General features: G+C 42.1%; 1 protein-coding gene and 1 pseudogene across 4 annotated transcripts; both read right to left on the bottom strand.

Annotated features, from left to right (window-relative positions):
* Positions 1 to 27: 27 nt before the first annotated feature.
* On the bottom strand, positions 28 to 447 carry LOC114027933 (annotated as a pseudogene).
* Positions 448 to 20427: 19980 nt separating this feature from the next.
* On the bottom strand, positions 20428 to 70425 carry LOC114027892 (cadherin-5-like). 4 transcript variants are annotated; one of them, XM_027842071.1, is made up of 13 exons: positions 70283 to 70425; positions 64440 to 64519; positions 42282 to 42506; positions 37153 to 37447; positions 35606 to 35722; positions 33743 to 33907; positions 32365 to 32552; positions 31076 to 31326; positions 28991 to 29133; positions 28170 to 28294; positions 25472 to 25580; positions 23064 to 23309; positions 20428 to 21444 (listed from the first exon to the last, which is right to left on the bottom strand). In XM_027842071.1, exons 3-13 carry the CDS (start codon positions 42483 to 42485, stop codon positions 20915 to 20917), a joined length of 2373 nt encoding a protein of 790 aa, XP_027697872.1. In that variant the 5' UTR covers positions 42486 to 42506; positions 64440 to 64519; positions 70283 to 70425; the 3' UTR covers positions 20428 to 20914. The 4 variants fall into 4 exon arrangements, with proteins under 4 accessions (XP_027697872.1, XP_027697873.1, XP_027697871.1 ...); XM_027842072.1 differs by lacking the exons at positions 64440 to 64519; positions 70283 to 70425 and adding exons at positions 44239 to 44422; positions 46899 to 47036; XM_027842070.1 differs by lacking the exon at positions 64440 to 64519.
* Between the last annotated feature and the right edge of the window lie 1664 nt (positions 70426 to 72089).

Here is a 72089-nt window from a genome sequence, read left to right as displayed (position 1 = left end):
TTTTAATGGAGATCTCTGGTCACCAAATCAAGGTGAATATTTGAGGACAGTAAGAATGATAAGGATACCAGCAACCAGAGCTGTGATTGCCTCCATTTTGCATCCATGTCACCACATTTGTCTTCAAAGCTATTTAGATCTGTTGCTAAAAGCTGTTGCCTTATCTGATAAGCTTTCTAATTTGTGTTGTAGCTCATCCAGTTTTTCTTCTCTTTCAATCACTTTTTTAATATTCTCTTTCATGACAGAAATTATTTCATCCACCTGATTCCATACATGTCCAATTTTGTCATTCTGAGCTCTAAATTTTATTCCAGATGAGCTCCTTAGGAAAAAATCCTCTTCTTCATTTGAGTCTTCTTTCAAAAGATTTCTCCTTTCACTTTTCATGGAACCAGTGACATCATGATCATCATCATTTAGGTAGCACTTGAATTTAGGAGGCATCTTTAGTCAAGAAGTGTTTTCTTTTCCCCAACTTTAACAGATGTATACCAACTGGACACTAGCCAGGAGGCTTCTGGCTGCCCCTCAGAGTGAGGCTGGGATGGATTGGGTGGGCTGGACCAGGCTGATCTGGAAGTGGGGGTGGGGAGTGAAGGGGAGGAAGGAGGAAGGAAGAAGAAAGAAGAAAAGGGAGGAGAGGAAGGGGGAAATGGCCATGAGCATGGATCATGTCAGTTGCTCTGCTCCTCTGCTGCTTGATGGGACCCTTGGTTTTCTTTCAAAAAATGTTTCAAACTGTTTTTTGTTATTGAATCCATATTTTATCTTGGATGATTAAGCTCAGATTTGCAGGATAGGTCACCTTGGGATGCATCCACAGGTCCAATGCCCTTTGGAACACATTATTCCACTCCCTCCTCCTTTTTTCTAGTAGGTACAGAATAGTTTTATGTTATTCAAATGTCCTTTCCTTTCTATGTGAAAATCTTCCTCCTGATAACTTGCAGAACGTGTTTCTGAATTGCATTGTTAAATTTAACCACTATGCATCTTGGAGTTTGAAATCTTGTTGTTGTTGTTTTTTTTTTTTTTCTGTTTTAGGCAATCTGTGAATTCTTTCAATTGTGATCTCATTTTCTATGATCAGAAGTTCTGGGCAATTCTCTTCTATCATTTCTTTCATTATGACATTAAGGTTTTTTGTCCTGTCATGTTCTTCTGGAAGACTTATGATCCTTAGGTTGTGTCTATGCATCCTGTCTTTGAGATTCTTAAATTTTGCTTGCATAGTAAGCATATTTACTTTTAAACTTTTTTTTTTTTTGGCTAGGCAATGGGGTTGTGACTTGCCCAGGGTCACACAGCTAGTAAGTGTTATATATCTGAGCCTGGATTTGAACTCAGGTCCCCCTGACTCCAGGGCCAGTGCTCTATCCACTGTGCCACCTAGCTGCCTCTCTTTTAAACATTTTTATTGGAATTTCTGGAGTAGGAGCCAAGATGGTGGAGTAGAGAAAGCTGAACTCTCCCAATGTTTGCCTCCAAATAACTTTAAAATAATGCCTCAAATTGAATTCTGGAGTGGCAGAACCAACAAAAGGCTAGAGTGAGACATTCTTCCAGCCCAAGACAACATAGGAAGTCAGAAAGAGAGATCTGTGACATGGTAAAAGAGGTTGGTCTGGAGCCCACATGGATGAAACCCAGTTGTGGGACTGGGTGGTGATGATAGAAGCAGCTGTAGCTTCAGGAACTCTGGATGGTAAGGGAACCTGGCAACTGGTCAGAAAATTACAGGGTATCCCTTTGCTAGTACTGGATGCAGGACTAAACTGTATTTGGCAATTGCATTGCCTATGTTCACTTCTGGGTCATAGTTTGAGGGTAGAAAGGAGCACTTTCAGTCAAGAGGGAGTGGAAGCCCTGAAGGGCAGTATCACTTCCAGCCCTAAGGATCAGGGTCCCTGAGGAATGGTATCATTTCTGGTCCCAAGGGAGGAGAGGCCCTGAGGAACAGTATTGATTAAAATCCCAAGGGATCAGGGGCCCTTCCTGTGTAAGGACTAGATTTCAGACCAAGAGAGAAGTGTCCACACCTCTTCCCGGATCACACCACCTTAGAAGCACTAAAAACTTCCAATCCCCCAGAACTAGGTCTGAAAACAACAGTGTAAAAAAAGATGGAAACTTGAGACAGAGCCCCTCATCCCCTCCCTCAAGTTGCTCTACTGGTCCTTATACTCTAACATTCCTGCCATGTGGTCATCTAGCCTCTTCATGAAGACCTCCACGGAGAGAGAATCCACCCCCTGTGCAGCTAGCCCTTCAAATATTGAAGAGTGATAGCCTACCTCCCCCCGCTCCTTTCCATGGAAAAACCTGCCCAGGTCTTTCAGTTAATCATCACTTGAGGTCTTTTATCATCCTGCTTGACCTCCTCTGGCCACTTTCCAGCTTATTAATGTTCTTATATCATGATGCCCAGGACTGAACATGAATCTCCAGATGAGGTCTGACAAGGGCAGAATACAGTAGGATTATTGCTTTACTGCTCTGGAAGCTAATGCATAGATGGCATTAACTTTTTTGAGTACCACAAGACCCTACTGACTCACATTGAGCATGTAGTCCCCTAAAACCCCAGATCCTTTTCCGAACAATTGCTGAATATCCATGCCTCCCATTTTATATTTGTGGAGTTGATATTTTTGGTAGCCAAGTATAAGCCTTTATATTTACCCCTATTGAAATCCATCCTATTAGATTCAGTCCAATGCTCTAGCCAGTCAAGATCCTTTTGGATCATGATTCTATCATCTAGCATGTTAATCCTTCTCAGCTTTGTGTCATTTGCAACTTTGATGGGCATGTCCTAAATGCCTTTATTCAGGTCATTGAAAAGATGTTAGAAAGCAGAGGATCAAGCAGAAATCCCTGCGGCATCCCACTGGAGACCTTGTGCCATTCTGACATTGAGACATGAATACAATTATGATTTGAGTTTAGCCATCCAGCTGCTTTTAAATCCATCTCATTGTACTCAGAGGCAAATCTAACACGGAGTTTTTTGAATAAAGCCATGCTGGCTGGCTCTTTGTAATTGCCACTGGGTTAAAGCTCAACTTATCACAGCTTCAAGGCTTGAGTTCAAATCCAGACAGACTCTTACTAGCTGTGGGACCCTGGACAAATCATTTGACCTCAGTTTCCTCATATGTAAAATGGGGATGATAATAACTATCACCCAGGGTTTTTGTGAGGATCAAATGAGATAATATTTTAAAATATCTTTGCAAATATTGTTGTAGTTGAGTTGTTTTCTAGTTGTGACCAACTCTTTGTGACCCAATTTGGGGTTTTCTTGGCAACGGCATTGGAGTGGTTTGCCATTTTCTTCTCTTGCTCATTTTATATATGAGGAAACTGAGGAAAACAGGGCTGTGACTTTCCCAGGGTCACACAGCTAGTAAGTGTCTGGGGCCAGATTTGAACTCAGGAAGATTTTTCTACATTTGGTACTCTATTCACTCTACCACCTAGTTTCCCCTAAACCTTAGAGTACTTATATAAATAATAGTGATTATAAATAATTTTATTATTATTTGTTCTGCCTTATTGCTAAATAAATGGCTATGTTTAAGATCTAAATATGTCCTCATTGTAATCAGCTGGTTTTGTACAAATGGAAGCACATCAGTTGGGAATCAAGAGCTGGAGTGGAGAGTAAGGGTGTGTATGCCCTTACATACACACAACAAGGGTACTCCTATGACTCTGAGAGAGTTTGAGTGCAATCATGTGGTGGTGATTCTTTGCTGGGACCTTAGCTCTGCCAGTGTGAGAGAGAAGTTTGGAGGGAGTGAGCCAGCCCAGATGGCAAGTACTGTCAAAACGCCCTGTGTGAGAGGCACAATGTGGGTGACTACTCCAGACATCTCTTACCCATATCCTAATGAATAAAAAGTTTTGAGATGTGACGGCACAGATATTTTTTCTATGGACTCCAGAAAGACATTCCTTCCCAGACCACTTCAGAAATAATGAATATAGACCATCTTTAGGCAATGTGGATCAAAGGGACAGACTTTGAATTCAGACACATTCACAGAAAGCCATTTGCTTCTTTACCTAATTGATTGAGAGATGTAGAGAATATAAAGTCCTTCTTATGTTCTCTAGAGAATATAAGGTCTTTCTGGAGTCCATAGAGAAATGTGTTGATTGTTTGTTGACTATAAAAAGCATTTGGTTTGGTGGAGCAAAATATCTCCTTAGAGGTGCTACTCTAACAAAGCACCTCCCATCCTTAGGTCAAAATCATAGGATTCTTTGAAAGACGTACCAGGAGACATAACCTTGTTTAGTGTCACCCTGATTATGAATATTATAAAGTGAAACACAAAATAGGTCCTCGAGGGAAGGCCTTGTTCTATTGGTTTTTGTTTTTGTCTTTGTCTTTTGTAACCCCAGTGCCTAGCACAGTTTCTGGCTTACGGTAAGCACTTAATAAATGTTTGTTGATGGATTGACTGCCCATCCTTGTGTGTTTGTTGCAATGGAGTGAAGGTGTGGATTATGGGAGTTAATCGGGTTGATGACTTTGGGAAGCAGTATGCTTACAAAATTATAAATATGATATGCATGATGTGTTCAAATATGTTTTAAAAATCTAATAACCATAGTTCATGATGAAGAAATGTTAGCATGTATGCTGAAGCCTCCCAATATAAGAACGCTCCAAATTGTGATGGAGAGAAAGACTAGGAGCTAGGTTTTAAACTCCCATGTCTCTCCCCTGCATAGCAACTTTCAATGACTTCTCATTGCCTCAGGGATAAAATACAAACTCCTCAGCATGGCATTTAAAACCCTTCATGATATGGTTCTAGTTAGCTTTTCCAGGCTTGTTTCCCATGACTCCCCTTCATATGCTGCAAGTTCCAGTCAAATTTATCTACCTCCTGTTCTCTGATCTCCTCATTCCATCTTCTGGGCCTCTATCTCTCTCCTCCAGCCTCCCTTCATCTCTTAGAATCCTTAGCTTCATTCAAGGTAAAATTTACCCATTCCCTCCCAAGGGAAGCCATTCTCTTGGTTGTTACTCTCTGTCCATGTACATACTCATCTGTTGACACATTTACCTCTCCTGTGAGAGGCAGTGAGTGAGGTGGAGGAAGAATGCCAATCTGGGAGTCAGGAAGACCTGAGTTCAAGTCTTGTTTCTGATAACTCTTAATACTCTAATCTCAGAGCTCGTGCCAATGTATTTTAGTATAGAGTTTCCTCGTGGAGAGTTTCCTATACTAATCATCTCACTGAACTTGGCTCTTTCTCTTTCCCTTCTACAAAAAGAAAACAAAACCAATTTCTTGTAGAAGACAAGCTCCTTGAGGGCAGGAAATATTTTTGGGCTATCTTTGTTTTCCTGGAACCTCTTATGGTACCTTAAACATATAGTATCAGGCACTTAATAAATTCCTGTTGAATAGGAGTGTATGACAATTGACAAGTAATTTCTCCTCTCTAGGTCTCATCTATAAGTGGAGATAGTCATAACTTTCCTACTTACCTCACAGGCATGTTATGTGTGAGTAAAGTGCTTTGTAGACTTTGGAGGGCTGTGGAACCGTGAGCTCTTTTCTGTTAGGACTGCATCGATGGGAATAGGCTGAATCTTTTTCATATAATGATTAATAAAGTCTTTGAGACATGAAGGCTGAGAGGTTTTCTCTATGGACCTCTTTAGAAAAAATATTCCTTCCCCACCTCTTTTCAGAAACACCACAGTTCGGCTTTCTTTGGCAGTGGGATCAAACAAACAGACCTCAAATGCTGGTGCGTTCCCAGAGAGCTATCCGTTTCTCATCTCTGTGAGGCCTTTTATCTTTGGTGGGTCATGTGCGCTCTAGCGATAATGTCTCTGGTCTTTAAGAGGTGTGCATAGTTATGAGTACCTAGAGGCTTCTTTGGAACTTTTAGACTTTATTCAGGTTGTGTCTGAAGTAGGCTTTCAGTTCAGTGCAATGAGAATTTGTAAGTGGTGAAAGAGAGACACACAGAGACAGAGACAGAGAGAGACAGAGAGACAGAGGCAGAGAGACAGAGAAAGACAGAGAGAGAGAAAGGAGAGAGACAGAGACAGAGGGGGAGACACACACACAGAGAGAGAGAGAGAGAGAGAGAGAGAGAGAGAGAGAGAGAGAGAGAGAGAGAAAATGTAGAATGTTGGAGCTAGAGAAGATCTTAGGATATTAATTATTAGAGGTATAAGGGACTTTGAATGAATGAATAATATAAGTACTTACTATGAGCAAAAGGACTGGGAATACAAATAGAAGAGATTGTCTCTACTCTCAAGGGTCTCACATTCTAAAGGGGGAAGAGAATAGAACATGTAGAAGGTTTCAGCTACAAGTTAGATGGAAAGGTCCCATGGTGCTCAGGGTACAGCCACGGAGTAGATGATAATGCGTCTTTTTTACTGTCACTTTCATTGACAAAATCATCTCAGTATCTGATGTCAGCGAGGCCACTGGGTGGCAAAATGGATAGGGAGCTGGACCTGGAGTCAGAATAACCTGGGTTCAAGTCCTCATCCAGACACTGACTAGCTGTGTGATCCTGGGCAAGTCACTTAAGCTTTGTCTGTCTCAATAATATGCGGATAATAATAGCACCTACCTCCCAGGATTGTTATGAGGATAAAATGAGAATATTTATAAAGCACTTTGCAAAACCTAAAGCTCTTTATTTTTTATTATTGTTGTTATGTTGAACCATTTAATAATGCTAAGGCAAGAACTTTCTCATCTGGGCTTCCAATAGGCATGGCCATGGTACCTGCAGAAGCAGTTGCCTGACTGTATATTTACAGCGGTGCTTCCCAGGATGATGGTTATGGATCCCCTCCCCCTAGAAAAGCCTTAAAAGAAGCTAAGGATTCTAAGAAAAGGGGGGAGGGGCAGCACATTCCATACACAGAATCTATCTTGTGAAAGGCACCGAGTAGGGAGTTGGGGTAGAGGGAAATGGAATGCCAATTTAGGGAAAGCAGCTAGTCATCTAGTTTGGTTGGATCAGGCCATTCCTGAAGAGGAGAAACTAATTAGTTCTTCTTTTTCTAGGGAGACAGGTATAGTGAGAAAAAAACACTGGACCAGGAGTTTTGACCCTGCCATCAATTTGCCATGTGACACTCAGTAATAGAACTCTTTCCTCACAACAAACCCTGGGAAGTAGACAATGGAAGTATTATTATTCCCATTTCACAGATGAGGAAACTGAGTCTCAGATAAGTGAAATGATTTGCCCAAGATCACATGGCTAGTGAATGTGGCAGCCAGGTTATGAGCTCAGGTCTCCTGACTACAAGTCCAGTGGTCCTTTCCTTTATACTCTGTCAACTTTGTGTGAGTTTCTTCTTTTTCTGAAGTTGGAATAATTCAGTAAGTGTTGCCAGTGAGGCCAAGTGGTGGCATGGAAAGAGTGCAGGATTTCATATCAAAAGACTTGAGTTCAAATCTTCTACTTATTAGTTGTGGGACTTTGGACAAGTCAGTCGCCCTCTCTGGACTCAGTTTCTCCATTTGTAAGATAAAGGGTATTAGACTAATTTCTGAGGTTTCTTATGATGCTGAATTGGATCATCCTTAGTATATAATATGAGCATCAAATCGGACAATGTTTGGAAAATGCTTCTAACTGGGCAAATCCCTATAGAAATAGGAGGGAAGAGTATATGACTCTGCAAAAGTATTTTTAAAAATCTTCCACTCTGAATCATGGACTATAAAGATTATTAACAAATGGAGTTAAACCTAGAGGACAACCCAGATTTTTCTTTTTGTAAAAAAAGGGTCCCAGCCTTCCTTTTTCTAAGTGACCTGTTAGGAACCAAGGGCCCTGTAGGAGGCATTAGTTTACAGTTGACAAAAGCTGTAATTGGGCAGAAAGAGACCTGGGGCTTCAGCTCTACCTCTCCCACTGTCACTGTGTCGCTGTTGGAAAGTGACACACATCACCTTTCTGGGCATCAGTTTCCACATCTGTAAAATGAGTATAATTATTTCAGCCATACTCAGCTTACAGGGATGCTGTGAGGATGGAGCGGGAGGCACTTGTGTGAACGTGGCTTGAAAAATGAAGAGGTTTCCCAAAGATCCAATGATATTTTTGCTCCATTTTAGAGGGTGAGTCTTCATTAGCCTTCTGAGACAGCATGTTAGTGGAAAGAGTGTTAGACTTAGAGCTAAGAGAACCTGAGTAGGGTCTCCATATTGATGCTGGTGCTTAGTAGCTCTGTGACCACTGGCAGATCTCTTAATCTCTCTGATTCTCAGTTTTCTCATCTACAATGCAGAGCTAATAATGCATTGGCAGCTAGATGGTACCATAGTGCACAGAGTACTGGGACTGGAGTCAGGAAGACTCATCTTCCTGAGTTCAAATCTGGCCTCAGTCACTTACTAGCTCTGTGACCCTGGGCAAGTCACTTGACCCTGTTTACCTCAGTTTCCTTATCTGTAGAATGAGTTAGAGAAGGAAATGGCTAGCCACTCCAATCTTTTTGCCAAGAAAACCTCAAAATGGGGTCACAAAGAGTTAGGACATGACTGAAAAATAACTAAACAATAAGGCATTACCTTAGTGGTGTTTCTCTTAGGGTCATAGGAGATAGTGTATGTTGAAGTACTTCACAAACCATACTGGACTAGATAAATGACAATTATTATTATTAATAGCATTATTGCTGTTAGCTTTTTCTTCTTATTTTTTCCAAAATTAGATAGAAATAGTCTGAGAACAGGTAGCTTTATTCCTATGATTCTTTTATATACTGAAGATCCAGAAAATAAAATTCTCACCACTAAAATCCTGGTACTGCCAAATAGGTCACCATCAGAAACAGTTATGATATAATTGCATATGTATAACCTATATCTGATTGCTTACCATCTCAGGAAGGGGGGAGGGAAGGAAGGAAGGATAGAATTTGGAACTCAAAACTTTATAAAAATGTTTAAAAATTGTTTTAATATGTAATTGGGGAAAAATAAAATACATTAAATTTGAAAAAATAAAAAAGAAACTTTCATAACCAGTAGAAATGACATTAATTAGAGGGCATTACCATCTGTTTTATGGCTGTGACTTAATGACCATGGAACCTATCTTAATTGTATCCCCTTATTTGCATCCTAAGCACTTAGCATAATGTTTTGCACACAGTAAGCACTTAATAAATGCCTTTTTATTAATTCATTCATTCAGTGTTCATTCACTCATTCCATGTTCTTTAGACTACCGCAAAAGTGGATAAAATGAAGCCTTTCTGAAATGAAAAAAATTTGTGTTGGAATATAACTTCATTTTCCATATACTCACTGAAAGCATCAAACATGTATGGGAGAACTTGAGCAGCAGATGAGATGATAGGGAGGACATGTACCTTGTCCTGTTTCCCACATAGTTTTCCTTTCTTCTGCTTAGGTCTCTGTATTTTAAAAGCTTTTCATTTCTTGTCTGCTGGAGATTCATGAGAATTATTTATGGTAACATTTATTAAAAAAAGTTGTTCTAAATATTAATGGACCAATGTTATGCCCAGGGGATTGTGGGTAACAGCTCTGTTTGGGATGATGCTCTGGTTTTTATTGCCTTCTCAAGGATATTTTGGGGTTTTTATTTGTAACATGAGGATCATCATCTGCTACTTATTCTAGCTACCTGGTTGTGTCTCTTTAAGTATCTGGTAGATGCTAAATTTTTGCACCCTTCAGTGATAATGTTGCAATTTACACCTTTTCATTGCATAATATGTATTGATCAGTATGTCCAGACTCCTTAAAAACAAGCTTTCTATAATTTCTGGTAGTAATGACCTGATCTTGAATTGCTAACATAACCCCACCTCTTTGCTCCATTCTCATAAACAAATCTGTATGACTCAACCATTTGAATGTCACTTCTCTGTCGATGTACTGTTGACTGAATTTACGTGGATGTAGCTAGGGAGAGTCTTTTGTTTTCGCTCATGGATCCTATTCGCTGTTTCTATGGTCTTTATCTGGAGTTAAATACTTTTGGTTATATTTGACAAATCTAGTGGTGTGTATCTGTTTTCAGCTTTTACTATTGTTTTGTGCAATGAAATCTGTTTTAAAAGTATTTCTGTAAAATTTTGACCTGTTTATCACATACTTACTCAGTACAAATGACATTTTATTTCCAAAGGAGAATTTCCATGAGCTGAAATTCTATTTACAATTCATCCATTAAACTTGATGTCATCTGTAACAGTGCCTGGTACATAGCAGGAGCTTAATAAATGTTTATTAATTGATTGATCTGTGTACATTGTGACTAATACAATGTAAGACTCTCTTTGTGATTTGAAAGTAATACCAGGGTCTATTCAGTAATTTGAATAATGGATTTAAGGATAGGCTCAAACTGTCGCACAATAATTGCTACATTTTATACCAATTGTGCTTGTTGCATTGGTATTGTGTCTTAAATTATTATTGTATTGCTATCATGTCTTAAATTGCATGGTTTTCCGTGTAGACATTAAATAATGTTAGCATTATTATTATTGTTGTTGTTGTTGTTGTTATGTCTACATTTCCCAGGATCACGTCAGAGGAATTATGGGTAATTCAAACTAGAATGAATTCATTTGGTACAATCTCCTCATTTATAAGTGAGGAAACTGAAGCCAAATGCCTTTTCACAAAAGGAGTAAAAAGTCAGAGCTGGGATTTGAACTCTAAATCAGTAGCTTTTTAGGTGCATTTCTTGAAGGTTGGTGTCATTGGCACTTTGGTGTATTTCCCCAGGGACATCTCTTCATTAGCATTTTGGTGGTTGTTTTAAGTGGATGTGTCTTCATTAGTATTTTGAGGGGATGGTGCCTTGCTCAGAGTAAAAATTTTAAAATGTGTGATGAATGGGAAGTTTGTTGAATCTTATGGAGATGTGTCTATGTTAGCATTTCCCTTGCATTTCTGAATTTGCTTGACATCTTTAGAAGGGGGAAAATTACTTTTTTTCTTTAGAAATTGAAGTACTTTAGGGAGAAAAAGCATTTTGATGGCAGTATTACCAAGATCTCACTTTTTTCAGCAGGGAGGGAAGTGATTTGGTCCTGTCGAGTTACATTTGACCCTTTCTGTCGCAAACTCAGTTAGAGGGCACACAGTTATCAATGTAGGTCAAGACCGTAAGTGAAGTTCAGAAACTTTGCCTGGCTTGTGGAATTTGGCTAAGAAGCCAACTGCTCTGGGTTTCGGGGAGAGGGATGCTCTGACCTGTGCCTGGCTCAGGGCAGTTTAGCCTTCACCCTTTGTGGTCTCCTTCCAAGTCTGAGCCTTTGCCCAGAATGAGCAAACACTGCCATCTCTTGACTGTTCTAGGACATGTCCCATCATGATAGATTCTCAGAGCTGAAAGGGACCTTGGAGGTTGGAGTCACCAAAGCTAACCCTTACATGAATAGTAATCTTCCTGTAACACTCTGAACAAGAGGCCTCCCTGAAGGTCTCCTGTGAGTTATAGGGAGGCAGCCCAGAGTCTTTTCTTTATATTTGATCACAGTCTCTTTCTATACATTCAGTCTGATCCTGTTTTGTCCTTTGGGGTCAAGCAGAAAAAGAAGAATCTCTTTTCCTCAGGTTAGCCTTTCAAATACTTGATGACAGCTAGCATGCCCCCCTAAACACAGGCCCCTTTTCATTCTTTTAGGAGAAAGTTTCCAGCTATTCTAGAACAGCTAGGGACAATTGTTAGGTCCTTGGAAAATTCCAGGGGAGCTTCATAGGATCATTATTAGTCAGTCAACAAACATTTATTAAGCACTTAATATGAAACAGGCACTGTGTTAGACTGGAGATATGAAGAAAGGCAAAAAATAGTCCCTGCTTTTAAGAGCTCACAGTCTGATGGGAAAGACAACATGTAAACAGCTATCTACCAAAGGGATGTAGGCAGGATAAATTGGAGATCATCTCAGAGGGAAGGCATTAAGAAAGGGTGAGGAAGGAAACCTCAACCACCCTGGGGTGGACACATCCCCAGAGTATTATAGGTTTTAGAATTGTAAGGGACCATGGAGATCATTTGTACAATAATAATAATAGCTAGCATTTATATAGTACTTTAAGGTTTGCAAAGCACTTTATAAATATTATCTCACTTGATCCTCATATTATCTCCCTTGATCCTCATAATTTCGGTGGTAGCTATTATCATCCTAATTTTTACAGATGAGGAAACTGAGGTAGATAGCTAATAATGACAGCTAGCATTTATATAGTGCTGCAAGTTTGCAAAGCATATTATAAATCTCATCGAATTCTTCCAATAATCTCAGTGGTAGGTTTTATTATTGTTCCCATTTTACAGATAAGGAGGCAGAGATAGAGGTTAAGTGACCCACCCAGAGTCATAAAGCTAATAAGTGTCTGAAGCTACATTTGAACTCAGGAATTCCTGACTCTAGGTCAAGTGCTCTATCCACTGAGCCACCTACTTGCCTAGTATTATCCCATTATTTTAGAGATGAGGAAACTGAGGCCCAGAAGGAAGTCTGTGTGGAGTCCCACAGAAAGTTAGTGGCAGAATCAGGATTTGAATCTAGGTCTCCTGACTCCAAGTACAGGGTTTTTAAAATTTGTTTTTGTATCTTGTTGGAAAGGGCAATATTTGGGAGCTCTGGGTACTCATGCTATGTTCTTTTCTGTCTGTTAGTTACTTGTTATCTAGTCTCTAGAAAGGAGATAGATGAGATAATTAACCTGGATATCTTAAAATAGTAAAATTCATTTAGAAAATCCATCAGAGAAAGATGATGAATTTAGTCTGGGCTGGGTTGAATCGAAGGAGTCATCCAAGGGAGATGTTCGGCAGGGAGCTGGGGGTGTGGGTGGGACCGGAGTTCAGGAGACAGCGAAGGTTGGATACAATGATTTAGGAGGCTTTTGCATCGAAGTCGACATTGAAGCGAAAGGCATGGATGTTATCACCAGCAGGTCTGAGATCCTGTGATTCAGTGAAATTCCTGGCGAGCAGGAAAAATTACCCCCATTCAAAGTCTAATTCATAATTCATAGATCCCGCTTCCTCCCACAGCCCAACTTCACCACAGACGGCTCTCTGCTGCCCCTTACTGGCTAAGGTCATTGCCAAGGGCTCGCTGTCAGTTCTCTGAGTTGTAACAGACAAAACCAAACCAAAACAGGAAACAAAAGAAATAGGATTATTTTCCCTTTTGTTCTTCTTTCTCCATAATGACCCACAGCATTCATTATAGAAGATGACATACATGACAATTCAAGAATGCCACATTCATTAGAGATTTTGAAATGGTGACATTTAATTGCGTTAGGAATCTGGGGCCGTCTAGTTTGAAAGCTAAATGTTTGTAAAGAGATGTTTCAAAGGAAAAGTATCTCTTTCTCTAGCAACATGGGTTTTTGATGCCACATATTTTGAATTGTATGATCTCCTTGTGTGTTAATCAGTGACGAGTGTGTCAATAAATGAATATTTTCCATTTTAGTTGCTTAATTGTTTGAGTGACTTAATTAGGCTAGTTTCAAAATTTTGTGCTCTTTTTCTTGTTCATTTCATTGATTCGATAAGCATTTCCTGGGTGCTTCTTATGTAGAGGAGATATAAAGATGAATCTCTAGTGCTTTCAGGTTTTCAAAGCCTTTTTTCATTCAATTGAGATAAATTGTGCAGAGATAAGCACCCTTATTTTACAGATGAGGAAACTGAGGTTGAGTGAGAAAAGATTACTTGCCTAGAAATATAGGAACATAACTGCTCTCTCAAAGTGTGTGTGGGGGCAGATTCTCCTTCCTTGCAGGAGGAAGGGATGGTATGGGTTCTCTTAGGCTTCTGAGATTTTGAATTTATATTCATCTTTCTGGCCAAGGAAATACCAGGGAATGTAAACAGTAGGACAGGACTTGGCTGTAGGTAGAAAAGGAAAAGAGAGGATGAGAGGGAGCCGGAGAAAGGGCCCAGCTGGGCCCTGTTGCTGGTGATCTGGGTCCCTTGAAAAAGGAGGAAATAACATCCATTGCAGGGGAGATAAAGTTCTACTTATTTTGAGGGCCTCTTCTGAACCAACCCATTTGAGTTCTGGTATTGACACATATGTCCCTTTCAAGCCTGGCTTAATGGGTCCTCAAAGCCTTGAGTGAAATCAAATGAATCTTTTGAATTGTCCTCTCTACATGGGACTCAGTCTTGGGATCTTAATGCTCTCTGGGCACTCAGTCACTGTTGAGGGCTAGGCAAGGAATGCTAGTCACATTGGCAGACCCTTTCATTCTGCTGCTCTGTACAATGAGAATGATTCCATTTTCCTTTTCTGCCTCTCAATTCAATTCAAGTTTATTGCATTTATGTAATAAATGCACTATGTGCAAGGGCCCATGATAGTTGTTTAGGACATAGACACAAAATAAAACCATCTCTGCCTCCTGTAAGTGGCTTATATTCCACTGGGGAGATACAACACGCACACAGATAAGTAAATAGGAGGTAATTTGAGGGGGGAGAGGGTGCTCATTATTGCAGAAGTCAAGGAGGACTTCACAGAGGAAATGGTACCTGAACTGAGTCAGGAAAGAAGATAAGGATGCTTGAAAGGCAGAGATGAGGAGGGATTGCATACCAAGCCTGGGGCATGGCTGGGTAACATCTTAACCTCAACATATCCAAACCAGAATTCATTATCTTTCCCCTTAAATCCTCCTACCTTCCTACCTTTCCTAGTACTGTGGAGGACACCACCATCTTCCCAGTCCCTCAGGCTGACAACCTGGAGTCATTCTGCATTCCTCACTATCTCTCATCCCCTCACTACGCCCCTTCCCAGCCACATTAAAGCTGTTGCTAAGGTCAGTCCATTTCACCTTTGTAACATCTACCCTATGTGCCCCCTTCTCTCCTCTGACACTGCCACCACTCTGGTGCAGACTTTTGTCACCTCACACCTGTTGCAACAGCTGCTGGTAAATCTGCTACCTTAAGTCTCTCCAATCCCTCCTCCATTCAGCCACTTAAGTGATTTTCTCAAAATGCAGTTTTGATCATGTCCCCCAATCATTTAACTCCAGTGGTTCCCCATTGCCTCCAGGATCAGATACAAAATGCTTTGTTTGACATTCAAAGCCCTTCATAACTTAGTGCTCTCCTACTTTTCCAGTCTTCTTACATTTTACTACCCAATGTATACTCTTTGATACAGTGACATTGGCCTCCTGGCTGTTCCAGGAACAAGATATTCCATCTCTCAGCTTCAGGCATTTTCTCTGACTGTTTCCCAAACCTAGAATATTCTTCCTCTTTCAATCTGGCTACTGACCTCCCTGGCTTCCTTTAAGTCCTATCTTCTACAGGAAGCCTTCTCCAAATCCTCTTAATCTCAATGTTTTCCCCATTTTAATTTTTGTTGTTGAGTTGTTTCAGTCATGTCAGACTCTGTGAACCCATTTGGGGTTTTCTTGGCAAAGATGCTGGAGCGGTTTGCCATTTCCTTCTCCAGTTCATTTTATAGATGAAGAACTGAAGCAAAACAGGGTTAAGTGACTTGCCCAGGGTTCAACAGCTACTAAGTGTCTGGGGCCAGATTTGAACCCAGAAAGATGAGTCTTCCTGATTGCAGGCCCAGTGCTCTGTCCATTGTGCCAGCTAACTGCCCTCTTAATTATTTCCTGTTAATCCTCTATATAGCTTGCTTTCTTTTTGTTTGCATATTGTCTCCCTTATTAGATTTTAAACTCCTTGAGGGCAGAGACTGTCTTTTGCTTCTTTTTGTATCCCTGTGCTTAGTACAGTGCCTGGCACATAGGAGGTGCTTAATAAATGTTTATTGATTGATTGAAATGTGCAGAGGGAAGGCATGGAATATTGAATTTAGGAAACAGAGTTGTCTAATTTGACTAGAACCCAAAAGGCATGAAGGGGAGTCATGTGAAAGAAGAGTGAAAGGCAGGTTGAAGTTAGACTCTAGAGGACCTTAAATGACTGGCTGAGAAATCTGTGTTTATGCTAGAGACCACAAAAGGATTACAAGCATGGACAAATTTGTGTCTGTCCAATCCAGAAGATTATTTTGGCAGTTGTACAGAGGATGGGTTGAAGAGAGGGCATATTGGAAAAAGGGATTCCAGTTAGGAGACTATCCCAGTAGCCTGGATGGGGAAAGCCTAGCCAGGGATGGGGAACCTGCAGCCTCAAGGCCACATGTGGACCTCTAGGTCCTCAAGTGCAGGACTTTGACTGAACCCAAATTTCACAGAACAGATCCCCTTAAATAAAAGGATATATTCTATAAAACTTTGACTCAGTCAAGAGGCTGTACCCAAGGACCTAGAATGTCACGTGTAACCTTGAGGCCACAAGTTCCCCACCCCTGGTCTAGACTATGATGGATTCCATGGGTGTGGAAAGAAGGGGTCAGATTGTTCCTTTACTGGATCTGCATGAGGGGAACGACCCAAGGGGGCTGGAATGGGCCTGAGCACTGGATTTAGATGCCAGTCATAAGAGAAGGCAACTGACAAGTCAACAAGCATTTCCTAAGTGCCTACTATGTGCTAAACTCTGTGCCAAGTGCAGTGATGTGAGATGTGAGAGATATTGTGAGGGCAGAAGTGATAAGCATTGGCCACTGATTGCTATAGGACAATAGGAGTTGGGCAAAGGAGAGGGAGGAGCCAAGGATGGCTCCCAAGGGAGAAAGTTTGGAGGGAGGGGTAGAGTTAGGGAGAAAGATAGTTGGTTCCATTTTGGAAATAATGAGTTTAAGATGCCTACAGGATATCTAGAAGCAGATGACCAGCAGCAGTTGGTGATACTGGATTAGAGTTCAAGGGAGGAATTAGGATCAGATAAAAAGATTTGGAATCATCTGTACAGAAGTGATCCTGGATCTGTGGGATCTGATGAGATCCCCCTTTGAGAGCGTTTAGAGAGATAACAAAAGAAGGCTCATGACTGAACCTTGAAGACCAGCCAATCAGCTCTGCCCATACCGAGGGAGAATGGCTGGGGAAAAGGAGGGTCTATCGACTCACCCACACACTTCCCATGAGTCTCTTCCATACTTTGTCCAGTCACTTCTCAAAGTTCTAAAACTGGGTGACCTCTCCACTTTGAGGCTTCTCTGGAGTGGTCTTTTGTTTAACCCCAGCTCTCTCAATCATCTCTGGAGCAGATTCAGATTCTCTTCTACTCCTTGAACTAGAAGGGACCTTAGAACATAGGATGTTAGGGCTGGAATTGACCTCAGAGTTGGAGAAGACCCAAATCCTGAGGTACATTCCAGCTCTGACTTTCTCTGTTCTAAGGGCCCTTTCAGCCCTGATGTTCAGTTTTCTTAGACACTATTTAGTCCAGTCTCCTCATTTTACATAATGAAAAAAACTGAAGCCCACAGAGGGGAATGTGATTTCCTCGAGGCCATATAGCTAAAACACATCACAGCCAGGACTGCGACCCAGAGGCTCTGCCTTCTGCCTTCCCATCTCCATGGTTGGGAAGTTTGAATTTACTCAAAGGTACATCAGCCAAATGTGATTGATGTTGACTGTTCAGTTTAGTGATCAAACAGTGAAACAGAACACCTGAAAAACCAACCTCAAGATTTTCTTTTATTTTAGTAAAAACCCCAAATATAAAAATACAGTACGTTCAGTGCAGCAATTTGGTCAATGTACAGTTAATAGTTCCAGAAAACAATTACTATACTAAAAGGGGTAGGGTGGCTAAAGAAAGGTTTTATGAAACCTTATCCAACTAACATAACCTGAATTAATATTAAGTTAGTTTGACTAGCATATAATTAATTATGAACCAATATTTTGAGCTATATATATATTTGCCTGTCAGTATTATTAGTAAAATACTTTTATGTAGGAAAAATACCCAACTAGTGAGGGGTTAAGGAAATATTTCAGTGTTATCTACATTTTGTCACAGAGTGAAAGCACCCCAAACAGGCTTAAGACATTGCTGCATGCATTAGAAAGGGAGACTACCAGGATTTTCAGTATATTTCTTCTGGCTATGTGGACAGTGAACTTTTTGATATGTATTTGCCAAAGAATGTTTGATTTTTGGGTTACTACAGGTGGCTCCTGATGGGATATAAGTCAGGTCTGGGAAAGTTTTTCTTTGTTTACTGGATCTACATGAGAAGAATGGCCCAGTGGAGCTGGCATGAACGTGTGTACTGGATTTGGATACCAGCCAGAAGAAGAGACAATTGATACCTCACAGCCATTTATCCGTGAGAGAAAGAGGGACAGAGGGCCCTTTCAGGCCTATCTCCATTACAAAGGAGAAAACAAATGGTCATGGTGGTGGTGGGTATGAAGGATTCAGATCAAGGTCAAGGCAGCAGAGCTGGGTCCTTTGGGTCTTCAGGGGGAATGAAGTCTACTTTTGTTAGGTGGTATTTCTAAGGGAAAGGACATATGATAGTAGCTCCCATTTAGACAGCATTTGAAGATTCAATATTTGTTTGAAGTCCTTTTCCGGTGCCCCACTGTAGTGTGCAGGTGACCCGGAACTCGCAAACGTTTTGTCAGTGGAATACATGCTTCTTACTAAGCAGGAAGTATGGTCCATGTGACTGTGTGCCTGTCATTCAAGGACTGGAGTAGCTCCATTCAGAGAGCTGCCTCACCAGGTTGGGCATAAGTTAATGAACTTTTCAGCTACCGCAGCTCTCAAAGACTGTGGGAGGTTGCGATCTGCATTGGTGGTGGTGGGAGGGTACCAATGAGAACAAAATCACCGGTCCTTTAAAGGTTGAAGATTGCAAATTAAGAGAGAGACAAAAGGTGGTCTTGAAACCTATTCCATGGTGAGTCATTTCTCATCTCTGTCATCTCAACTGTGAAGAAAAATTCATCTGTATTACGAAGCTTGGGAGAGGGGTTCAGTGGACCCTTCAATGTCACAGTACAACAAGTAAGTTTAGTAGGGTGATGTTGGAAGCTGTGCCTGGCTTTGTCCTGGGAATGAAGTGATGTTGATGGGATCTAGTCAACTCCAAGTTGAATATGTCAATAGCATGAGGTGGCCATCCCAACAGCTGCATTATATAGGCTATTATACAGGCATAATGCTAGAGGCAGAATATTCAGAATAATGGAGGCAACTATCCCACTGTCCTCTGTCTTAGAGCACAACCAGAGTATTGTGTCCAATTTGAGGCATGATGCTGACTAATTAGGGCATATTCAGGGGAGGGGGATCAGGTTGGTGAGATGCTTCAGGGTCATGCCCCTTCACCATGGGTGAAGGTACTGGGGGACGGTCAGTCTTCAGGAAAGAAAACTTAGGCATATTCCTTAGGGAAAACACAAGCTAGCTGTTTGCAAGTGTTTGAAGGGCCACCATGATGAAGGATAAGAATTAGTGTGTTTGGACTCAGAGGACAGAATTAGGAGAAATTAGGCAGAATTATAATTAGGTGGAAGTTGCAGGGGCAGATTTTACCTCTGCCTAAGAAAAACTTCCTAACACTTGGAACTGTCCAAAAGTAGAATGGATTGCTTTGGGAGGTAGGAGTTTTCCTTCCCTGGGGGTCTTTGAGCAAAGGCCATCTGAGCAGTTTTCTGGGATTTTGTAGCAGGTATGGGGTTGGAATATATGACCTCTGAGATCATTTCCAACTCTGAGATTGTGTGTGTGTGTGTGTGTGTGTGTGTGTGTGTGTGTGTGTGTGTTTGGAAGAGGATTTATTCACAAAGGTGAATACAGACTTGATTGATGGATGCATTTCTGTTTCTAAGAGGTAAGAATGTGTGTGTGTGTGTGTGTGTGTGTGTGTGTGTGTGTGTGTGATTTCTGAGATACTCTGGGGCTTCACTGAAAGAAAATAGCCCAGTTAGCTGGATAGATCACATCCAGAGGCTGCAGGTCACCAAGTTCACTTCTCTGTAGGCATGGAACCCAAACCAGAGTGACCTAGAAGATGCTATTCATTAAGGAAGCTCCTGAGAATTTTAACCACTTTAACCTCCAAAGTCTGAAGATGTCACAGTGGTTAGAAGATTTAAGGACCTGAGTGTGGTGTGTGGGGAAAATCCAACTTATACTGTTGGTTCAGAGAGAGTAAGGATGACCTATGAAGATTTACTAGCAAATTTGAAGCAGAACAAACGCAGTTGACTTGGCTTCCCATAGACATCTTCTCTCCCAAGCATTGTGTGGTACTGAGCTGTCAGCTGTTGCTTAGTTGGCGTGGCAAACCAGGTAGAAGTCGGTAATTTGCTGTCTTCCATGGTATCTGCCATCAGGTAGATGGTGGTGCCTTCATTGTCAGAATGGCCATATTTTTCACAGAATCCCAGGTTATAGAGTGGGAAGAGACCTTAGACATTGTCTTGGTCTGATCAGCCACAGTCGAACACACTGTACCTTGACTCTGACATAATGATATCATTTTGGTCCTCTTTGAGCACCGAAGGACAACAACCAGTCCATCCACTTCATTTTGCAAAAGAGGAAATTGAGGCCCAGAGAAGTGCCTTTTTCACATTTTTGAGTAGTGATTAGCAGAGGCAAAATTTGAACTTGGGTACAAATCCAGGGTTTTATCCACCACATCTCACTGCCTCTCCAGAGGTGTGGATAAATGGAGGATGAGGTGTGCGATTATACTCAGTTATTTTTCTACATCTTCCAAATTCAAGTGAATTCAACAAGCCATTATTGAGTATCTATTATGTGCAAGAAATTAAAAAGTGGCTATGTCTATCCTTATGGTTTCTTTCAGGTTACCTTGGGGATTTGGATCTTTTCCTGCAAAGGGGCTGGTTTCTGGGATCCAAATGAAAGGGGTTTTGTTGATCCCTAGCGTGAGAACTCGGCCGTCGGTGCCAATGGTGGCTGGCCTCTGACGACTCTTGTCCTTCAGAGCCCCCAGTCAGTGGTGACTTTAATATAACAGTTCCTGGCTAGGCTCGGTGCCATATAGCTCAGCTAACATTTTGAACCTGGGCCCCCAGTCATTCAAGAAGTCATAGTCAATGTCTGAATCTGAGGAGTCTGTGACGAGGCTGCTGAGTGATTCGGCGATGGACTCAGCTCCTTCATAGCCATAGATGTGGAGTGTGTCATATGGGGGTCCACCGCCATCATGGTCCGCCTCATCCTTCTTCACCTCAATCATGACAGCCATCTCCCCACTTACAGCTGGGGGGTGAGCAGGCCTGGGAGGTTTCTGGATCTGAGCATAGAGAGAAGGCCGTGCATCTAGGGCAGACCGGGGTGGCTTCCCTCCTGGTGGCTTTCCACTGCTCTTGTAGGCTGAGTTGAGCACAGATACATCATAGCTGTTGGTATCCATCTCTCCACCGCCTTCCTCATCGTAGGTGACCAGCTGCTCGTGAATTTCTGCTACATTCTTGCCTTGAGCTCTGTCCTGTTTCTTTAACCGTCGACGGAGGATGATGAGAAGCGTGATCACTACAAGTAAAACGTATTTATGTCAGCTCTTACTAAGCACATAGTCAGTCAATCAATAAACATTTACAAAGCACCTACTACGTACTACACACTGTGAGAAACACTGGAGATACAAAAAGAGGCAAAAGACAGTTCCTTCCCCCAAGAAGATAACAATCTAATGGTAGGGCACGTTTCTAACTATGTCACACAATGTCTAAACCGGAAGGGTCCTTAGATTGTGTGAACAAAGAATGTTTCAACATTCTGTGACTTACGTTTTAAAGGTCCCTCTAGTTCTAACACCCTGTGTTCTGTGTTTTAAGTTCCTGTCAATTCTAATAATAATAATAATAATAATGATAGCTAGCATTTGTAAGGTGCTTTAAAGTTTACAAAGAGTTCTAAACTGGAGCAACCTTACAGACAATCTAGGTCAGCTTCCTCATTTTACAGATGAGGAAACTGAGGCCCAGAGGAATGACTTGTTGGGAATCTCACAACAAGTCAGTGGCAGAACCTGCTCTAGAACCAACATTTCATACTACATCCCAACCTGGTGATTCTTTTTATTATGTGATGGCACCTGGCTCAGTTAGATGGCCTTGTCAGTCCCCTTGAAGGGAGAGCTAAAGATTAGTCAGACCACCACTGCACTGACCACTATCTCCTCTCAGACCTCAATGGAGACAACCCAGCACCCTGGACTGAAAAGCTTTGGGAATAGTAATAACCCACTGCCCTCTGCCATCATCCTCTGCCATCACAAGCAACCCTTGTGGAGATGCAGCCTGGCAGCTACCCCTATAGATGCTATAGTCCCGGCTGCTGAAAACCCAGAAAAAAAGTTCTTGTTACCAAAGTCACTGACACTGTCAAATGGGATAGGAAGAAAGGTAAAAGATAGTCCCTGCCCTCAAGGAGCTCTCACAATCTAATGGGAGAGGTGACATACAAACAACTATGTGCAAACAAGATATATACAGGATAAATGGGGAATAATCAGTAAAAAGAAGACACTAGATTTAAGAGAGATTGGGAAAGGCTTCTTGTAGAAGGTGGGATTTTAGCTGGGACTTGAAGGAAACCAGGAGGCAAAGATGAGGAGGGAAGCAGTTCCAGGCACCATGGACAGCTAGCAAAAATTTCCAGAGCTGGCATTTCGAATGTTGTTTGTTGCATTGGCTGGGAGTTAGACAATCTAGGTTTCAATCCTTCCTCTGCCACTTATAAGTTATATGACTTTGGGCAAATTGTTTTATGGCTCTGCCCTTCTCTCCTCTGTAAAATGGGCATAATAATCCCTGTTTCTTGGTGGTATATTAGAAAGAACACTGGACTAGGCCTGTTACACCACAAAGAATGAAGAATATTAGATGTGGAATGGGCTTTTGAGATCATCTAATTTGACTGTCTCATTTTAAAGATGAGAGAATTAAGGCCCAGGGAGAGGAAGAAAATTATGAAAGGTCACAAAGTAAGCTAGTGGCAAAGCCAGGTCAAGAATGTGGGTCTCTAATTCCCACTCCAAGGCTTTAAAAATCATGTCATATACTTCTTGGTTACTCAAAACCTGGCCCCTCCCTCCCTTGTACCCCAAATAAGACCCTACTTTACAAGGTCAAGATTCTTGCACTTACCACCAATGGTGAGGATGCACAGAAAGATGGCCACAAGGGCCTGGATGCTCACTCCAACCGTCCTGGCTGGCTCTTCACAGAACGTGGGCTCCCCATGGTCATTGCATTTGCAGACTGTGATGACAAGGGTAGTGGTGCCTGTAAGGCTGGGTTTCCCATTGTCAGCAATGACCACAGGAAGGTAGTGAACCTTGGCTCTCTCCCGATCAAACTGACCATATTTCACTGTGATGTTGGCTGAATTGTCTGAAAGGGAAAGTACATCTGGATAACGTCATTGATCTGACACAACTGCTAATATCCTGGGAGTCTGGCACAATGCTGTTGTGGGCTCATAATATCATATACAGGGTTCCAAGAGAAGTTGGAGATCATCTTGTCCAACCAATTATTCTATAAAGGAGGAAACTGAGGCCCATAGAAATGAATTCACTTGCCTAAGTATACAGGTAGTAAGTTATACAGGTAGTAAATGGCAGAACTGGGATTCAAATGAGATAATATTTGTAAAGTGCCTAGCATAGTGACTGGCATATAGTAGGTTCTTAATAAAGGCTTGTTCTCTTCCCTTTCTTTCCCTTCCCTTCCCTTTTCTTCCCTTCTGTTCTCTTCTCTTTCCTTCCTTTCCCTTTTCTTCCCTCCCTTCCCTTTGCTTCATTTCCTTTATCTTCCCTTCCCTTTCTTTCTATTCTCTTCCCCATCCTTCCCTTCCCTTCCCCTTTTCAACTTTATTTCCCTAGCTTTCCCTTCCCTTCCCTTCTCTTCCTTTCTTTCCCTTTCCCTTTCTTTCTTTCCATTCTCTTCCTTTCCCTTTCTCTTTCTTTCCATTCTCTTCTCTTCCTTTTCCTTCCTTTCCCTTTTCTTCCTTCCTTTTCTTTTCATTTCCTTTCCTTCCCTTTCCTTCCCCATCCTTCCCTATCTTTCCCTTTCATTCTCTTCCCTATCCTTCCCTTCTCTAGTCTTCCCTTCCCTATCTTTTCTATCATTCCCTTCCTTGTCTTTTCCTCCCTATTCTTCTCTTCTTTTCCTTTTCCTATCCTTCCTTTCTCTTCCCAAACCCAAATCCTTCTATTATAGGTTCAGCATTCTTTCAGTTCTACTTTGTTGAGTTTTCAGCCTTTAAATTACACCTGGATTACCATATTGGTTTCCTAACTCTGTAATTCGCTTTCCCCATTTGTAAATGAGGGAGTTGGACCAAATGATCTCTAAGTGTTCTGAAAGACCTGAGTTCAAATCCTGCTTCAGACACTAGCTATGTGATCCTAGGTAAATCACTTAATCTCTCCCAACCTTAAAATATAAAATAGGCATTATGACAGCACTACCCTATAGGGTCATTATGAACGTTAAATAAGATGACATATCTAAAGCACTCTGAAATCCTTAGAACACTGTATAAATGCTAGATATTATTATCTCTAAAGTTTCTTCTAGTTGTAAGTCCTGAGGTTACAAAAGAACTTGGCCTGATAATCTTGGCTGTACTTTCTCTTTTTGAATTGAGTTGGAAAATTGGGTTGCATGAGAGACAGTGTGGTAGCCTGCAAAGATCACAAGACTTGGAATTAGGAGACACGGGTTAAAATCCTGACTGGTCCTAATTGCATGATACTGTGCAAATAATTTAACCTTTTTCCATTATATTTTCCTTCTATATAAAATGGGAAAAATAATACTTCTAGTACCTAGCAAGTCAAGTTAACATATATTTAAATGCCTACTAGGTGTCAGACACTTTGTTAAGTGCCAAGGATGCAAATAGAGGCAAAAGATAGTCTCTGCTCTTAAGAAGGGGAACACCATGTTCAAAGAACTCTGTGTAAATAGGTTATAGATAGGATAAATTAGAGATAAAACTGACAGAAGGAATACATTAGCATGAAGGAGGATCAGGGAAGATTTCTTGTAAAAGAGAAGAATCTAGTTGGTACTGGAAGCCAGAGGAGCTAAGAGGTGGAGATGAGGAGAGAGAATTTCAGGCATGGGGGACAGACAGTGAAAATGCCCTGAACTGGGAGATGGGATGTCTTATACAAGGACTGCCACGGAGGTCCGTGTCACCACATGGAGAACAATAAAGTGTAAATAGTCCAGACAGGTTAGGAAGGGGATGGATTATGGAGGTCTTTAAATGGCAGAGAATTTTATATTTGGACCTAGAGATAATAGGAAGCCACTGGAATATATTAAATAGGAAGGTGACATGGTCCTACCTGTGCTTTGGGAAGATCAATTTGACTGCTGAGTGGAGTGGGGAGAGACTTGAGGCAGCAAGAGCAGCCAGAAAGAGAGTCGATGGAATTGTTGGAAGGGATGGGAAATTCTTCATAAATTTTGAGGTGCCGTAGAAGTGTGATGTTATTTTAAGTATCACTATAACAAGAGCTCTCGTAGAGATACAATACCTCGATTTTCTGTCAGGGTAAAATTGCTGTCCTCTTTGCTCAGGGAGTATTTGAACTTCACATCCAGTGGTGTTACGTCCTTGTCTGTGGCCATGATCCTTGTGACTAACTGTAGTGATTGAAAAGAAGGAATTGGGGAGTCAGTTCTGCATAAAACAGGGTAGCGAATTGGGTGTAGAAACATTGTTTCTCAATAGTGGAAAATGAACAATCTATGGGCACAGCTTCAGAATAGGCTAGAATTACCACATCCATATGGCACCATGTATCTCTCTGGGAACTCCTGTGCACAGGAACAAGTAGAACCCCAGGCAAATTTTAGGATTTGTCATTGTTGTTCAGCCATTTCAGTCGTGACTGACTCTTTATGACCCGATTTGGGGTTTTCTTGGCAGAGATATTAAAATGGTTTGCCATTTCCTTCTCCAGCTCATTTTACAGATGAGGAAACTAAGGTAAATTGGGTGAAGTGATTTGCCCAGGGACACACAAGGAGGGTAAGTATCTGAGGCCAAATTTGAACTAATGTCTTCCTGACTCAAGGCCTGGCACTCTATCCACTAGGCTACCTAGCTGCCCTAATTTTGGGATTACAAATCCCATTTAGAGGAAAGTGATTTTCTTGATCGAAGGGGCCAGCCCTTGGGTGTTGGGGGTGGGCAATAAGACTGCTCTAGTAGCTCTTCAAAATATTGAGGGAACCTCTACTCTGAAAATCCTATATTCAGAGAAAGTCTTTCACTTTACCCACAATCCCCTTGCACATAAACAAACTTACTTTGAAAGATTAGGTCAAATGGCCAGACCAGATATTTCATGGGTCTGTGTGGGCAAGTTCCAAGGGAAGAAGGAAGTTCCTAATTGAGTCTTTTTAACTATTACCCTTAAAGGCCTGTGGGTTTCTATGCCTTGAGAGGAACTTTGAGAAGAAACCAGTCACCACAACCATTCTGTCTGCAGGGTTGAGCAATTTACAGTGAGAGAATAGTAGTGTTGCCTCTGGGTTCTTTTTTTCCCCCAATTTCTTAGCTTTTTAATAAATTTCAATTTTGTACCAGAGCCTGGTGGCTACCTTAGTAATAGAAGTAATTTTAGACATCCTGAAAATAAATACATCACAAAAACAAATAAAGGGTGAAAACAACCAGGAGCTATTCTTCTGAACTGTAGGATTACTGTCATCAGCCAAGACTGCCATGTGTTTTAGGTGTGTAGACGTGGGGGCTGTCCACTGTCCATTCGCTTCAATTTGTGGGATGTCAGAATTGGGAGAGATCTTAGAACATTCCACTCAACTCATTCTTGAATGAATGAATTAAAAGCATTTACTATGTGCCCGCCACTGTGCTAAGCGTTGGGGATACAAATACAAAAGTGAGGTAGTTGCTGCCTTCAAGGGGCTTACATTCTAATGGGGGAGACAATACATAGGAGAATTTTGGCCAGGGAAGGGAGTTATGGTCTTTGAAGTCACAAAGGACCAAGAAAATTGCCTCTGGAAAGAGGCAAATGTGTGTGAGGTGGGGGGTGAAGGTGGAAATGGGGAAAAGAGGGTAGGAGCAGCAGGTATAAAATTGGTCAGGGTGAAAATGAGGGTTCAGGGGTCCTGGAGAGCATCAAGTTGAGTGGCTCAGCTCTTCCTAGGCACAGCCTCTGGAAGGAATCTTAAAACCTAGAATTTAGAGCTGAAAAGTACCTCAGAACTTAAAATGTTCAAATGTTAAAGTTGGATCACAAATGTCAGAGCTGGAAAGGACCTTAGGACATAGGGAGAATACCAGATCTGGAAAGGACTTCAAAGATCAGCTAGTCTAATGCTCTCATTTTGTATGTAAAGTTGATGTGGTTGAAATTGGCAAGCTGGAGCAAGTATGGCATCCCAGCATATCCTTGAGGAGCAAAGCTAGCTGTGACAGAGAAGGGAGATATTAAGGAGACTACAGACATTTTGAGGCAGAAAACTCAGGCTGAGGGAAATCCTAATAAAAGGCCTGATCTTTTCCCAACACATCCTTCTTGTGGAAATCTGACCATATAAACTTAATATAATCCTATAATATAATATCAATCCTATAATATAATCTCATGTTTCATTATCCAAAAGTTTCCAGTAAGCTGAAGCTTGCCTCAACCACAAAAATGCCAGGGGTTCACTAGAGACAGATACAAATATAGAGTTAGGCAGAAGACTCAACTTCTCCCTAGATGTTAGGACTTTTCTTAAGTAGGGGCTCAGAGTGATTTTTGTGATTAAACTCATAACTTTTCATCTAAAATAAATGCCTTAAAACTGAAGAAGAGGGAACAGTGTGGACCTTAGGGGGAATTATGTTGTGCCCTAGGCCAAAAACAAGCTAATTATTATAGCTGGGAGCTACATATAGATAAGAAAATGGAATCCCCTAGTCATAGAACACTGGACTGATGTCAGGAGATTTGGGTTTTGATCCTCAGTCTGCTGCTAACTATCTGTGTGACCTGGGGCAAGTCTTTGACCTGCTCTGGGCATCCGTGTGCTTCTCTGTGGATTGAAGGAGTTAGAGCAGGTGGTCTCAGATGTTCTTTTTAATTTACATCTTGTCTGATGTGATCCTACTTCCTGACTCAAGTGTAAACATACCCAGCTTACCCTCCCCCCAAACCTGTGGTGCCCCCAGGATGACAATGGCTAGGGACACAGGGTTTCTAGGGTACTCACTGTTCCGGGGGCAGCATTCTCGCACACTTTTGCATCATTGGGTTGTGCAATCTCTGGGGCATTGTCATTCTCATCCAGGATCTCTATGTGAACTTGAACAATGGATTCTAGGCCAGTGGGTTTCCCTGGGGATAGGAAATGATGATATTACTTTTAAATCACACCTCCTTCTTTGGTACTTGTGACTATATGACTCAAGCAAGTCAGACTTAGGAAATGACAAAGCCACAGGGGTGTCATCATCACAGGGCTCCTTGCTTTGTGAGGATGGCTGGTGCCCCAAAGATCTGAGATTTATTGACACAAGTGCCCATGACTCAATCCTTCTTCTGTCATCACCAAGACAAAATGGGGTAGAGTGGTGGAAAGAGTCCCTGACTGGGAAAGCAGGAGACCTGATTTCTAGCCCTAGCTCTGTCACTAACCAGCTTTGTGACCTTTCACAAGTTAACCCCTCTTGCGAGATCTCAGTTGCCTCATCTGTAACTTTTCATCTGAAACTAAGGCTTGGAGAGATACAATTTCTTATCCAAGCACTACATCTTGGACTTGAACCCAGGTCTTCTGACACCAAGCCCAACATTCTTACTACACAATAATGAGCAAAGAACAAGCACACAATAAATACTTGTTGGTTGCTTATCTGTACCATCTTGCTTGTCCCTATCTTCCTCAGCTTTGGTTGGCTTTTCTCTTCTCCTTTCCAAAAAGACACATGAATGTTTTCTAAAGTCTTCCCTCCCAGCCTTTGTCAGAAAGAGGCAAACAGAGAGGAAAAAAAGAGGGAGCCCCAGAAGGGACATCCCCCATTGGCAGCTCACCATGAAGATCCATCTCTTTGGCTTCAACAGTCAGGTTATACCAAGGGTAGATTTCACGGTCTAATTCCTTAAGATTGGAAATGTAACCCTGCTTGGAGATTTTGAAAAATTGTCCTCTATCGCTGGTCTTCCGGATGTGGTATCTACATTATGGGAGAAAAGACATCTCCTGGAATATCTTTCCAATACCCTTTACATGCTTTCATTGGGTTTGCTGTCTTGTAGATGGGGAATCTAAGACTAAAGGAAGGTAAGTAACTTTTTCAAAGTCATATAGCTACATATTAAGCAGGGACAAGTCAGGTTGGCCTTGGATGTTAATGACATTTGAGATTATGCACTTTTGCATGGGAACTCTAATTATTCTGGCTATGGGAGAAATAGTATATTAGAAAGAACTCTGGGTTGTGGGTCACAACACGTGTTATGGTACTGATCTCTATGATCTTGGGCATGTCTTTCCTCCATTCTGGGTCTCAGTTCTCTTTTCTTGTGGTTACTTACTAGTTGTTTAACCATGGGCACAATTACTTCCAGAAGGTGAGCCATCTTAGCCTCAGTTTACTCTTCTATAAATTTGGAATTCATAATACTTATACTACCCAATTCACAGGGTTGTTCTGAGGAAAACACTCTGTAAACCTTTGTTGTTGTTGTTGTTCAGTCATATCTGATTCTTCATGACCCCATTTGGGGTTTCCTTGGTGAAGATACTGGAGTGGTTTGACATTTCCTTCTCCAGCTCATTTTATAGATGAGGAAACTGAGGCAAACAGGGTTAAATGACTTGCCCAGGGTCACACAGCTAGTAAGTGTATGAGGCCAGATTTGAAGTCAAGAAGATGAGTCTTCCTGACTCCAGGCCCAGCACTCTGTGTACCTACACCTTCAGGTACTACAGAAATATGAGCAGGGGTGTTTTGGTAAATGTTTAACAAATATTCCCTTGGGAAAAAAGAGTATGAACTACACACTTTTATGTTTAATCTGCATTATTAACAGTTTCTTAAGTCTAAGTGATCAGCAGAACAATACACCAAACCCTGATTTGTAGAGTTTTCTGATTTCTGAAATGTTAAGTGCTCGTACTGAAAATTTAACAATCCCCTTATGAGCTGGATCCAGCACACCCTTGAGTGTGAGTTATCATTATTATTTGATTCTTGAAGGGTTGGGATATAGGCAGAAAGTTGGCAGGTTAGGGTCTGTCTATTGTGTGGGGAAAATAGTGAGGGGTCTTGGGAAATGAGAGGGAGCCTGAGATCTTGGGAAGTGAGGGTTAGGATGTCATAAGGTGGGAAAGAAAGGGAAAATGGATCAAAGGAGAGAGCATTAGATTTCTAATCAGATCTAGGTTTGATTCCCAGCTCTGCCACTGAGACTTGTGTGGCCACAGTTTCCTCATCTGTAAAATGAGAGGGTTGGACTAGATGGCCTCTAGAGTCCCCTTCCATTTTAGCATTCCATGTTTTATATTTACATTTGGCATTTTAAGTCTTTCGCCATCTTACTTCTAGCCTATCTTTCTAGGCTTACGCATTATTGCCCTTTACATGCTTTATATTCTAACCAAACTGGCTTCCTTGCTGCTTCCTGGATAACATGTTCCATTTCCTGCCTCCCTGACTTTGCACAGGCTGTGTCCCATGCCCAGGAATGCTCTCCTTCCTCACTTCCACCTCTTGGAACCCCTTGATCTCTTCAAGACTCAGCACAAGATTCACTTCCTTCACGAGGCCTTTCTTGATCCTTCTAATTGTGAGTACCCCTCCTCAATCCCTCCCTGTCACTGTGTATTTATTTTGATTGCGTCTTGCATTTACCCCTCTGTGAACATATTTTATCTCCCTGGTGGAAGGTAAGCTACTTGAGGGCAGGAACCATCTTACTTTAGCCTTTGTATTTTCTAGCACCTAGGACAGCACCTGACACCAAGTTGCTACTTAAGAAATGTTTGGCAAATCTATTCATTGAAAGTTCCTTCCATCTCTAAAATCCCATGAATCTGTTGGAAGGAGGCAAACAAGGGATTGTATTTGGGTATCATTCCCCTCCCCAAAGTCACAGAAAACAGTTCCCTCTTACTCAATGTTCCTTTGAGCTGCGTCAGGATCCTTGGCTAACACTGAGCCGATTATAGGTTTCTTTTGGTTTTCCATCAGCTTGAAGTGGTAGAAACGTTGAGAGAAGACTGGAGGCTCATCCACATCAGTGACATTGATGTGAACAACAGCTAGGTTCTTTGAGGGAACGTTATTCAGGTACCGGAGGTTAATTGTTGGGTCCGTTGCCTCGATGGTGAAGCTATATTCTTTGATGTGCTCGTAATCCAGGGGCTAGGAAAGAGAAGGGAACGCTTGGAAAGAGCCATGAACTTGGAGTTTGGAAATCTGGATTGTAGGGAGAGGCCAAATTGCTTTTTTTCCTCCTGGATCTGTTTTCTTATTTGTAAAATGGAGATGGTAATAATCTCTGCTCTGTCTATAAAGAGTGCTAGGGGACTGAGTTATTATTACAAATGTGAAATACAGTCAAATGGATTCAAATTCTCATTGATTCATGGAGATATAGACCTAAAGGTTAGGTCAATGCGGTCAGCACTGCTTGCATAAAACAGCAGGAGCCCCTTCCTCCAACTCTGTTTTGGACGTAATTACTTATGCTCCATGAATCTGACCCATCCCTCCAGATGGTCATATTCTATCTTCTGCAGGAAGACTTTCTAGACCACTCAAGCCCAGATATTGCTGTCCCAGAAAAGTAAGCCCATACATCCCTCATACACATTTTGTATCTATTGCTTTGTATTGTTAGGCAGGAAGTCAGAAGGATAAGATCTGTCCACACTTAGATGGGGAATGTAGAGTGTTCTTGGCATATGCATTCACTAGTTTCTCTCCTTCCTGAGGGCTGGAACAGATCTTAAACTTCCCTATCATGGCCCACAACACTGGGCGTTGATTGCTGACTGGTGGATTGATGTACCTCCAGTAGACTGGGTAGGCTTATGGGATTTGGGGTCAGTCTTACCAAAGGAAAGGAAACAAATGAACCCCTTGCCCTGCTCTGCCTCAGACACTTAGTACTTTAGTCTTGGTTGCTGGAGTTGTTGGGGTCATTATGGAAGCATTTCTAAATCTATCAGAAAAAACACAGAATTTCTGCTTTGGAAGGGATGTCATTCCTCTAACAGTAATAGCTAGAATTTACATAGTGCTTTAAAGTTTACAAAGTGCTTGACAAATATGATCTTATTTTATCCTTACGACAACCCTGGGAGGTAGGTTCTCTTATTATTAACTCATTTTAAAAATGAGGAAACTGAGGCAGAGTTCATGTGCCCTCTTTGCTTCACCTTCATGTGCTCCATGTACCTTCATGGGTTTGATGATGCCTTGGTTCCTGGAAGCATCGAGTTCAATGACGAAGGTGTCCCTGTATTCTCCTTGGACGATGCTGTACTTGGTCATTCGGTTCTGGGGCTCATCAGGGTCTTCGACAGTCAGGGACCCCAGGGGGCTTCCCACTCGAATATCTTCAGGAACCACAAATTTGTAATTTGCTGCTCCACAAAAGAAATGTTAGGGAGAGTTTGGTTAATAAGCTGTGCCTCTTAATTTACATTAATTAGATAGACCATTACTTTGCAGGGAATCTGGGTGAATTATGTCCCAGACAACAAAGTCACATAGCTTTAATGGTACAAGTAATCCCTGTTCACAGGTTTCCCAGCACTGTTTTCTTTCCCCATAAAGTACTGGGCAAAATTTATGCTCCTCTCTTGTCCTGGCTTGTTTTCCTTATTAATAAGAGCTGTATGGACAATAGCACCAGCCTAGTCCATTCTATCATCCTTGCTATTCCTCAGGTCATCTGACTAAGAAAAGAAGCTCCTTGAAGGCCGGGATTATTTTATTTTTGTCTTTGTATACTTAGAGTTTACCACAGTGCTTACAACACAGCAGATACTCAATGGTTGCTAGTTGATTGATTGATAGAGGTGCTAGATATCAATCTATCAAACATTTTTATTAAGTTTCTACTGTATTCTAGGAATTATTCTAGATATTGGGGACACAAAATCAGAAATTAAACAGTCCATGTAAACCCTAATCTATCCACAGTCTCTTGTTCAGGTTCCCGTGGGACCAACAACATTCATTTAAGAGAGCATTGGGGCAATGGTATATGATGACTCAGTCCGTGACCAGGGTTAGGGCTGGGATTGGGTTTAGGCTGTAAATTGGATTAGGATTTGGTCTAGGGCTGAACCAAAAGGAGGTTAAGTGACTTGCCTATGGTCACACAATTAGGAAGTATCTGAGTCTGGATTTGAATGCAGGTCTTCCTGGCTCCAGATCTAGTGCTCTATCCACTGAGCCACTGTCCTGGTCCAGGGCTAGGGTTAGAACTCATCCTAGGGTTCTATCAAGGGCTGGGACTAGGACCAAGTCTTCCAGAAGAGAAGTGGAGTCTGGGATGGGAGCTTGGGAATAGACAAGACAACTCATCTTCCCTCTACGGTTAGGAGAGAACACAGACTAAGGGGGAGATAGGAGCTTATTAGGACTCAGAATGTGGATGATTTCTGAGAACTGAAAAGCCAGATTTGATAAAACCTCCTTAGCCTAGGCTTAAGCCTTAGCTCAGGGTGTCCTATCTGAGTACAATATACAATATGCAGCCCACCCCCTTCCCATCCTCCTTCTGCCACCCCCTAGAGCAGCCTTGTTTCTCCAAATGCCAACTCACTTTCGGTGAAGATTGGGAAGTTGTCATTGATGTCACTCACGGTGATAACCACTGTGGCTGTGCTGGACTCCCCGTGGAGTCCCGGGCCATCTCTGGCTTCCACCACAATCTCATACTTTGATTGCTTTTCTCGGTCTAGGTTATTCACAGCTGTAAAGATGGTGCCTGGATGGGGTGAGGAAGAGAGTGGGGAAAAAGGGGCAAGAGGAATATGAGTTAAGCAGTGACCCCCATTCCTTTTAATACCAAAATAGGCCTTTAGGACACTGGCTAAATACTTCCTGTCTCACTACCTACACTACCTATCTCACTCCCCCATCCCCTTTTAGCTTTTTTTAAACGTGTATTCTTCTCCTATTAGAATGTAAGCTCCTTGAGGGCAGGGATTGTCTTTCTTTATGTACAGGTATCCTTAAGGTACCCTTAGCACAATGACTAGCCCATAATAAAAGCTTAGTGTTTATTGACTGACTATATGAGGCCATGGAATTTCACAAATTAGCCATTGCTTTCCAAATTCTCTTTGCCTCACTGAGCTACCCTAGGCAAACCATTTCCCTCTGTAGGACTCACTTCCCTCTTCTACAAAGTGAGGGAAACAGATGAAAATCTTGAAAGTCTCCTAAGTCCCTTTCATATCTGACATTTCATGTCACTAAATCCCTTTCTAAAGTAACATTGCATGTTTGTTACCAATGACATTGCAAGTTGTTTCATTCCATAGAGTAAGATAGGTCACTTTTATCTCCTGTACTCTATGTCCCTTGTTTTAATCCACCTTTTAAGGTCCCTTCCAGTTCTAGCATTTTATGATGCTTGGGAGAACACGTTAGTCAGTCAGTCAGTCAGTCATTCAGTCAGTCAATAAACATTTATTCAGTGCCTACTGTATGTCAAGTTCAAGGGATAAAAAAAAAGGCAAAAGACAGTGTCACTATAACAATCTTTCTGTAAAGGCAACAGAGGTGACCAGTAATGGGAATGGATTGTTGAACAGACCAAATTTACTTAACCATATAAATGTAGCTTGGAAACCATCCCCCAGGAGAAGCTTCCTTTAAACCCTAACACTGTGGTCGCTGCTCAAACCACATACAGATTGCTCTTTGGAGCAATTTTGGCTAGTAACGTGGGTCTGAAGACTGATTCCATGGTCTTGGCCCAAGGTATGTTCTTCCCATCTCAGTTGCACACAAGTCATTAGGAGCTATATCTGCTACCTTGAACCTCTATGCTCCATGGATCTGTGATTTTGTCCATGTTGGGACCTAGCACATTTCTAAGGATCCTTTTGGTTCTAATGTTCTGAAACTGTGGGCACTTACTCTTTTGTCACAGATCCCAGACCCTCCATGACTGAGTAGTTGGCTCATTTAGTCTTTGGGTGATGAGCCTTTCTGAACTGAAGTCTATCCAAGGACAAAGGATGACATCACCACTGAGGAGATTCCAAAGAGTATGTCTTGGGCTCTGAAGGCCATTCCCAGAGTAGAGGCCTGGGTAGTGGCGGTATTGGTAGAATTAGCATGTCATCTCTCAAGGAGGCTTTTTTGAAGAAGAGTCATGTAGAACCTCATTGAGAGCAGGGGACTGTTGGTTTTCTTTTTCCTCCTAACTCCTATTACTATGACTGGTGTGTAGTGGGCACTTAATATACTCTTTTTGAATATGCAATTTATTCTTTTAAATATGTGCTGTTGAATGAATAACCTCTGGCCTGTTTGTAAAAACAAAACAAAACAAAAAACCCAACAGTCCAAAACAACAACAAAAACATGACTCCTTTCTGGTCACCTGGGTACATGTATGTCATCTTAGGCATGAGAATAATTGGAAGGAAGGACATTTAATAGTGACACAAACCAGAGCTGTCGATGGTGAAATACTCTCTGCCACGAATTATATTGTAGGAAACCGAGGCATGGCCTAACACGGTAGGGTCATCTGCGTCCACGGCGGTGACTCTGGTGACTGAAGTTCCTGCAGGGAAAGTTAGCCGATAGATTAGAATAACTTTGGTCAGACCCTTGTGCTGATAATTATTATAACAACAATGACAACAATAATGGTAGCTCCCATTCTTACAGTGCCTTAAGGCTTGCAAAGTATTTTATATATTTACTGTGAGATTGTAGCATTTCTGATAAGCCTCTGGGGAGTCACCTGCAAAGGAATCTAAATCACTGAAGATTCTGGGAGTTGTATTTCTCTAAGGATGGGTAGGGGAGAGAAGAAGGAAAACTAACTAGACTAACTAACTAACTAACTAATTAACTAAAGTTAACTCAGTATGAGAGGCCATGGTTTCCCTCCTACTAAGATCTCTTGAAGGGGAGAGGAGAAAGATGATGGGGCTTTCACTTGACACATGGAGCTGTACTGTGACCACGTTGGTTATGGTGGTGACAAATTCAGTCCCTGTCCTCAAACCCAAGACTTCAAGGGAGACCATGGGAGGTAAAAATTAAAGGGACAAATGTTAAGGTAAAAGACTACTTTTTAAAAAAAAAAGAGTATGTGTGTTCACTCAGGTGTCTGGTACACAGAGGGAAAAACAGACCCAGAGGGAGTGTGGGAGAACTTCCTCCTCACCATCCCCTACCTCACTTCAGAAGAGAGCATTCCCAGTTGTCTCCATCAAAGCCTGCATCTGACTCATCCAATCTTATTTCTCAAGAACACATTTTTCTTGTGTTCCTTTGTTAATGGTATGAGGGTACAGGGCAGCTCTGGGAGCCACTTAGGAGAGAATGTTCTTTCCTAGCATAGGTCTGAGATCCCACCCTGCAGCCCATTGTTAGAGAGTTTTCTCTCTCTAACTGTGACCATCATCACAAGCCATTCATGTTTCATAACTATACTTTCAAGGATAGGATTACCAGGAACCTGGGGCATCTACATCTGTTTGATTGGGTCACAAGCCTAAACCCGTTGTGCCTCCTAGTGGTCACACGTACATATTCTCATTTGATTTGGAAATAGTCCCTAGCTGGCTCCAGACCTCCTGGGGGAAACTGTGGAGGATTATTTCACAGTCTGTGGCTATGGCTAGGGCTTTGTGGTCATGTTAGGATTAGGGTTCAGTTAGGGGTTTGGTCTGTGGCCAGGATTAGGGTTTAGTCTATGGTTAGAGTTAGGGCTCAGTCTGGTCCAGGGTAGGGCTCAGTCTGGGAGTGTAAGACGGAAAGTTTTCCTGTATGTGCAGATCTGTTGCATGGGATGGGGGGGTGTAGGGTGGGGTACAAACCCCAGCTTTGACTCCATTCCCTCTGTGCTATCAACAGCTATAGCTGAAGAGCCCAGATGGCTGGTGATGTCCAGGCCAATACTGGCAGGGGGGGACTTTGCAGGGTAAGAGATGCCCAGTGTTTGTTGGAATGGTAGCTGAGTGCTGTCTCCCTGACACGTACCAACAGCTGACATCTCTGGCACTGAGCCGTTGAAAACTCTCTGTGCAAATACGGGGGCATTATCATTCACGTCATGAACTTTAATCGTGAAGTTGGAGGGTGGCTCCAAGTTCGCATTGGTGTCTTTGTCCACAATGTATGCAGTGAGGTGATATTCTGATTTCTTCTCCCGGTCCAGCCTCTCAAAAGCATAGACGTCTCCAGTCTGTTCACTGACTCCAAAGAGTTTGCCTTTGCCGGCCTCGGGCCCTTTGAGAACATACCTGGCATTCTTGCTGTTCACACTTGATGTGATCTAAGGGAAAAAAAATGAGGGCACTTAACATTGTTGGGGAGGGGATCCTCTCTTCCTCTGAGCACATCATGTGTTTTCTTATTGGTGAACCTTTGCTCACGGCATCTTCTACATCTGAAAATCTCTCCTCCTTTCTCTCCCCCCTCACTCCCCTCCACTTGGTAGAGTTAAAAGAAGTCTTGACATGGAGTCAGAAAACCTGATTTTGAACCTCCAACTCTGCTATTTTACTAGCTGTGACCTTGGCCCAGTCACTTATCTTTTCCCGGTCTCAGTTTCCTCATTTGTAAGATAAGGAGTTGATCTCTTCCAACTCTAAATCCCTATGACATCCCTATGATAATTACTTTTCATCATTCAAAATCCAGCTCACATACCACCTGCTTTCCCTGGTCTAATCCTCCACAAATGAAAGCGATTTTTTTCCTCTCTTCTCAATTCCCATAGCCAGGGAGATATTCACAATCTTTTTTGGAACACAATCCTTCCCATTCCCCACCTCCACCCCCCCACCCCCACCCCTATCCTCATCCTCCTTTCCATCCTCATCCCTTCAGGAAAGGATGGACAGATAAAATATGGACACTTATTCTTGAAACAGAGAATATGTCAGGTTGACTGATTGTTCTTATTAAAGATGTAGAGTCAATAGAGCTTTTTAATTAGAATATGCAAATTGGGTCTGGAGTCATAAAATAAATAGCCAGAATACCACTAATGAAAAGGCACATTTACACCAAAGGCTTGGGGAATACATGCTCCTGGGAGCAATGGGACCTAAATTTCCCATTTCTCACCCCACAAAGAGAGGCCATTGTGGATCTGAGCAAACAATAGGCATTCAACCAATATTTTGTAAATTGGCTTGAAAGATTATTATATAGGAGAGGAAATAGACCTATTCTACTTGGCTCTAGTGTATGGAGCGAGAAGAATGGGTGGAAGTCTCAGGGAGGTGAATTTCAGATTGATAAAAGGAAACACTTTCAATCAGTCAGGGCTATTAAAATTAGAATAAAATGACATTATCCTTGCTCTTAAGCGACTTATAATCCATTAGGGGAATATGATGTATATAGGAAAAAGTATAATATAAAAGTGGGTGGCCCAGAGGATAGAATGTGGAAATCCAGTCCCAGCAGACCCTTATTTGAATTTTTGAAAGTGTGGCCCTTTAACTGAATCCAAACTTCACAGAATAAATCCCCTTCACAAAAGGATTTGTTCTATAAAACTCGGACTCAATCAAAAGGCTGCACCCAAAGACCTAGAAGGTGACATGTAATGTTAAGGCCGCAGGTCCTCCACCCCAGACTAGATCTTGTATTCTGGACCCCCTTAACAGTCTGGTGAAGCCTACGATCCTTTTCCCACAATAATATTTTTAATTTCACAAAACAAAATACATAGAATTTAAAAGGAAACCAATTATAATGAAATGGTTATCAGAATATTAAAAAGAAAAAGTCATGAATGGCAAGTTAAGAAGTCCTCCACCAGATGATATCTGAAGCTTTTTTTTTTTTTTTTAGTACTATATCTGTAAAGCTATGATCCTATCATGGGACAAAAGAGAAAGCCAAAAAAAGTACCATGGCATTTTTTAAGCATCTACTATGTGCCAGGCACTGTGCTAAGTGCATTTACAAATACTATCTCATTTGATGCCTTTCAACTAGGGGAAAATGAAGAAGGCTTCATGGAGGTGATGGCACCTGAACTGGGCCTTGAAGGCCGGTGCATCCTGTTATTCAGAAAATCCATGCAATGAGTTAGATGTGATCTAACTTTCAGTGATCTGCTGATTCGTTGATCTAGTGGGCCCAGCCTGGCTGGCTGCAAAGACAGATTAGACAGCCCTTCCTCATGTGGTATGAGTCATGACACTAATTGCATTCTACCTCATCCTGCTGTGCACCTCCCCACTCCCTCCTTAGGTTTAGGAACAGTGTAGGAACTGAGAGAAAGAATTTGACCATTGGGCCATTGGGCCCAATTGGGCCATTGGACAGGAGCCAAGCTCCCCTGAAGATGAAGAAGCCATAGTAATAATAACTGTCCATTAGATTAGTGAAAGTATAATATGAGTTAATAGTGCGATGTTACCCGCCCTCTGCCCCACACCCTCCACGAGCCTAGGGTGGAGAGACATAGTGTCCAGCATGAGGGAAGTCACAGCCCTGTGCATTTTGTTTCAGTCAGATCACTACAGAAGTAACATGTACTGTCCCGGTTGTCTCATGAAGGGCAGCTAGGTGGCACCATGGAGAGAGTTTTGGGCCTGGAGTCAGGAAGATTCATCTTGCTGGGTTCAAATCTGACCTCAGACACTTAATAGCTGTGTGACCCTGGGCAAGTCACTTAACTGCATTTGCCTCAGTTTCCTCATCAGTAAAATGAGCTGGAGAAGGAAATGGCAAACCATTCCAGTATCTTCGCAAAAAAACAAAACAAAACCAAACCCAAATGGGGTCATGAAGAATTGGACATGACTGAATAACAACAAAAAGATGCCTTATATTAGGGAGGACATAGACTAGAGCAAAATGGAAAGAGGGGGACCGGAATTGTGAGAGCACCAGAGCTGGCCATAGGAGGATTGGTTGAAGGAAATATTTCAGGGATGCTTAACCAGGAGAAAAGACCTAAAAGGGACATGATTTCTTTCCACAAATATTGGAAGGGCTGTCATACAAAAGAGGGATTTGTCTTTTAATTGCTACTAGAGGACAGAATTAGAAGCATTGAATTGAAATTACAGGATAGTCAATTTTACCTTGATGTAATTATAGTGTGAGTTTTATCTTTGTCCCATCTGAAGAGCTATGGACCCTGTGTTTCAAAAGTCAGCTTTTCCCATAAAGCTTTGGCTTATAAAAAGAAGCTAAAAGGTTAGGAGTAGAAATGACATGGTGATAGACCTTGGGAGACAAAAAAAGGAAGTAAGATGGTCCCTGAGGTGCAGAGAGAACCTGCTTTAGCCTTTGAGGTCCTTTTCCTGGGAAAAGCCTATTTCTTTGGACAGAAGCAGGTTTATGAGGCAGATCATAAGGCAGGAGAGGCTGGAAGTGTCGCTGGAGTGGAGGAGCCAATGGACTGGATGATCTGGTAGTCTATGTACCTGAATGGTATCTGGGAATTCTTGGGTTTGCAGTATGCCTACAGACTGGTAAAAGACTGAGAAGAGCTACAGGCACATAGCCTGTGTGGTCTTTGTTTTAATGCATGTTAATTATATTTCCTGCATTTCTTTGGTAATGAGTGATGAAGGGTAAGTCACTTTTGTGTAGTTGATTCCTTTATGCCATATTCGCATAATTAAGGTTCACTGAAATATGACAGACCAGGATGGAGGGCAGAGTTTTCCCAGTTGGGAGGGGCTTGAGCCAAGATTTTAACTGGATATATCCTCATGGCCCATACCCTTAGACTAAAGAGGGCAGCAGCAGCACCATCAATAACCTGGGGAAGCTGGGGTCAGAGTTAGTATCCCTGCTATTGAGAGAGTGCATAACTAACTGCCCAGGTGAGCCTGGGGATACAGGCACCTGGGATCTCCTCACTGGAAAGGGTCATTTAACTATGTCACAGAGCCCCCTAGTGGTTCAATAAGGAAAAACTTCCTACCAATGAGATGGGTCCCAAAGTATGTTGGGCTGTTGAATTCTGCATCATGGAGGCGTTTAAGCAAAGGATGACCCTGCCATAGATGCTGCAGAAGGGATTCCTGTTCAGATATTGATTGGACTAAAGGGTCTCTGAAATCCCTTCCAGCTTTGAGATTCTGTGTTTTATATAATTGGACCCCAAATAGAATAGCTTCAGTGTTTTCTGAGCTTAGGAGAGACTGTCCTTGAACTTAGACTTGGAAAATACCTAGAAATGGCCGGTGCAGCACCATGGACAGAACACCAGCCCTCTAGTCAGAAGACCTGGATTCAGATTTTAGCATGTCTTTGAGCTTGGGCCAATCACAGCTTCATGGCCCCCAGTTTGCTCATTTTCAAAATAAGCAGTTATGTCTAGATGACTTCCTAGGTCCCTTCCAGCTTTAGATTAATTATTCCCTCATTTTACAGAATAGGAAACTGAGGCCAGTAGAGGAGAAGTAACTTGCCCAAGGTCACATAGCATGTATATAGTTTCCCCAAAGCCATTCTTCCTCTAAATTTGAGGGGAGGGAATTTTTTTTTAAATATCTAGCACCCTGGTTGTTTGTTGGATTATATTGAAGTGTCAGAGTTAGGATTTGAACTCAGGTCCTTTAATTTTGAATGCAGTGCTCTTCTCTTTCCTCCAGATTGCCTCCCATGCTGCTCACACCATGAGATTGTGAGTGGCATACTGATCTTTCTACCTTCTCCTCTCGGCTCATTCAAGGTTTATTCATTTACTTCAAAGTCTGCCTCTTCCAGGGAGTCGTCCCAGACCAGTTCAACCCATGATGAGTGTGCCTAGCAAAGGCCTTCCTACAACAACACTTAACAGACACCCACATTGCTACAGAAGTTTATGGGTCACATTCTAATAGTTTTCATGGGTGCTATTCTTGTTCCCTTGATTATAACCCCCTTGAGAGCAGGAAACTCTGTAACACTCAATTGAGTAAGTAATTACTGCTGTTGGAAACTTTGTATCTTTATCTGTGAAATAAGATGGTTGGAGTCATGATTCACATTCAACTTTCAACTATAATTCTCAGTGATTGTTTCCATCTTTCCCAGAGGGTCTAGGGTAGTATGGATTGAATAGCAGGGGTCTTGGGAAAGCTGTTTGCCTTGTTGCGGGAGGTCCTGGGTATGACAGTCAGCCTCTGAAGGAGAGAACCCTTTACCTTGCCCACGTGATGAGGGAGATTGCCTGGCATCTCCTCCTGGATGTGCATTTGGTTCCAAATCCAATCTCTCTTAAAGCGTGGGCGAACATCCTGGGCCCCTGAGACGGGGAGCTGCTGGGGGAAGCCCTCTGCCTCTGCAGAGGCTCTCATAATGCTTCTGCAGGCTGCAGCCAGGAGAATGATGAGGATCTGCTTCTCCATCTTCCTGGGTCCTGCTCAAGTCTACATAAAGAAGTAAAGACAGATTAAAAAATAGTAATAAGCATTTACATAGCGTTTTAAGGTTTGCAAAGCACTTTATGAATGTTACGTCATTTGAGCCTTACAACAACTCTGAGAGGTAGGCTTTATTATCCTTGTTTCACAGATGGGAAAATTGAGGCACAAATAGGTTAAGTGACTTGCCCAGAGTCACACAGCTACTGAGTGTTTGAAGCTGAAATTTGAACTTGTCTTCGTGAATCTATACCCAATGAATGCCCTATCCACTGTGCTACGTTGCTTGCTTAGTACATCCCACACTGAGCCATCTACCTGCCTAAAAAAAGTCCCATTAATTAAATTAATATTAAATTGAAAATTTTAAATTAAAATATTAAAAACTATTATAGCTGAGATGCATTTGTACTTCGTGCTGAGGTGGGGGGGGAAGCTTTTATATACATTTCTTTCCCTAGCCTCACTAGACTATAAGCCTCTTGAGAGCAGGGCCTCTGTTACTTCTATGCTAAAATAAATGCCAAATAGACATCCAGGCAAAGTGGGATGAGGAATCTGAGCAAAGAGAGAATATTTTCACCTGAAGAGTTCAGAGAATGTTGAAGGCAGAGATTGTGTTGTTATTGTTTTTGAAAATATCTCTAGGCCTAGCACAGTACCTCGTACATAGTAGGTACTTAATAAATGTTTGTTATTTGTTGAGGGGAGGATTCATGGATGAGGCATCTGAGAGGATGCAAGGGAGAGAATACAACTGATGGAGATTGTGGGGAAACCCATGCCAGGCTTGGAAAAAGGCATAAGCAAAGAAATGGAGACAGGAGAGGTAAGGATGACAGTGGCGGATGGAGTTGTTCAGGAGACCATATGAAGGGTACTAGTATGAGATAAGGATTGAGAAGGTAGATCGTAGATGGATTGTGGGACCCTGAATGCCAAGACAAGTTTATACTTTAATTGGGAGGTAATTGGAAGCCAGCACTTATAGATAATTATATATAACTGCATATTATATATGATTATAGAAGATTTTTGAATGGAGGAATTACACAGAGGGAGATCTTGGGCTATTAAATGAAGGATGGATTGGAAAAGAGAGAAGCTAGAAACAAAGAGACCACTTGGAAGTCTATTAACCTCTAGGTGAAATGAGAAAAAGGCCTGAGCTAGGGTGACATCAGTAGGAATAGATGGGAGGTGACAGATGTGGGAGATATTGCATGTCCAGTTACCACAGGACCTGGGAGGACAAGGCAGAGTCAAAGATCATTCCAAGGTTACCAACTTGAGTGACATGGAGGACAGAGTTTCCAATAATGAACTAGAGAAATTAGAAGGAGGAAGACGATGGTTTCAGTTTTAGACCCTGAAGGGCCAATGGGACAAAATTAGGCATGAGGGGTCTTACTTAAAGAAGAGCTTCCTTCTTTCTTTTAGTCTTTGCATGAATTTAGGCTGATTATGTGAACTCAGCTATTTATTTCCTTTTCTGGGCTTCAGTTTTCTCCCTTGTAAAATGAGGGGCTCAAACCACTTGATGTCTAAGCTCCCTCTCAGCCCTAATATTCTATATTCTAAACGTCTTTTGGCTCTCACTTCCTACCTCTTCCTCTTCCCTGATGGATGAATGATTTTCCTTAAACTGTGAATTTCTACTAAAATGTGGCACAGGTTTTGTTTCTGTCTCTTCTCTTTCCTTAAACTTGTGCCTTCTATCTTCTTTCCCCCTTCTTACCAGAACTCAAGGAGTTAAAGGGACATTCATTTTCTATTAATTCCAGTAAGAGGCTCCGTCCAGGGAATTGACCCTGCACTCCTTGAAGTGTGGTCAGCAAAGGCCTGAGAACCGGGAATGTGGAGAAGGAAGATGACGAGGTGGCTGCTTTTGACTGCTGAGGGAACTCATCCTTGGGAATTATCTAGAGAGTGAGAGGTAGCGGCTCTGAGGATTTTCTGCTACATCATCCATTTTTCCCCTTCATGTGGTAGCCTAGTCCTCCCATATCCCCATCCATAATTGCTTTCAGAAAAGAGTCTTTGCTCATTCAAACTGAGGTGCTCATAGTGGATAATGTCCTAATACTTCTCAGAAATGTTTGAATTTAAACTGGAGATATCATATCTTTAGTTAAAGGAATGGTTCTCTAATGGTGGAATTTCAGGTATCTACAAAAGGTTGACAGGAGAATTTTTGGTGGGGGAGGGAGGCCCTACATTTGTGGGCCCCTGTGGCAATCTTAAATAAAGAGCAATGCAATTCTAATTTCCATGGGCTGTGACTCCCCGTAATCCAAATGGCTCTTTGAGAAACAAACACAACCCACTTTGGACTCTGCATAGTTTCCACTCCCAGGCATCGAGGTAGACACTGCCACTGCCAATCGGCTATCGGGCACTTGGTAGCTCTGGCATAAGTCTGAATTTCTTTAAATGGAAGTCAGTTCTCCCAAAAGGTCACAGGAATTGTTTAAAGATTATAGGATCACAGGACTTAGATCTGGGAGGAGCCTTAGACTTCACCAAGTCTCACCACCTCATTTTACATATGAGATCACTTTCATACACTAGATGAAGTTGTCTTCTAGCTCTAAATCTTATCCTCTAAATGTGGGGCTTCTTAAAATTGATGATAATTGAGTCTTTACTTTATCCAAGGATTAGAAATCCACTCTCAAGGTTTCTGAAGTGGGTTTCCATCCACTGTGCATGGGAGTGGATTGTTTATTTATTTCAGTTGTGTCTGACTCTTCCTGACCCCATTTGGGGTTTTCTTGGCAGAGATACTGGAGTGGTTTACCATTTCCTTTGCCAGCTCATTTTACAGATGAGGAAATTGAGGCAAACAGGATTAAATGACTTGCCCAGAGTCACACAGCTAGTAAGTGTCTGAGGCCAGATTTGAATTCAGGATGTTGAGTCTTGCTGACTCCAGGCCTAGCACACTATTCACTGGACCATCTAGCTGCCTTGGAGTTGGTTTAGATGAGTCCCTTCAGACTCTTGAGATCTATGAAATAAGATTGAGACTGACTGAAGTCACCTGCTCCATCCCCTTGCCTTTCAATAACCCTCTCCCAAACCAATTGGCACTCAGTTGGCTTGAGGAAGGTATTTTCCTCTATTACTTGATCTCTAAAGGTGCATATTCTACATCCCTCCTTCATCCCTCAGCTCTTAGCTCAGTAATAATAGTAACATATCACATTTCTATAGTAATTTATAGATTGCCAAGGCATATATTATTTCAGTTGCTCTTCACTGTAGCCCAGTGAAGCAGGCAGCATGGGATTTATTCTTTCCATTTTTAAATACTATTTTATTTTTCCCCCAATTGCATGTTAAAACAATTTTTTAACATTTTAAAAACAAGTTTTGAGTTGCAAATCTATTCCTCCCTCCCTCCTGCTCACTGAGATGGTAAGCAATCCAATATAGGTTATATGGGGCAATCATGTAAAACATTTCCATATTAGTCATTTGGTACAAGAAGATTTGAATGAAAAATAAGAAGGAAAGAAAGTGAAAAATAGTGTGCTTCAGTCTGTATTCAGACAATATCAATTCTTTCTCTGGAGCGGATAACATGCTTTGTCAAGAGTCTTTTGGGCTTATCTTGGATCATTGTATTGCTGATATTCTCTCCATTTTATAAATAAGAGGCAGCCTCTAATTTGTTTTGTGACCCTGGGCCTTTGTAGCTCTGTGGCCCTCACTTTCATGATTTGTCAAATAAAGAGGTTGTTCTATATGGTCTCAGAATGTCAGAACACCAGAGATAGAAGGGAATTTAGGACATTGAACATCCCTCCGCAATAAGGTTCTGTATTCTCTGGTACCTTTTAGCTGTGACATTCTATATTTTAAGGTTCTTTCCAGCTCTGAAATTCTGTGTTTTAAGGTCCCTTTCTGCTTTGACAATTTTTGTTCTAGGGTTCCCTCTAACTCTGACATTCTTTATTCTAAGGTCCCTTCTGGCTCTGACATTTTATGTTGAAATATTGTATGGCCTCAAGGCCCCTCCCTGCTCTGACATTTTATGCTCTAAGGGCCCTTCCAGCTCTGAAATTCTATGTGCTAAGGTCCCTCCAAGCTTTCAAGTTCTAAGAATAGCTGGATTAATGAATCTTCCTACTCCACAGTGATCAAAGTGGCAGCCTTGGCTTCCTTAGCCCAAGTACTGAACTTGTCCTAAATACTCTAGCAGAGCGGGAAAACTTGTGGCCTCGAGGCCGCAGATGCTCCATCCCTGGCCTAGATGAATTCATTGACCCAGGAGGGTATAACCACTGAAGGCTCCTGAATTGTATTGAAGGAAGCTCACCTGGGAAACCTCAGCATCTGCCTGGCAGACTTTCTATTATTGTAAAAGTCACCTGAATAACAGGTTTTCCCTACCTTGGCTGGTCGATCTATGTAAGAGACAGCAGAACACCAGCACCATTCCAAAGAGAAGCAGGTCCAAGTGGGAGAAAGTTCTGAGAAAGGACAAAGAACTGAAGCAGGAGATTGCAGACCTTTCACTAGCTGAGGGAGTTCTGTGAACTCTAGTAATGCTATCATATTTGAATGACTGGCGCCAAACTGGCCTCAGAAAGAGCTGACTACTTCAATGGTTTTCTGAGAAATGTAGAAATAACAGGGAAGGGGTGGGCCCACTGGGCCCACTGGCTCTTCTTCCCCTGGGAGTGAGCTGTGTCTTGGGCCTGGGCTATCTAGGACAAGACCTGGTCTAGGAGTCAGGAGACCTGGGTTATAGGCCAGACTCTGCTTCCAACTTTCTACAGGACCTTGGGGAAGATGCTTCTCTTTAATGAGCCTTCATTTTCCTATCTGTAAGATGATACAGTTGGACTAAATTTCTAAAAACCCTCTTAGCTCTCAGTCTACTATCTAAATGGATAAAGCTCCAAGAGTAGTGATAATTACTTACATTTACATGATACTTCATGGTTCAAAAGTGCTTTGTAGACAATACATCATTTCATTCTCACAACAGTATGTTAATACAACTACTGTTAACCTTATTTTAAAGAGAAATTGACATTCAAGTAGGTTGAAACCCAGGTTATGTGGATCATGGGTGGAGATGCTGTTAGAACCCAGATGCCCTGATTCCAGACCCATTGGTTTTGCCAATATGTCATGCTATGTCAGTGAATAGAACACTGAACCTGAATTCAGAAAGATCTGAGTTCAAATCCTGCCTCACACATGTCTTACTAGCTGTGACCCTGAGCAAATCACTTAACTTCTGTCTGCCTCTGTTTCCTCATCTGTAAAATAGGGATGATAAAAGCACTGATCTGCCAAGGATGTTTTAAAGATAAAATCAGATAACATTCTAAAACACACTGCAAACCTTAAAGCGCTCTATAAATGCTATTATTGTGGTCATGATTATAATTATTCTGCATGGCAGGGGGTGGTAGGGGTACGAGAAGATTTTAGGGGACAATAAGGAAATTCCAGTCCCAGCTCAGATACCCCCTCTGGGTCCAATGTTCTTTCTGTCATAACTGAAGAATCACAGAGTTATAGAATTTGAGAGGTGAAAGAGCGCTCGGTGGACATTGACTCTTACCCATACCAGAAAGGAATACCCAACAAATGATTGTCCAACCTGAATACTTTGCATGGGGTGTGTGTGGGGGTCTCTAGAGAATCTTTAGGCTTTGAGTTACTTTCTGCTAGGTGTGGGATAGGCAGAGGGATTGAGGAGAAAAAAGAAAGAAAAAGCCAATGGAAGTGAAACTTGAAAATGTCATGTGAGAGTTCATGGCCCCTGAGAGACGCCAGTGAGGCCTTGGGAAGTTTCGGTGACTTTCCCATTGTGAGAAGAACCTTCTCTTTTCTCTCTCTGGCACCCCCTCTCTCATCCCCAAGAAATTTTAGGCAGCAGCACAGAAGTGCTCACATTTCAGAACTGTTTTAAGGTGTAAGGTTTACGAATCATTTTCCTGACAGCAATTTGAAGTATCCCTTAATTCCCCTGTGGGGCAGCTAGGTGGCGCCATAGTGCACAGAGAGCTGGGTCTGGAGTCAGGAAGACTCATCCTCCTGAATTCTGATCCTGCCGCAGACACTTACTAGCTGTGTGGCCCTGGGCAAGTCACTTAATCCTGTTTGCCTCAGTTTCCTCATCTGTGAAATGAGCTGGAGAAGGAAATGGCAAACCACTCCATCTGCCAAGAAAACCCCAAATGGGGTCACAAAGAGTTAGACACAACTGAAATAACTGAACAATATCATCCCTCTGCATATGTTGTCATCTCTAATGAGAATGTCAGCTCCTTGAGGGCAGGAACTCTTGCTTGCTTCTATTGGTATCCCTAGAACTTGGTATGGAGCCTAGAACAGGGGTGGGGAACCTTCAGCCTCAAGCCCTCTAGGTCCTCAAGCGCGGCCCTTTGACTGAATCCAAACTTCACAGCACAAATCCCCTTAATAAAAGGATTTGTTCTGTAAAACTTGGACTCAGTCAAAAGGCCGCACCCAAGGACCTAGAAGGCCACATGTGGCCTCAAGGCTGCAGGTTCTCTACCCCTGGTCTGGAATATAGCATACACTTAATAAATGCTTTAAAAAATTTATTCATTAGGAAGTGCATTGAGTGTACTATGAGTATAATGCAATGAATATTATATTCCTTTTACAGATAATAATAATAGTAGTAATAATAGTTACTATAGCAATTGGGTGACTCAGTGGATAGTGTTGGTTCTGGAGTCAAGAAGACCTGAGTTCAAATCCAGTGTCAGACAGTTACTAGCTGTGTGACCCTGGGCAAGTCATTTAACCACTGTTTGCCTAAAAACACCTCTTTCCCAGGGTTGTTGTAAGAATCAAATGAGAGAATACTTGTAAAGTATTTGGCACAGTGCCTGGCATATAGTGAGCGCTATATAAATGTTAGCTATTATTATTATTATGTTACATTAATATTATTATATTATGTTAATATATTATTATATTATTTGAGGTCTGCAAAGCATTTTAATCATCACCCTTGTGAGGTGTGTGCTATTGTTGCTATTTTATAGATGAGGAAACTGAGGCAAACAGGGTTAAGTGACTTGCCCAGAGTCGTGCAGCTGATAAGTGTCTGAGGCTGGACTTGAACTCAGGTCTTCTTGACTCCAGTCCAATATTCTATCCAGTCCAATATTGCCCCCAAGCAGTTGTGGATCACAATTCCTTCCTTCTTGGTGAACTGAGCACAGCTCCCTCCCTCTTGTGTTAAGCACTATCTCATCAACTAAACCACCTCTTTGCCCGATCCCCACCCCAATGACCCTTCCACAAGAACATCCTGTGTAATAATGTCTGTTCAGGCAGACTTCAAAGATTCCCTGATTCCAGGAGTCAGCTTGGTCATTTAGGTTAAGATATCTTCACTAATCAGCCAGCTCTTGCAACATCCCCTCCCAATCTCCCTTTGCCTGAAGGCTTCCCTTTCCTTTGTGATTTGTCCTTTTGTTCCTTTGGGGAGTCTTTGCCCATGTAGATGGGGGTGGGGAGGGGGCTTCCTTGTTGGAGAACGCAATAAACCCCAAGACAAGATTAATACTCTGGGGTCTCATTATTCCTGTGTTACCTACACAGCAAAATGAAGAAACTGAGGACAGGAAAAGGATGTGATTTGTCCAGTAAATAGTGGGCTAAGAATTTGAACCCAGATCTTCTGACTTCAAGCCCAGGCCTGCAGAGATAAGTCCCACCATAGATCCCTAGAAGAGTCAGCTGAGAGCTTAGCCACCATTAATGGGAGAGCGAATTTCCAATTGCTGGGAGGACTTCCCTACCCACCAATATCTCACACTCAGCACATCCAGACCTGAGCTCATACCTTCCCCCTAAACCTGCCCCTCCTTTCAGCATCCTTTTGTCCATCTGTTGATGGCACCACCATCTTCCTAATCACTCAGACTCAGAAACCTCAGAATCAGCTTTGACTAATTTGACCACTTCCTCAAGCCCCCTCCCACTTCCTCCTTTCCCGGACAACATTGCCAAATCGTGTCATTCCTGTCCCCTTGACACATATCTGGAATCCTTTTCTTCCTTTTGGCTCACATGGTCACCATCCTAGCTCAGACCCTTGTGAGAAATAATTCATTTGGATGAATTACTACTTTATTCCCATCAGTATTAATCAGTTTGCTATGATTCCGTAGGGATAGTGATTATAAATTCTGTATATTAGGTCCCAGAGCTGTGAGATGCAGATTATAAGTTCACATGCTTAATCCTAGGAAACTAACTAACTAGAGGCCCTCCACCCTTGTTTTTCCTTGTCATGGTGACCAAGCCCAGTGTGGCGGAGGTGATTCAATTACATGGAAAGTCCTCCAACTTATTTTTGTACCTCTGGACCATTCTCTCTCGTTCAACGTAAGGTGACCATTTTATGCCCATCTTATGCCCACTTAGTCAGTGGAGAAGCCCCATGCTTTGTCCAAGCTGAGACCCTCCACTGCTGACGTACCATTTCTAGCTGATGCATCATTTTTGGTCCACGAAACAAAGTCTATCAACCAATGGGACTCTGTACTTTGTATAGCTCCTTTAGAATGTTTGGATATCAAATCTGGTATCAAGCCTTATAGAAATAAGGCCCAGGAAGAATGGAGCATCTCAGATAGGGAGGAAGATGTGAGATCCACTTCATTAGAGGGGACCATGACCCTTTAATAAAGAGTCATTGGCTCAGAGCTCTGCCTCAGTTTCTTTTCTTGTAGGTTAGACCATTTTAATCCATACATCTTCTTGGCTTTTGATCATTGAAATAGCTTCCTAATTAATTGGTCTCCCTGCCTTCAGTCCTCCTCCCCTCTCCACATAGCTGCCCCCAGATCAATCTTTCTAAGATAGATCTGACTATATCACTTTTTGTCTTAGTAACATGGATGGCTCCCTAGGACCTCCAGGTTCAAATGTATACTCCTCTGACTGACATTTTAAAGCCTTTCATAACCCTGACCCTAACCTCTTTTTCCACCCTTATTACACGTTCTTCTTACACCCTCTTCTCTCTCTGTGTTCTAGGCAAACTCTTCACCTTACTATTCCTGAAGGCTCATGATATCTTTCCTGATCCTTCAGGTTTCTAGTATCTCCCACCATTGCCTTGAATGAATTTGGTACCTATCCTCCCCTCCCGCCATGGTAAATCTCTGAGGACAGGGATTGTATTTCCTTTTGTCTTTGCATATAGTAGGTGCCAATAAATGCTTGTTGATTGACTGATTGATTCCCCCAGGAAAGAGTTAGTTTCTGGGTCCCAAAGGGTGAAGGATATGATTTAGAAAGGCTATCCAGCCTTATACATACTTAGAGGTTACCTGTGAAATGTAATTTTGGGAACAAGGTGGACATGCCTTGGGATTCTATGTCTGTCTTTTCTGCCACATTTGTGCACACAAGAAAAGTACTTTCTCACCACTGTTATCTTTAAATGCAGGGGACAGAGTGAGATAGTCTACACAAGGGGAAAGTCCTTTGAGGGGGTCTTTTGTCCATCAACAAACAATGATAATGATGGTTTATATCTATGGTACTTTTACAATTGTTACAAAGTGTTTGGTTTTTTTTTTTCACTGTCCTGTGAAGTAGTTAGTGGCACTCTTGTTATTCCAATTTTATAGATGAGAAAACAGATATAGAGAGTTTGTAGAATCATAGCTGGAAGGGACTGTAGAGGTCATTGTATATATTGCGTTAAAAGGCAGCTGGTGGCACAGTGGATACAGCTGGTCCTGGAGTCAGGGATAGACCTAAGTTCAAATCTGGCCTCAGTATAAGACTATCTGTGTGACCTTGGGCAAGTCGTTTAATCTCTGTCTGCTTCAGTTTCCTCAAATGTAAAGTGGGAATCATAATGGCACTTACCTCCCAGGGTTGTTGTGAGGACAAAATGAGTTAATATTGGTAAAAAGCACTTAGCACAGTGCCTGGCACACAATAGGTGCTATGTAAATGCTTATACTCTATCCTCTTGTTTTATAGTTGAGGTCATTGAGATCCAAAGAAGTTCATATAGCTAGTAAGTATCTCAATCAGTATTTGAAGTTCGGTCTTTCTGCCCCAAAGTCCAGCCCTTGACTTCATAACTCATTCTGTCTTCCTTGCCAGTGGTCACACAGTTCATAAATGTTCCAATATCTGGTTTGTAATCTCAGTTCAGATTTAAATCCAGAGCACTTTCCATTGTGATCCACCACCTGCCAATTATCAACACATTTAAATTTCACCTCTGCTGACCCATTTATTTTCAAGTGGTATGTTCATTTACCTTCATCCTCATTAAGGACTATTAGCACATCTTGCCTGACACATAATGGTTATTGCTTGACTGCATGACCAGAACAGCTAACCAAGCAATCCAACTTGCGATTCCTGAGCAAAATTTTCACTTTAATAAACTCACAGATCTGATGTGCTAACAGCTGCTGATGTAGACAAGAGGCAACAGTTAGATCAGGAAATGATACACTGATTATTGTCGAACATTAGCTGGTGGAAGGATTTTGACTTTGACCGAATACAGAAAATCCTTTATATGTTCATTGTCAAAATGCCTTTGTCCATGCACTCCTTTGTGTCCTATCCCAGGGGCTAAAACAGAGGAGAAATGAATTTAATCTGATGTCAACATCTTTGCCCATTTCCGACTTCTGTTTCACCAGCTCTGATTGAGTCTCTTTGCATATACATATCCCACCCACATTTTGGTCTCCATATTAGTGAACTTAAGAAAGGAGAGTCAGTCTGTAAACATTTATTATTGTGCTAAGCACTAGGCTAAATGCTGGGGATACAGAGGCAGAAGACAGTTTCTGCCCTCAAACAGATCACAATAGGTTAAACAAATATTCTATACGAATCTGTCTTTGAGTTTTTTCTCCCCTGGCCCTTAACTATGAATGAAAAAGAAAGGCAGTGTGAAAATAGATGCCTTTTAGGGAAGAGCACATAGATCTTCAGTGTAAGGGACCCAGGACCTTGGCTGAGGCTTGGAGCTTTGTAACTATGTAAGATAAGTAACTTTTCTGGCTGAAGAAAAGCTAGCCCAATGGGAAATTCACTGCCCTTTAATTTTCCCCATTTCCCTTCTCTTGCTTTGCCATGATCATTCATCCTGTTGCCAGTTATTCCTTCTTCCTCTTGAGCTCTCTGCTTTCTACTAGTCAGTCTCCCTGCCTCTGAGAAGTGTGATATAAAAGGGAATTGAATAAATATTGTTCTAGGGTAAGAAGATTATAGTGTTCAGAGCTGGAAGGGATTTAAGAGACCATTTAATTAAAACCCCTTTATTTTACAGAGGAGGAAACTGAGGCACCCCAAAGTGAAGCTACTTGCCTAAGCTCAAATTGGTTATATGACAGAGCTGGGTTTCTTGCCCCAATCCTCTGACTCCAAATTCTCTGGCACCTATTGCCTCCCCAACCCAAGAATCCTCAAATCTCAGTTTGCAGGGCCAAAAGAGGCCATTTGTGCCTATGTCCTTCTTGACGCAAGAATTCCTTTGACAGTAGCCCCAACAAATGCTCATTTAGCCTCTGCTTGGTAACCTTCAGTGAAGGGCAGTTTACTGCTTCATGAAGCAGCCCACTCTATCTTGAACAAATTCTAATAGCTGCCAACTTCTTACTTGCTTTGGTCTGAAATCTGCATCCCTGGAATTTCCCCCCATTCACCTTAATTTTTGAGAGATCCCCAGTCTTTCTTTTATATCACACTGCTTCCATGCTCCCACAAAGACAAAAGCAAACAAATACACACCGATTGTGGGTACACACTCTCTTCTCTACTGGAGTCAAGCGACAGCAATGTTCTAAGCAACCCAGCGGCTGTCCCTTCCATCTTAATTAAAGGCAAGAAGCAGATTATTGGAAGCTGACAGTTGAAACTAAAGCATGAAGAAAGAAGCTTCCTAGGGAGCAGGGTCAGTACTGGGATGGAGAGGCAGGATTTAATTTTGGCAGAACCGAAAGAATGATCCTAGGTGGGAGTATGTACGCACCCCACTGTCTTCCCCAGCCCGCCCAGCCCAGCTGTGTGTAACCACTTCCCATTGGCCTCTGGACTCTCCCCATGGAGATCCCCTTAGAGAACCCCATGGAGCTGGGGTTTCCAGGTTCAGGAGTTAGGAGGCCAACAGGAAGAGATAACAGAACATGTTTTTGTTGTGGGCCTGTGGTGGTGAGAGGGGAAGGGCTTCAGCCACTCCCCATTGCCCACTCCCTCTAGTCTCTGATGAGTAATTATCCTTGCAATCATCACCCCCATTCCTACAACACTTGGAGCACATTCCTTACAACAATCCTGTAAGGGAGGTGGTGCAGATTTTAGCTCTGTTTGTTGGGGAGACTGAGTCCCAGAAAAGGGAAAGAAATTATCCTAAGTCAATGGCAGAGTCAGAAATAGATCCTCTACCTTCAAGGGAATTGTGTCTACAAAAGATTCTTCTGATGGTGCCATGTGGGCAGAAGAAAGAAATATTTTTGAAGAGGCTTGCACTTTAGGCACTTTGTGAACCTTAAAAGTTCATGTAAATGGGAGTCCTTGTTATTATTATGAATATTCCTCCCCACTATGGGTGGCTGCTGAGCCATTATTATTATTAGATATTTAGGGAGATGCCTTTACTTTTCCAGGTCACTGAAGGGCAGATTTCTCATCTTCTTCCTTTCTCTTCCTTTTCCCAAACAGAATCCTAGAATTAGTCAACTTATATTGGAGTAGACATCCCTTCTTCAACATCCCTACTAAGTGGTCATATAGCTTATTCTTAAAGATGTCCAGTGATGGGGGGCGTGGATTCATTACCTTCTGAAGTTGTTCTACTTTGAGTCAACTCTGATACTGGGTCTGATGGGGTCAGAGCTATAGCTGAAGCGGGGTAAGAGTGACATTGCCCTAGGGCACCAAAATCTAGAGGGTGCTGACAGCATTTACACTCCTTCAGCATCATTGAAACAGCCCATCCTAACATCTAGTCACAAGAATAATCAGTTTCAAAAATTTATTTTTTGATTGTTCTCTCTTTCCTCCCCTTGGTGGTGGTGGTGGGAGGAGACACGATCTTAAAAGCAGTAGTTTCCCTAGAAGCAACATTGGGTTACTCTATGGGTCTTTTGCCTGTGGAGGCCATTGCCCCAGGGTCTTTGTTTCCTTGTTTTGGGCTGGTATACTGGAGTCTCTATCCTTATCAGGTCTTATGACCCAGTATCTCTTCCCTAACTTCTCATAAAAAGTGGATTTGCAAGTATATTTCTTGCTTCTTGCCTCTGGCCCTAGATGTGCCCAGAAGCAGCTGCTTACCCTAGAGTCAGGAAGACCTGGGTTAAAACTGACCTCAGACACTTATTAACTGTGTGACCCTGCGTAAATCACTTAACTTCTGTCTGCCTCAGTTTCCTCAAATGTAAAATGGGGATAATAATAGCATTTACCTTGAAGGGTTGCTGTGAGGAAAAAAATATATATATAGATGTATATGTATGTATGTATGTATGTATGTATGTATATATATACATGGTACTTAGCACAGTGCCTGGCACATAGCAGGTACTATATATATGTGTGTATACACACATATAATATAGTAGGTGTTTATATATATGTATAGTATGTGAGATATATATATATATATCATGATATATATATAATGGGTGATACATATATATGTGTATGTGTGTGTGTGTGTGTATGGGTATACAGACACACACACACACACACACACACACACACATACTTATTCCCTTCTTTTTCCTAGATTCCAAAATTTTTAGCTATACCTCTGGGCCTAATTTTTAGAAAGTTTCTTCTTATGCCAAATCAAAATTTGCTTTCCCATAGCTTCCCATAGCTCTATTCAGACCATCGCTACCCTTAATAAATCTGTTATCCTCCCAGATGGACCCACCTGAGACCACTATCTGAGATGATAATTTGTAGGACAGCTCCCCATCATCATTGTTAAGAGGGACTTTCCTCCTTGGGATTTCCTTACACTAAAGAAACCAGGTTTGGGCCAACTTGTAGGCCATTGCTATTATTTTTTTTTCTGGGGCTAATCAAAACAAGTTTAATCTTTCCTCCTTGAAAGTCTCTCTTGCTTGAAGATGGATATTATGACTCCGTGAAGCATCTCTTCTCTTCTTCCTTCAGCTGATCTTATGCTATGATCCTGGCACTCTCCTCTGATCATTCTCTACCTTGTGAATGCCTCTCCCTAAATGTGATAGAGCTGAACCAAAGTCCCTCATACTTTGCCCTGGTCAAGCCACATCTGGAGAATTATTGCTTTTCATGACTCTCAATTATCCATTTTGCAGATTATCCGTAGCGCAGGCTTCGTCCACATGTTAGCTCCCCCCTTGCCTCTCTGCTGACATGGTTGCTTGCCTTCACTCTGTTGAGAGGACTAAACTACATGGTTAAAGTTTTATTTCTTTCCTTTTTTCCCCTAAATCAAGGTTCCTGGTTTTCCCCCCCCTCTAGATCAAGATTTCTGTTATTCTTCTACAAATCTATTACTAGAGCCCTGTCATATTCTGTGACCCCTGATTCACTGGGAGTCTGTGGCCTCCCGTTGAATCAGTGGCCACAGAATGGGCCCAACTTTGACCTACTTTAGAAGTGGATCATTTGAGTGCTTGGTCCTTCTCCTTTAGCAGCTGGGAAGGAATCCACCCAATCTAATTTTGGTTCCTCATGCTTCGACTGTCCAGTCATCTGGGGACGGGAGAGTTAGGAAAGGTGCATAAAGGAAGAACAAATCATTTAACTATTCACTTTCCTTCATTCTTATCCTATAATGGAGAGCACTGGATTTGAAGTCCAAAGATCTAGGTTCAAATCCTAACCTTGTCACTTACTAGTAAAGTGACTGTGAGTCAATGTATCTCTCTGAGTTGAACGCTGTCTCCCTTGCCCAGAATGCTCTTTCTTTATTTCTGCCTCTTATAATCTCTTGACTCCTTCAAAGCTCATCTCAGGTACTACCTCCTTCTAGAGGAGGGGTTCTTAACCTTTTTAGTAGACTTCTTTGGTGGTCTGGTGAAGCCTGTGGACCCCTCCTCAGACTTTAAACTGTCTTTAAACTCATAAAATAAGATACATAAGATTACAAAGGAAATCAATTATATGGGAAATACAGATGTGATTTTTTTTCCCATTCAAGTTCATGGACCCCTGAAACAGGGGTCCATTTATCCCAGATTAAGAATTTATATACTAGAGGTCTGTCCTGATTCCCCTCCCCAATGTCTCAGCTGCTAGAACTCCCTTAAATTACTGGGTATTTTACTTTGTACATGTTGTGCTTGTACTTAGATGAGTAGATGTTGTTTATCCTGATAGAATGTAAGTTCCTTGAGGACAGGCATTGTTTCATTTTCGTCTGTCTCTCAGGTGCCTAGCACAGTGTCAGGCACATGGTAAACACCTAATGAATACTTTTTGATTGATGGACTAATTAATATAACATGGGGTTGCTAACACATGCATTGCCTCCTTCACAAGGATGAAAAGAAAAAAAAGAAAAATTATAAACCTTAAAGTACTGCAGAATTGTCTTTCTATTATTAATCATAATAACCCTGGCTTAGCTCAAGGACTGCCTTCTCTGACAACTTTAGGCCCCCATCATCTCCCTCTTTGCTCAACTTCTAGAGAACTGAGATTATATAAACTGGTGATGAATAATTATGAAAGCTCACACGTTTATGGCACTTTACAGTTTACAAAATGCTTTCCTTACAAACAACTCATGAAACATCTAAGAGCTTACATTATAGCAGGGGAACCAAGATACTGAACAATTAAAGATTCTTTTCAGGGGCTTGCTATTGACTTGGGGATAAAATACAGGTATCTCAACCTAGCATTTAAGGCCCTCCCCAGTCTGGTTCTCTATGCTACTTCCTTCTTACTTCCTTCCCTCCTTCCTTTTTTTCCATCAACCTGATTCTAAGTGTAGTGGTAGATCCACCATCTAACCCTTCCTATCTCTTTTCTGACCCTGCCTCACTATTTGTTAATGTTCTCTCTCTCCTGAAATTACTTTGTATTTGCATAAAATGTGGAAGCATTGCACCCCCCAGGGGAATAAAATCTCTTTGAAGGCAGGGGCTATTTTTTTTTTAATATCCCAAGTGTCTGAGACATTACCTTGACACAAACAGCATGTAATTTATCTTTGTTGAATCGAAGTGAAAAGATGCAAGATAGCATATACTTAAAAGCAGGGTCTTAAATGCATCTTTATATACAGATTCATAAAATCATGGAATTTCACTATTGGGGAACACTCCACTGTCATGGACTCAGTGGTCTAGTCCATGTGCAACTTCAACCTCAATAGATTTATCATATTATTGATGCGGGGTACTCCTTCCAGTGATGGAGATAATGGCCTGTCCTTGCCGGTCTATCCTGTGTATCTCTTGTTTATGTCCTCTAGGCAATCCACCACAGAGGACATGCCCAACATCCTGAAAGCTTTCCTATAGTTCCCTTGACATTATTTGGATGCCAGTCTACACTTGAATCCTTTTTACATCTCTAGCAAATAACCATCTAAGCTGGTCTTGAAAATCTTCATCCTAAAGGAGCCAATTCCATTTTGTACAGCTCTAATTTTCTTAATCCAATACTCTAATGGATCCTTGGCTTTTGCCATGTGGACACTCCTTCTAATGATAGATTGTTTAGTCTGGTGGATACAGCACTAGACTTGGAGTCAGGAAGATCTAGATTCCAAACCCACCTAAGACATTTACTAGCTGTGTTGTTATTTGGTCATGTCTGACTCTTCATGACTCCATGGACCATACTGTTCACAGGTTTTTTTTTTGTTTTTGTTTTCTTGGCTAGGCAATGGGGTTAAGTGACTTGCCCAGGATCACACATCTAGTAAGCGTTACGTGTCTAAGGCCAGATTTGAATTCAGGTCCTCCTGAATCCAGGGCTGGTGCTCTATCCACTGTGCCACCTAGCTGCCCCTATGGTGTTTTTTTTTTTTTTTTTGGCAAAGATACTGGAATGGTTTGCTTTTCCAATGGATTAAGACAAACAGAGGTTGAGTGACTTGCCCAGAGTCACACAGCTAGGAAATGTCTGAGGCTGGATTTGAACTCAGGTCTTCCTGACTCCAGGTCCAGTGCTCTACTCACTGAGTCACCAGCTGCCTCTTACTAACTGCATGACCCTAGGAAAATCATTTAACCTCTCTGTGACTTGTTTTTCTTCTCTATAAAATGAAGGGACTAGAGTCAATGGTCTCCAAAATTTTTTAGATCTAAATCTATAATCATATCATCCTATGCCAATTTCAACACATCTATGCTGGTCCATCCTGTGCAACTTAGATCCAAATCTTCCCATAAGTTTGACCCAGGAGATTCACTCAATATACTGGAGCCCTTTCTCCAGTTCTTCTGCCACTATGAGCTGTCCATTGATCAGGTCAGGTTTGTTATAGAATTGGCCTGTATTTTTCCAGTGACACATTTCTCTGCAGACATTCTTTGCTCTCTCTTTCTTGCTCATGCCCACCATGTATGTCCACATTGCCTTTTAGTTGATCCTTAATTTCAGTTCTTCAGAGAATCTAATGTTCCCTCTCATGGACAAATGCAAATGGACAAAGAACTGGGTCTAGGACTCAACAGGAGTCCTCCTAGTCCACATAGCTTCAGATGGTAGTTACAATAAAAATACTTGTTGAATGAGTTAGTGAGATAGGGTTGCATTGCCTCTGGGAAATTATAAAGTGTTTTTTAATGACCCTGAGTTTCTCCCTGAGACAAGAGCCCATCTTTTTAAAGTTTTCTGATGATGCCCTGTGGCTACAGATCATGGGAATTCCTTACAATGTAACTAAATCAGACATTCTGCACTTTGTACAATTAGTCAAAGTGGTGCAAATCTTCTTTCACACGACCAGTCCTTATAAGGATCATATGATGTAAGTTATCGAAAGTGGTAGATGACCACTTTACAATCTTGGTTGCCCTCCTCTGGATGTATTTTAGCTGGTCGATATCTTCCTAAAATGTCCCATTTTTTAAAGAAGGAAAGAGGGTAGAATCTTCAAACCTGGTTATCTAGGTTTGCAACCTGGGGGTCACCCTGGATTTCTCACTCTTCCTCACCTTCCATATCCAATCAGTCGCCATCTTGTTGATTCTACCTCTATAATGTGTCTCACATCCATCCTCTTCTCTTCACTCACATGGCCACTGCCACAATTTAGGCCCTTATCACTTCTCACCTGGACTATCTCAACAATCTCTTAACTGGTCTTCCTACCTGGTCTCTTTCTTTTGTAGTCCCTCCTGCATACCACTGCACAGGTGATTTTCCAAATGCGCAGGTCTGACCATGTCACTATCCTGCTCCATAAACTCCAATGGCTCCTCCCTATCATCGCTAGGATTAAACATAATTCCTTTGTTTGACATTTAAAGTAAGGAAGTAAGACACTGTACTAAGTGGTTTACAAACATCTCATTTGATCCTCACAATAACCCTGGGAGTAGAAATTGAGGCAAATGGAGGGTTAGGTGACTTGCCTAGGGTCACACAGCTCATCTTATGCTGAGGCCAGATCTGAAGTCAGGTTTTTCTGAATCCAGGCCGAATGTGCCACTTAATCGCCCTTTGTGACCTGGCTTCAACCTATCTTTCTAGTCTAATTATACGTTACTTCCCTTCATATATCCTGAAGTCTAGCACAACTGGCCTGAGTGGGGTTTCCTTACTCACTACATTCTACCTCCCAACCTTTTTGCTTTGTGTAGGCTTTTCCCTCATGCCCAGTCCTTGCCTCCATTTCTTAGAATCCGTAGCTTCCTTTAAAGCTTGACTCAAATGCCACTTCCTACATTAGATCTTTCCTGATTCTCCCAGCTGCCAGTATCTCCCTTCTAAAATGATCATGGATTTATTTCATATCTATATTATTTTGTACACCTTATCTCCCCTGATAGAGTGCAAGCTTCTTCAACCCAAGGATTGTCTCATTTTTGTCTTTGTATGCCCAGTGTCTAGCACACCAGTATCTTGACTGAATATTGATTGGTAAGCTTGATTTTGATTCCTGGAAAAATTTTGGACTTACGGTTAAATGAATGGTATGTGAGTACTTGGAAAAGAGTGGGGTGAATACTATAGGTTCGACAAGAATAAGTCATTTCAGCTTGACCTTATTTCCTTTTTTTGGTAGGATTACTGGGCTGCCAAGTTCAGGGAATGCTATAGACATTGAATACCTAGATTTTACAAGGCATTTGATAGTCTTTCATGGTGTACTTGTTCCCTTGATGGAGAGATGTTGGCGCCATGATAGCACAATTAAGTTGATTTGAAACTGACTGATTAATGAGACCCAAGCAGTGGTGGTTGCATGATAGCAACCTGAATGGGGGTCTCTATTGGATTGTTCCTGGGATCTATGCTTGGCTTCATTCTATTCAATATTTCATCAATGACTTGGATGAAGGGGAGGGAAAAGTATAGGAGAACAAACATTTATACAGTGCCAGACTGAAGTCAGAGTTCCTGGGAACAACAGACCTTGAGACAAGGGTCCATCTTTATTAACATTGATAGTCTTCTCATGTTGTCCTATGGCTGTAAATCATGTAATTTCTTTGTTGTTCTTGTGCAGTCATGTCTGATTCTTCATGACCCCGTTTGGAGTTTTCTTGGCAAAGATACTAGTTTGCCATTTCCTTCTCTAGCTCATTTTACAGATGAGGAAACTGAGGCAAACATAAGTTAAGTGGCTTGCCCAGGGTCACCCAGTTAGTTAGCATGAGGCTGGATTTAACCTCAGGTCTTCCTGATTCCAGGCCCAGGGCTCTATCCACTGAGCCATCTTGCTGGATTTTCTTACAATGTGACAAAATCAGACTTTCTGCACCTTATACAATTACTCCAAGCAGAGCAAGTCTAAGCCCTTTTTGACATGACCAGTCCTTGAAGGCAGCTAACATGTTCTCCTGTTCCTTCAGCCAATTTTCACAATAGCCATTCACATTTTTTACTCTTAGAGAAAGAGGTGCATGTGTTGTAGTGGAAAGGGAACTGAAAGAACCATAAGAGAAATGGGCTCAAACCCTATGACTGTGACCAAATTACTTAGTATCTCTGAGCCTCAGTTTTCTCATCCATGAAATAGGAATAATCTAAAAACATCTATAGCATCCACAAAGATGGAGCTTAATAGGGATAAATGTCCTATGCTTGAGCTTTTAAAAAATCCACCTCAAAAGTATGAGTATGAAAGAAGGGCAAGATAGCATTCCATGGGGAAAATCTGGTGGTTTTAGTGGACTTCAGGGTCAGTGGGAGTCAACAGTGTGATATGGCAGCCAAAAAACTTTGTGCTGTCCTAGATCTCAGAAAGAGAGATACAGTATCCATTACTGGGGAGGTGAAGATCCTATTGTCTTCTGCCTCCATTGGTCCATATTTGGAGAATCTTATTTAGGCCTGGACAAAACATTTTTAGAAGGACATTGAAAAATAGAACTGTGTCTTGAGGCAGGTGACCAGGATTCTGAGGGCATCAGAGGTCCTGCCATATGAGTATCTGCTGAAGGAATTAGGGATCTCAGATAAGAAAATAATATAGTGGACAGTCAAATATTTGCGGGCCATTATGTAGTGGATAAATTAGTTTTGTTCTTCATTGTCCCAAAATGGCAACATGAAAAGCAATGGAGGTAATGAGGGTCTCGGATCAGTTATCTCTGAGTTCCCATTTTAGCTGTAAATTCTATGATTCTGTAAATTGTACAGGGGTAGATTTCTCTCCCAATACAAAGAAGAACTTGCTTACAATTTGAACCAAAAGTAGACTGGGCTGCCTTGGAAAATAGTGTGATTTCCATCACTGGAAGTATTTAAGGGGATGACCATTTGGGGGGGATGTTAGAGGATATAGAGGGAATCCCTAATCAGATGTGGTTTAGACCTCTGATGCAATGGCAGTTAAGTGCTGCCATCGTAGCAGATAGAGTGCTGGGCTTGGAGTCAGGAAGACTCATCTTCCTGGGTACAAATCTGGTCTCAGATACTTACGAGCTGTGTGACCCTGGGCAAGTCACTTAACCCAGTTTGCCTCAGTTCCTCATCTGTCAAATGAACTGGAGGAGGAAATGAAAAACCACTCCAGTATCTTTGCCAAGAAAACACCAAGTGGGGTCACAAAGAGTCAGACACAACTGAAAAAATAACTCAACAACAACACCTCTGATGTCCCTACCAAGACTGAGAGTTTGTAGCTCTGTGACTGATTTTGCCAGTGTAGAAGTAACCTGGGTGGTGGGGGGGGGTGTTATCCTCTCAGATTGCTTCACATCTATCTACTCTGTTTTTATCTTGTACTCACCCAGTTATTTTCATGTTGCCTCCCCCATTAGAGTGTAAGCTCATGAGGGCAGGGCTTCTTTTTGCCTTTTGTTGTACTTTCAATGCTTAGCACAGTGCCTGGCACATAGTACTTATAATGCTTGTCCACTGACTGATTTGGCCATGGTTCCCTTTTGTTACTGGAAAGAGAGGAGAAAAACTCCAATAGTTGCACACCAGCAGTGGGCAAGGAAAATAACCAACTGATAAAATAGATTTTTATTTGACTCTTGCTACCTTGACCAGCTTCTCCACCTGAGAATGATCTCTCATCCCCTACTTTGTCTTAGCAAAGGGCCATGAGTCACTGGTGCTTCTAAGTTTAAAACTAAACATGACTCCTCCTGCTTTCCTGTTTTTCACATCCTGCTTTTGTTTCAGCAAAACAATCATCCAGGTTGGTCCCGCCTGGCTCTTCTAAACTTAACCCTCTCAGGGTAACTCCCTGACAGTCCAGACAAAGCGACGAAGAGACCAGATGGTCTCTTGTAAGTAGGTAACTGTGGTTACCTTAAAAAAAGAGTCCTCTGTTCTTGTTCGAGGGGATGGTTAATTCAGAGCATAGCAGCTTCAGCAGTCCTGAGTATGCCCTGGTGAACCAAATGTAGAACAAAGGTTTTCTAGTTAGAACACAGAGAGAAACTTGGAAGGAAGGCAAGAAAGGTGAAAAGTTAGGGAAGGAATATGGCAGAGGAAAGGAGGAAGTGGAGGAGAGGGAGAAGGGAAAGAGGAGGTGGAAGACATCTCAGTAACAATTCTTTTATTCCTTTCTATACTTTTCCTTATTATTCCATCTCATTTAATTCTGCATTATTCCTTAAGCGAATCACTGCATAGAGTATTAGGCTTAGAGTCAGGAAGACCTGAGTTCAAATCTGGTCTCAGACACTCACTAGCTGTGTGACTCTGAGCCGGTGACTTAATATCTTTTAGCTTCTCTTCGTGAACCAAATGGGGTCATGAAGAATCAGACATGACTGAAATGACTGAACAACAAAGCCTCTGTTTCCTCATCTATAAAATGGAGATAATAGCACCTGTGTTACAGGGTTGTAGTGAGACACCAGATAATACGTATAAAGCTATTGCAAACAAAGTACTAACTGAAAGTTAGCTATTTTATGATTTCCCTTCCCTATATAATAATAAGGGGGCAGGTAGATGGCTCAGTGGATAGAGTGCTGGGCCTGAAGTCAGGCAGACCTGAGTTCAAATCTGACCTCAGACACTTACTAGCTGTGTGACTCTGGCCAAGTCACTCAACCTCTGTTTACCTTAATCCACTGGAGAAGGAAATGGTAAACTACTCCAGGATCTTTGCCATGAAAACCGACAGTGTGATCCATGACGTTACAGAATAATAATAACAATGCTAGCTATCATTTATGTGCCATGTGCTAGACACTGGGCTAAGTACTTTACACCTATCTCATTTAATTCTCACAACAGCCCTGGGAGGTAGGTACTGTTATTATCCTCATTTTACAGTTGAGGAAACCAAGGTAAACAGAGGTTAGGTGTCTTATCTAAGGTCATCCACCTAGTAAGTATCGGAGGCTGGATTTGAATTCAGGTCTTTTTGACTTCAGGTCCAGCACCCTATCCATTGTACCAACTATAACCATACCATCTTCCTGTCTGTGTGCCTAGTGGATAGAGTGTTGGACTTGGACCCAGGAGACTTGGATTTGATTCCTACTTCAGCTACTTAATAGCTGTATGATTGTGGGCAGGTGGCTTAAACTCTCAGAGCCTCTGTTTTCTCATCTGTAAAATGACAATAGTAATACTTTACCAATCTTACTGGCTCATTGTAAGGAAGGAATTTTGCAAACTTTGAAGTTCTGTATGTCAATTATTATTATTATTGTCATTGTTATTACTGTTATTTTTCATTTCATCCTAACCTAACCCATTCCATCTTACTTAATCCTATCCTGTTCCATCCTCCCCCATTCTATTTCTTTTTCTTTTTTTTCTTTTAGGCAATTGAGGTTAAGTGACTTGCCCAGGGTCACACAGCTAGTAAGTGTCAAGTATTTGGTCTGAGGTCGGATTTGAACTCAGGTCCTCCTGATTTCAGGGTCAGTGCTCTATCCACTGCGCCACCTAGCTGCCCCCTCCCCCATTCTACTTCAGTCTATCTCATGGGACCAGAGGATTAAAAATTGAATGGGCCCTTAGAGATCATCTTAGGCAGCACATTTCTTATTTTTCATAAAAGACAATAGGACCCCAGGAAGTGACTTGCCCATAGTTATATACAGATAATAAATAATAGAATGGGGATTTAACTCTCTAAGACTTTTGACTCCAAATCCAGCACTGTTTTCACCATGCCATCCCATCCTATTCTATCCCATCCATTTGCATTTATTATGCACCCACTGTACCAGGTGCTTTGGTGATACTAACAGTGATGGGGATTACCCTCCTTTGGCTTAAACTCTGTGCTCATGTTCACCATTTCAGCTTACAACCAGAGCTCTCAGAAGCAGGATGCAGCCCACAGAATGTCCTTGGAAGCCTCCCCTACCTTGGCTTCTCTCTTCTCCTGGCCCCTTCACCACTGTTCCCAGCCCAGGGCCCAGCGCACTGTTTTTCTCCCATAGTACTCTGAGCTCCACATCTTTCCCCCTGATCCCCATCCTACCAGAGCTGCTGTTCTTTCAGAGACCTGATCCTGGCTACCTCTCATTTATGTAGGACTTTAGGACTGCAAGGGGCCTGGCATCTCGTCTGTCTAACAACATTACTTATCCAGCTTTCATGAATATTCCACTTTTAGGCTTATAAAGCACATTCCTTCTGATACTCATGTGAGGTAGGAAGGACAAGTGTTATTTTACAGATAGGGAGAGGAAGAGATGATGACAGGCTGGTCATATGGTACGAACGTGGAAAACTAGAGTCCCCTGCTGATAGCCTCCACATGCCAGGAGAAAGCGAGGAAGGTTTCCAGCCCAGTGGGTGGAGCCCCTGTGGGGAACTGCTAGGAAGGCCAGGGCAAAAATCACACAGGATGACTGCGTATAGAATCATGGTGGGAGGTGGGTGGAGAGGGTGTTCCCAATTGATGAGTTCACAAATCCATTTGAGAGAGAAGAGAAATTGTAGATTTGAGGCCCTCATTCACACTGAGGCTTGGTGCCTGACAAAAACTTACTATTCATTCCCTTACATGACCTCCATTTAGGGTTTTAAAAGAAGGTGCTATGTATAACTTATATCAAATTGCTTGCCTTCTCAATGAGGAAGGGAGGGGAGAGAGGGGGGAAGGGAAGGAGAGAGGGAAAGAACTTCAAACTCAAAATTAAAAAAAATGTTAAAAATTATTTTCACATGTAATTGGGGGAAAAATATTAAATATTTTTTAAAAGAGGGTGCTCAGGGAGGTGATGATCATGATAGCTTACTTTTACATAGAGCTCTATAGCATACAGAGTACTTTCCTTGGGAGGTAGTGATTTAGAATTATTATTCCCATTTCCATAGGTGAGGAAACTGAGGCTCTGAGGAATGATAGTCATATAGCTAATGAGTAACAAGACTCAGGCTTCTTGACAATAAATCTAATTTTTTTTAGTACTACTTCATACCTCTTTGGTCCTACAGACACAATCTTTAATGGTGGAATTTCAGGGGCTTTAGAAATAGCTAATAATAAATGACTAACATTTACATAGAACTTACTATGTGCCTAAGCTAAGCCCTTTATATCAATTATCTCATTTGATCCTCACAACACCCTTAGGTGGTGGGTGCTATTCTTAACCCCATTTTACAGATGAAGAAACTGAAGCAAACAGATGAAGTGACTTGCCCAGAGTCACACAGCTGGAAAATGTCTGAGGCTGGATTTGAACTCAGGTCCTCCTGACTCCAGGGTAAGCGCTCTATTCATTGCACCATCTAACCTTAGTAGGCAGGTGAGAGATATCACTTTTCAGGGCAGGGAGTGGGGATGGAATGATCTTTTCACCTGTGCCCCACAATTTACCCCACACACCTTACTTTTTGCCCCTAGGATAACATTAGCTTTCTAAAGGGTTTTGATTCATTTACATCATTAGATGTTTGGATGATGGTGAAGGAATGTCAGAAATCACAGATCTAGGGTCAAAGGGACCTCAGAATCCATCTAGTGCAATCCGCCCATGGATTCCTCAGATGAGGAAAACTGAGGCCCAGAGCAGTGAATTCACCTAGGTAGCAAAAGTCAGAGATAAGGCTTGAACACACATCCTCTGACCTCAGAGGCAATGCTCTTTGCCTTACATTATGTTGTTCCCTCTCCTGTGAGAGATGAGCAAACTGCAGCCCAGAAGGAGTAAATCATTTGGCCAAAGTCATTCAGTGACCATGAAACAGGTGGGACCAAAACCCAGGACTCCTGACTTTTGGGCCACCAGTGTTCCACCATTCTGCAGGGCTTTTTCCTTCCTTTAAATAGAAAAGAGCTCCTCATAAAATTTTAGTTTTTCTCTGATTTTGTATCTTCTTTTACCTTTTAAACACACACCCACACCCACACCCACCCACCCACCCCCACACACACACACACACACACACACACACACACACACAAACATGGGCCATAGAGCACAGGACTGTTTATCTCATTTCCTAGTTTTGGGTCATAAAGTCATAGATTCATAGATTGGTAGAGTTGGAAGAAACCTTAGAGAACATTCAGTGAAACACTTTCCTTCTTTTTACAGATGAGGAAACTGAGGATGAGGTTGGGAAAATGACTTTGCCATGGCCACACAGTGAGTTGGTGGTAGGGCTGGGATCCTGATTCGGATCCTTCAGTGCCTGGCCCAGGACTCTTACCACTGTATCATGCTTTTCCCCCACTGAACTTGGTGAAAATTGGCTGTAAGGCGGTGCCTGAGGTGAGGGCATGGAGGCGACATGGAGGGCATGTCACTATGAGACAAACTTTGGGGATATTTGGTGCCCAAATCCCATGAGGGAGTGCTACAGAGCAGGCAGTGGGGAGGACTGGTCCTTAAGTGTCCAGGGCAGGCTGGGCACAGTCCTGAGGCTAGCTGACATTGCAGGTGACTGGGCTGGGGCATTTTTATTAGGAAAGTATCTTATCTCTCTTTTTGATTACCCAAAGCTTCTCTCACTACACTGGCCTGGATCCTTTTCACTTCAGGGATGGAGAAAATTCCAAAGGGAGAACCTAACTCACAGAACTATAACTCAGTCTCATGACTTGGAAAATGGGCAGAAGATGGAAAAGAATTTGGAGGAGACTGTTTTCGGGGTAACTTGGAGGGGGTGGTCTCCTGCCTTGCCGTGAATCCCTTTACTTCATCCTTCTAATTTAGTCTCTAAGTCATTAAGTGGATAAACCGGACAGGGTGGGGGAAAGAGACTCAAAACACGCTAGGACAGAAGAGGCAAAGAGACAGGATACTACTTGGAAGTAGTCCAATGGCGTGGAAAAGAAATAGGGCTGAGCATCAGCCTTGAGTTCGACTCCTCTGTCTTCTGGGTGCCCTTCTCTTATAAACTGTGGGAAGTGGACAAGATGAGAGAGCCTTCCCTGCTCTAAGGTTCCTTTTTAGTCCAGATCTTTCCTTCTAAGGTCATGGAAACGTAGATTTCTAGCTAGAAATGACCTCAGCGGTTACTTAGCCCAAACCCTTTATTTTACAGAGGAGGAAACTGAGGCTCACAGAATCTAAATGAGTTACCCAAGGACACATATAGCAAATAACACTAAAATAAGAATCCAGATTTTCTGACTCCAAATCTAGGACTCTTTGTCTATTGCACCCCTCTTGCTGTGCTTTCCATTTCTGAACCTTTAAAGTTCTTCATAAGGAATAGACATTGGGGGTCACACTGGACAAGTCAAGGATTTAAAGACTTTATGTATATAGATGTGTACATATCTATAATTATACATATCTATATCTACACACACACACACACACACACACACACACACACATATACATATATTTGTTCCAGATCTGTGATTTTATCCATGTTGGGAACTCTTGCTACAGAAATCCCCCTACCTTGATTGAGAGAGGCTGGGGCACCGAGAGGGTATGTTACTTGTCTGTGGACACACAGCCAGTATGGTCAGTATGTGTCAGGGCAGCGATTGGCCCCATTTCTTCCTTACTTCCAAGGCTGGACCTCTATCTCCTATGACTTGCTTCCCAAACATGCATCTATGAATGTTTATATGTATACATTTTACTTTCCCTACTGGCCTAAACCTCCTAATAAACTCTACCCCAATTTCCGTCCTCTTCTTTCCCCCCCATCGGGATACAGGAAATCAAGAAAGCTGTTTATCCCCCAAGACAGTAGTGGTCTCTTACCTTAGCTTTGGCCCCGGAAGTGGGGCTGAATGTCCCTGGGTCCTTTGCCTTCTGCCCAATCTAAGAGAAAGGCTCGGCGGAGAACACACGGAGGCTTCGGCGCCCCTGTCCCGAGTGGGCCACTGGGTGTGTGCAGCCTCCCTCCTCCCTGCGGCTTTTCCAGCTCAGCTTCCCCCCGGCATGGTTTCCTGTTATTGTTTCTCTGAGGGTCAGGCTTGGAGAGGAAAGCTCCAGATACGTGGAGGTTGCATTGTGAGGGGCAGAGCTGCCCTGGACCTTCCTAAGGACTGCCTCTGGGATATTGGAAATCTGGAGGACTCTGTTGATTTTGTGTCTGTCCTGTTGATTTTATAAGGGTAAACAGTTTTGGGGCTGGGCCTAAGGGGGGTATCCTGGGACACTGTTCAGAGCTGACTAGGTCAGTCACCTGGCATTCTCAAGGCAGAGGGTCCCAACCGTTTTGGAGTGAGGGGCAACCAAGGCTAGAGTTTGTCCAAAGCCTCTGGAATGGGGTGGGCAAAAGGTTAGAGGGTTTTGGGCTATAGGTTCATTGTGGGAGGCCAAGATCCTATAAGGGATGTAGGTGAAGGCACTTATTGGATTCAAGCGTCAGTCAGGAGTCGAATCCAGGTCTCTTAACTCTGAATTCAATGCCCTTTCCACCCCATCAATCAAGTTCCGTCTTTGTAATTGAATTATTTGGGCGCTCTGCTCCAGATTTCTAATAAAAGGTCACAGGGTGGATTTGGGGTTTACAGGACTTGGAATCAAGAGTCAACAGAAGACTCTTCTGCCTTTAATGAAAATCACTTCTCTTCTCTGGGCTTAATTTCACACATCTGTAAAATGATCTGGAAGTGCAATGGGGGAGTAGGATAGAGCGGCAGCCTGGGAGTCAAAAATTTTTGGTTGTAATGCTGGGTCTGCCACCAATTGGGTTTGTGGCCTTGGGCAAATCATTGCCCCATCTAGGCCTCAGTTTCCCTCTTCTTTAAAATGAGGCTATTGGACTATATTATCTCTGAGATCCTTCCAGTTTTAAAAGCTCTCAATAGAACAGAACACTTTTTTTTCTAATTCTTTTTTGTTTTGATTTAATGAACACCAAAAAATAAAGAGGGCATTTCTGTATTGAAAGCAGGGCAGAAGATTATATATGAAACTATGAATCTATTTTGTACAGCTTACTCTAAAAGAGTATATAAATTCAATACTACTTTCAAAGGTGTTCTGTGTTTCCCTCTCAGTTCCATTTCTGTTCTTTTCTGTGAAATTTTAAATGCATTTCAAAGACATTCTTTTGTTTCTTTTTGGAGAGGAATACTATTATTTGCTAACTCCTTTCTCTTTCCCCATAACCTCCCTCCCTAGTCCCACAGCAAAAGCGCAATATTTGTAACAAATAAGCAGAGTTAAGCAACATAAATCCACACATTTGCCGTGTCCAGAAATGTATGCTTCATTCTGTCCTTGGCTTTGGGAGTTGGGTAGCACGCTTCATTACCGGTCCTTTGGAGCTGTGGTTGGGTGGTTGATTTAAATAAGAGTTCTTAAGTCTTTCATTTTATGGTGTTGTTACGGTAGATGTTGTTCTCTGGGTCACTTTTGGAGGATGGTTCTGAATTGCTTTCCAAAATGACTTCATAACCCACCACTTTACAGCTGGTTTGACAGAGGGCTCTTCTTTTGAAGCCCCTCCAAAAATTGTCATTTTCATTTTTTGGTCATCTTTGCCAATCTGATAGGTGTGAAGTGGAACCTTAGAGATGCTTTAATTTGCATTTCTTAGGCAGCTAGGTGATGACAT

This window comes from Vombatus ursinus, unplaced genomic scaffold, assembly GCF_900497805.2.
Source record: "Vombatus ursinus unplaced genomic scaffold, bare-nosed wombat genome assembly UNPS02014864.1, whole genome shotgun sequence".
NCBI classification, from domain to species: Eukaryota; Metazoa; Chordata; class Mammalia; order Diprotodontia; family Vombatidae; genus Vombatus; species Vombatus ursinus.
This window is presented reverse-complemented; position numbering and strand designations above follow the sequence as displayed.

Excerpts from the sequence above, each read along its gene's own strand:
- LOC114027892 (XM_027842071.1), bottom strand. The coding sequence starts at position 42,485 with ATGGAGAAGCAGATCCTCATCATTCTCCTGGCTGCAGCCTGCAGAAGC. Across the intron at positions 35,723-37,152 it reads GCCAGAGATGTCAGCTGTTG|GAACTTCAGTCACCAGAGTC; the intron begins GTACGTGTCAGG and ends CTTTCCCTGCAG. Across the intron at positions 29,134-31,075 it reads GCAGCTCAAAGGAACATTGA|ATACCACATCCGGAAGACCA; the intron begins GTAAGAGGGAAC and ends CCCATAATGTAG.